Here is a 71,844-nt window from a genome sequence, read left to right as displayed (position 1 = left end):
AGTCCAAATTGGAAAAACACGATAATGTGTGGCAAGGCTGTCAACCCGCAGTGAAAAAAAAAGGCTGTGCTTGAAACCATTGCTTCCCAAAGGGTGGAGCTGCAACATGTCTTCACAGATTCACAAAGGAGATGACTCTCTCATTAGGAAAATGCAGTTTGGCTTCCCTCCTGGTGTCAGAGAAAGACTTGCTTTAGACTATCATTCTGAATGACAGCGCTGCTGAGAGGTTTACGAAGAGAAGACTTGGATTAAATCTGCTTCTTTAACAAATCAGTTTGACCCTGTATTTCCCTGATACCTATATGAAAATCTTTGCTGCACATGCATTATCCTGCTATCAGCTGCCTAAAACCATAATGAGTGTCACTGGGATGCCAAAGGCACTAGCTCTGTCTCGTATCTGAACCTCTTTGATGAAAACGTTAGTCGCGCAGGCTGGAATTGAGTTGGCTCATGAGGAAAGGCTGATACTTCCCACCTCTGTTACTCACCAGATGGATGTGGACAGCATCAGCTCATATTCCTAATAATTTTCATATATGGGCATCAACCAGACTATGAAATGGATGAAACTCAAACCTCCTGCAGTGAGGCCTCTCCGGCTTTGGTGCTCATGCCGAAAAAGAGAAAGAGCTGAGCGGGACTCAACTGTTTTAAGCTCTTGAGCAAACCAGAGACCTCCTGTCATGCTGGCTGGGCATGGGACGTGGCCTGCCGTCATGCCACTGTCCCCCTCCTGCACCTTTAAACCTTAAATTCAAGCAGTAACATATTGGACTTATTCATAATTTCTCTAACCCTCTTACTAGTTATTGCCAGACCCTGCAGAAACCGTTCCAGCATCCCTTCGTTCCCATTTCCCTGGCAGCTCTGCAGCTACATTCAGGATTTATTTCTTCTTGAAAGCACAGGCTAAGTCCTAGACACAATCACACTACATCACTTCCCTGTGCAGAGGTTGTCTTCACATTCTGCTACATTCCCTGCAAGTTTCTATATTATTTTAACACTGAATTTTTGTTTAATTACATTAACTCTGCTTTTATAGCTGTTAGCTTGTCTGATAACCAAAATATAGTAATTGGGGTTGTACATTTAAGTGTTTTAATATAGTACCGTGTCTCCTGTATACCTTCTGGAGGAATAGACATACCCCAGCTAATGCTGTCTGGATAACGGGATGCCAGGAGCCAGGGAGAATGTGGTACTCCAGCATGTTTTACACAATCTAGAGCACCGACAAATAACAATATAAAGCAAAATAATAAATACCTCATGCAATACACAGCAAACACTGCCTAATGAGAAAACACACATCTTCAGGATGTATATCTGACAGAGGTCTTTATTCAATAAAATCAGCAAACTCCCTTCCGATGAATCCTCTTGCAGCCTCAATAGCTTTAACCTGCTCATTCCAGCTGCAGTCTTATATCCGTTTGCTTCTCACGCTACAATCCACTCTTCTAAACAGTCAATGGCAATTCTTACGTATTGCAAACCGATCACAACCTCCTCATTTTAGCTTCAGTAGTTAACCCAGTCAGACAGCAAAACTGGGGGGGTTCCCCTTGCCTTTTGAACAACTGCTTTTCGTGGCTGTTGAGCGATTGCCTGGATTTAAAGAAAGGAGCGTTGCAAAGCAGAGCTGCATTTGTATCACAGCAACCCACGGCACAGCCATCTGCAAAGGAACAGCACACACGCACGCCGCAGCGACAGCAACAGACACGGATCTTTGCAGCAGGAGGTGAACGTTTCACGAACACACGTTGAGGAGAAGAACCTGAAAAAAGCAGTAGCCCTCGGTGATGAGCTCCCATAGGTCTCCTACTACGTGATACAGGAGCAGGAGCTCCTGCACAGAAATGAGGGCCCTTTAACAAAAAAACACGAGTTTCCTAGAAACCAAAGGTGATGGTCTTCTCTAATCCTCTCCCACGGCCAGTTTCCCATCTTACATTCCTCCCTCCTCACTCCCTCTGACTGGTAGAAGTCGGCAAAGATGTGATAATAATAAAACACCCACTGTCTGCTTTGTCTTCGGATTGAGGTGATGGCACGGATCTCTGCAGAAAACAAAAACTCACTGCTGACGAAGTAATTTTAAAACCATCTGTTGTAATTCACTGATTAATGAAGTGAAGGTTTGCTCTCCCCAGCCTCACTGCAATTTGCCATTTTTTTGGCACGTACATAAAATGCAACTGGCCGCTTCTAGAAGTCTCCAGGTGCAACGGCACACAGACAGGTTGTGGTGTTTCAGCCCTACGAGGCGACTGTCCAAACACTCCTCACCCCTGGCAAATGCAAAATCCCCAAACTTAGTTTGACCCTCACTGAAAAACATTGCAGTAGAGCCAGTTTTGCAATACTCTCATAGTAAATTCTCCCCCAGCGGCTGGTATGCTGGAAGTAAAGGACAAGATCCCACAGAATATACAGCAAGCTCGAGTAAAACCGGAGCTCGTGGCGGAATTGATTGACAGAGGTTCAGATGGGACTCAAAAGGTAAAATCATGTGTTACTTCATCATCCCTTCTTTTATCTTATATAGCTAATCACCGTCCTTGACTTTGAATTCCTTCCCTCTTCTCTTTCTTTAATGCCTGTTCATTCCTTTGATGTCTGAAATAAAAATCAGTGTGCTGGAAATATTGCAGTTAATGTGTGGGAATCCAAGCATTGCATTACTAGTGGGATCACATCTGATTTCAGGTGCATCCCATTGACCTCATACCCCATACACTGGCAGCTAGATTTCGTTTAGAAGCTGAAGAAAATGAGAAAAGTTAATTTAATTAAAAAAAGAAATAGCCTGATCTTGGCAGAATTTCCCACTTATAGTTTAGGGAGGTTTATAGCTTGCCAGTAGTTGCAGCCTTCATCCTTTGCACATTTCTCTGACTTTATGTCTGCAACTCCTTTCCATGCTGGCAGGTATAATAATGTTGGGACTGTAAGCACCGAAGTACACAAGTATGCTGACATCAGGCATGAAGGATTGCAGCGGGAGACCGGAAAGGTATTTTATAGCGTATCATTTCAAGAGTAGAACGCCATATATTTTCTTTGCCTTTTGTAGCTTTCTTTAAGAAGTCGTCGTGGAGCGAGCTGCTGATTCAGCATTGCCTCCTGGCGAGCTATGAGAGAGTGATGATGTGAAACTGAAACACTAGACCCGGCACTGGAACAGATCCTTAGATCAGCAAAGCCAATCTTCTGCTATGGCAGAAAGCACATCATCCAGGCTTTTAGATTACTGAGGCTTTCTAGGTGGCAAGCAAAATACTGTTAATTTTTGCAGCCAGCGAGACGGCAGGAATGAACTGGGGCTCGCTGTCGGAGACCACCCAGACAGGGATGGCCTGCCTCCTGAAACGCTTCCCGGCGTTATTTATGACAGCCTCCGTGGCCACAGCGCCTCTCCTTCTCCAGCACCACTTGCCAACTTTCCTTTTTTTTGGTGCTCAGTATGGAGAAAATTCACCTTTTTGCCAGGTCAAATATATTTGCTGAACTGAAGGTATTTGGTAGTAAATTTGGTAGTAAATTTGGTAGTAAATAGTAAATACAGTAGCAAGTAAATTCTTGCTAAGGCTTTGTTTAATGTGACTTGGGTCTAGTGCAGTTTGCCCACCGGCTCCCTAGCTGCTGCATCCCTTACGGGTGCTGAGATGCTCGGTTTATAGCTCCTGTTCTTTCCTTCTCTCTTCTAAGGCATTCTGCTGAGCGGGTGCCGGCCTCATTGGAGTATATGAGCCTGTTTTCAGATGCAAGGACCTGAAAGATATTTCAATTCCTCCAAACACCTGGGCATTTTCCAGCAGTTTTTCTGCAGCCTGCATCATCTGCTTTGAACACGCTTTTTGTGGCGCTTTGCATCTCTCCTCCGAGTCCTTTGTCACAGGTTTAGTGTCACCGGTTCAGGAACAGACCTGGTTTAGATTCAGCCTGTATATTTTTCTTCAGTGTTTTGCCTGTAATTCACATTGTCTCTGCAGCAATCAGGTTGTGTCATCATGTGCTTTTAATGGCTGCCAATTGCCTTTCTTCTCCTGCATAGCTCGGAGGAAGTCAGGGTAACCTGGCACGCCCTGATCTGCCCGTCTGCTTTGCTTTCCCTTTCCTCTTTGCGTGCTCCTGCCTGTTTTTTTGTGTCCAGTATGACTTTAGATTTTATATACTGCATCTCTGTGAAGTTCTGCAAGACATTCCTGTCAGGAAGGTGCAAAATTTCACCCTTCAAATCACCACAGCATGGTGTATGGTTTTCTTTTTTCTTTTTTTTTTTTTTTTTCCCCTGAAAACTGTGACATAAGGACTTCCCTGGATGCCAGTACTTCTTACATCTCTATTAGCCAAAGCAAATCCCATCCCATTATTTTCCTTCACGGTCTTACACACTTCTTACACTGAATTCTGGATAACAGCAGAAACTGCCTCCAGAACAGAATAGCTTATCGTAGCAGCATGTATAAATCAGGTCTTGTCTTTAACCTTAAGCCGGAACTCATAGTATAAGATAAAGGGGTGCCAGACCACACAGTTCATCTCTAAGATGGAGGTATAAGCCTTGGAGTCTGGCTTCATTCCCGGGCAGATGCCAGCCATAGCCATATCCTGCTCAGAAGGGCCGGCCAGCTCTAGTTTCTCTTGCTTTGGCTGTTGTTCAGCACTAGATTCATAATAAAGCTTAGTGACAGATGCAATAAACCCTTCTCTCATCTACCTCCCATTGCTACCAATGCAGCGTTATCATTTTTGTCAGATATTTCTTGACCCTCTCATCTCTTTCAGTGCTTAATGCAGCTTCTAGCGAAGCATTGCCATCAAATCCTACCCTAATCCTAACCTAATCCTATTTTTTGCCATCAAGGCAAAAAAGAAAAAAGCTTAAATTGGGAATTCAGTTCATGTGAGTGCTCCTTCTCCCTTCATGTCTGTTCAGGTAGGTATAAAATTGACAGCTGACTTTTTTTTTTTTTTTTTAATTAATTTACAGTGACAATTATTAGCACCACGCTCTAACCAACTGAGCTAACCCAGCTCACATTATTTAGCACTCCTCCACATTACTCCAAAGTCAATGCGAGCGAGTTAATAAACCGCACGTGACATCTTTGCGCTAGCGATGTGGCCTACGTATAAACGGTCTGACAGCCGACGGGAGCTTTAATGACCCAACGCTCTTCCAGACCTGTCAGTAAGAGGCATTTCCAGTAGCACAGTTCCAGCTAAGCCTTAATCAGAGTCTAAAGCTCTGCTTTTTAAATGCAATTTAAACTCCACCTGCTGGCTGAGCTCCTTAATGGCATCATGTCTTCACGTACAGATGGTGAAGGTGCTTAAAGATGCTCCCCTTTCAGTGGTAAGGGGCTTAAAAAAGATCTCATGATACATCCCACTAAGAAAAATACTAGGCCAGACTTTCTGAAGTGAATAATGATCCCTATAGCTCTGTTTAATAGATGCGCGCCTAAAAGATCTGCTTTGCAAAATCACTAATCACATTTGAAAATGTTGGGCACCACAGAAATATTCTGAAACGCAAATGGATCTAAGGAGAAGCAACAAATGTCCTCTCAGTTAAAAAAAAAAAAAAAAAAAAAGGAATATATTTCATGAAAAAGGCTTGAAATAGTGCTTGGAGTGACCAGATGTTGCTTTGTTTGCCAAATCCAGTTTCCACAGATATCTTTCATATAATTGTATAGCACTGGACTTCACTAATTGTACATACATATGCAGAACACAATGCATATGCATGATAACAAGGGTAATGGGATTGGTGCAGAAAGCTGACATTTACTTTGGTTGGGAAAAATATGCCTATGTTTTTACAAAACCATATCTTGAAAGAAAGGTAGGATTTTGTTTTCTCTATTTTAGTACCTAAAAAACAACTTCAGTGGAAAAACAATCTATCGAGCGGTTTAAGAATATGAGGTGCATTCAGGAGAAATGCTGTGCACTAGTAAATGCTTCCATGTGTGATAAGGGTAATTTAGCATAAAACTACACATCTCTTATTTTCTCAAAACTAGCCAGACCTTAGAAAAATGTTATGATATTAATGAGACAGAAACCTCTGAGAATTCAGTGCATAGCATATAGGGAAATCAAAAATTAATTTAAGAGGCATATTCCCAAGCTATAGGGGTTACTCACAATAATCAGTACACTCAGGAAGTCAACAAATACTATTTTCTTCTCAAAATAGTACATAGAAAGATTTAGATTTTCATTTTGTTTCATATTCATATTTCGTATACATTTATTATCCAATAAACAGTTTATGTGACCATATTTCTATTGTATGAATTGTTTGGAAAGTATTCACCACAACTATCACCCAGAGAACGCTTTACTTTCCACAGTTCAATTTGTGGGACAGGTCAACTTGAGACTAATTCTGCTTGCCTGGTCAATCCACAAGCTTCAGAATAACCCTCTAAACACTTCCAAACAAATATCCTGGCATATTTCGCATTGATATTCACCTCAATGCTTTCCATATGCCATTTTTTATGGACAAAAATGTCATCAGATGAATTAGCAAGAAGCAAGTAGAAGGGAATAGGAAAATGAATTGTAGGGCTTTTACGTAAATAAAGCAACAATGATATTTTTCCGCCAAAAAAAAGTGTTTTTATGTTACAGGCACCTGCTTATTCTCATTGTGTCTAGTGACATAATCTGATGATGACAGAAGAAAAGCCTTCTCACATCTCTAGACTTTCGCTTGGGTTCAGCATAGTGATGTCTTCCTCTCTCTGTAATGGGTAAAACACTGTGGTTCCTTCTTCTTCCAGATACTGTGCAGAAGGGTTGGACTGTCAAAGCACAGAAGGATGGACCTGTTCGCCTGGTGACATACAGTTAGTTGCATGCCGGTTACCCCATCAAGAGCAGCACATGTAAGCACAATCATATTGCAAAGCCCGTTGGGGGGAAAAAAAAAAAAAAGCAAAACCCAGCAACAATCATTGGGTTTCTCATTAACATGTGTAAACTCTTCAAAAGCACAGGTTGTGAGTAGTAGTCAAGAAACCAAAAGCACAAGTTCTGAGTAGTAGTCAAGAAACCAAGACTTTACTTAGAAATAATTAGTTCTGGTTCATACCCTCAGCATCTGCCACACAGCCTGTCTGGAATTAGCAGGAGCATCTGACGAGGCTTGGCCCACTGGACAGGACATCAGCCACTGCAGGAGATTTCAGCTGCCAAGAGCCTGGGGGTGCAATATAGGTGACTCCCATAGAGGGAGATGTTGCTTTGTTTCCTCCTTATTTTAAAGCTTTTATCTGTCCACGCCATGGGAAAAACTTCATTGTGCTCCAGTCATCGCGCAGAGGCTTCTCCATGTGTAGATTTTTAAGATGAGCAAAGCATGCACTAGAACGTGTCATTCATGTCTATTACTCAATTAATTTTTTTCTATTGTCCTCATATGCAGCTTTTCTTCAGATTTTTACTCCACAAAAAGCTAAAGATAGACTGTTACAGAGTGACAGTAGTGACTTGGCAAATCTTGTTGAGCCAGCATTACTAAATTTACAGTTCAGGACTGATTTCTTAACCTATCCTTGTAACATTTCCCAAAGAGGGATGGAGACAGAAACTGTCCTTACAAAGCAACACAGCTACTGCGTTCCCAGCGCTACCCAGCTCTTTGGGTCCTTCAGCAAAGCCCCGGGTGACCACATCACCTGGCACTACTTTTGGCACGAACACGCAGGCACAATTCGTATTTCTGTGTCCACCACAAACAAGCATCCAGCACCATCATTTGTTCATTCTGTACTCCTCTTCCTGCACAGAGAACATACTTCAAACTAAAGAGAAGAAACACTGGTCTCTCTGATACGCATGAATTTATGAAGTTCTGTTCAGACTGAGGACGTTAGCCTCTAGTAAGGTTTTGTTTGCTATGGCAGTTGGTGATCTTCATATCTGCAAGAGAAGTTTTCTTTAATTTAAAGAGTAGGGTTTGTCTCATGAGATGGATATGAAAGTCCCTGATTTCATTGCTGCCTGGTATTATGGTGGACTCTAATTCTATTGACTCCTTCATGAACTATATTCTATATAATGTCTGTTGTCCAGCACAGGAGCTTTTTTAATTAATATTCCCCAGAGAGGTGATCTGATTTTGCTTTTGCAGGCAAAGAAATAGGTCCGCTTTAAAAATAACCTCTTATTTGAAATGATGTATCATAGCGCTCTCCTGCAGAACAGCAGTTAGTAAAGTATTCCATAGCAACGGCCACATCTTAATAGAAGATCATCTCCTGGACATATCCCTCTGCATTTCTGCAATTACCAACTATGTCTCCTACCATCTGCAATTATATAAAATCCCTCTGGCAACTATAGCTATTGCTTACAAGGAAAATTAATGTCGGGGAAGCAATGGGATTTAATAACTAAAAATAAGAAATATGAGTTATTACTACATGCCTATCCACCAAGCTTTTCACCAGCTACCAGGAACCATTGAGCACATCATCATGGGATGTAATTTTGAATCCTCTGGCTTAATAATATAAATCATAGCTCTTAGATTTAATACTTTCTTTGCACAATAGCACAAAACTTTCCCCAGCCTCTTGACATTAAAAATGCAGTCATGCAAGAGGCCGTTGTGAATACCAGAAGAGAATGACCTGCTTTGCTTAATGCACAACCTGGAATCAGGTTATGCTCAGAGCAGAAGGCTGACTACACGAGAGGCAGACGAGGGTGCCTGTTCTCTGCGTGCTCCAGGGTGCTTCAGTTTTATTTTCGAGCACGCTTCTTCCATATTGCTGGGAAACAAGCATTTATGTTTCCTGATGTCACCGTGTCATACTGCTGTTGGGCTACTGCTTTTATAACTCAAAACAGCATTTAGCTTTTATTTGGAAGAAGCAGGTTTTGAAATGCATTATATCGGAGGTTAACATTATCCCTAATCTCCAGATTAATTATGATTTTACAGATTTAAGCATTTTTTTGAGTCACAGCATCCATTAGCCCTACGAATGACTTCACAACCTCACAATAAAAAGTGCAATTACCATAGTGGCTCTCATTTTCCAGATTTAAAATGGAAAAAGTTTGCCTTCCTTTAGAAAAAAAATGGCATTTTATGTAAAACATTTTCAACGTCATTAAGCATTTTTTTTTTGATAGGGGGCATTAGCATTGATAAAAATTTCCAGAGTTGACATTTTTCTAGAAGAAAGCATTTACCAAAATGGCATAGATATTTGAAAAAGTTGGTTGGCACAAATAAAAAAATAAAAGGTAGCCTGCCTACAAAAATTGGGAACAAAAGAAGTAAATTATCTGCACTAACTTATCTCTGTCTACCAGCCTGGGAAATGAATCCCAGACATCCACTTCTTCTGCCCTGAAAGTATTAATCTCACCGTAACATATTAGCACTGGTTGCACTTCTGCTATAAAACAACAGGCCTGGCAATAATATAGAGTCAACGGTGCCTTGAGAATGTCGAGGCAGGAACAAATAATTGTTTTCCATGTTCAGAAGAGGGGGAATATCCTCACAATTGTCAGGACTTGGATGTCAAAGCAAAGAGTGACTATCTGAAACTGGAATTAATTCTGTTCACCTGTGGCAGATAAAGGCTGACTGCAAAACAGCAGCGCACTTCTGTCAGTTTTTGAAGTGTGCTGGAAACCGAACTGCAGTTCTCTCTTTATTTAGATAACGAAGATAAAAAGGGATCATTAAGATCAATGGCTCCGACCCTGCACAAAACAGGTATCAAAACACACCGTGGTTCCAGCATCAGTTTGTGGTCGATGTCACTTGCCGAAGCTCCTGATCTTGATGGGCTAATTTTGAATAACGGGGAAGCTGCATATCTTTATAGCTGGAAACCAGAGCAAAGTGAAAGAAAGGTAAAGACCTGTCCCACACACATTCAGGTACTGTAGTGAGGAATTTCTCAATACGGCAACAACCACGGTGGATTACAGGAGCAATCGGCTGGAAGGCCAGTGTCAGCCCTCGGGAAATCACAGCTAATACTCCACTGGGACAGTTACTAGGTCTGTGGGCTGCATTAAGAGCGTGAAGAGCACTGACTGGATTTGATCCGAGGTCACTGTGCCCATCTGACGGAGAATGCAAGAATGCCAATAGCATTACGCACATTACAGGTACATATATGTGATTGTAACCTGACTGTAAGGAGTTAACTGAAGCACAGATTAGCAGTATAGCCTGCAAAAAAGAGAGGAGACTAAGCAGCTGAAGGAGGTTCAGATAGCCCCTTTCAAGAAGTAGGTCACGCCCGAGGAATCTGTACCTTCTTTTGACCATGTGAGGGTAGAAGAAAAAGGAAGCAGGCTGGTCACACCACATCCTGAAGAGGTATTTCAGCAAACTGAAGTAACCTAGGACATGCATCCTGAATATCGAATATAATAAACATGCAATGACAAATAAACACCAATGATAAATGAGGGGACGCATTCAGAATTAAGATAGCTATCCCAAAGTGAAAACGCTTATCTAAGTTTAAGAGGATTACCATCAGCCACAACCCTTCCCACACTGCTCTGCCCCCTCCCAAGTAATATTTTCTTCTCCACCACCTATGCTGCATAAACAAGTTAGGTATTTGTACTCTCAGTCACTCAGAACTATCTTCTGCAAATAGTCCCCTGCGGTTGCTAAAATTGATTACAGAGTCAGGGTGTCAAAATGAAGTAAGAATACAAGAATGTAAGGATATGAACTGTTTATATTAATCATAAAGACAGCGGAGCTCTGGAAAGGTGCTTTTTATCATTCTATATATAAATAAATACATCACTAAACTGGCAAAGGGAACAAAATCTAAGCCAAGGTTTGTCTGAGTGAGGTAGTTTATGTAGTGTAGTTTCACAGACTTTTGTAGCAATGCTCCCTTCTAGACATTTGCAACGCACCGTGTGCTTTCAAAATGGGCACTTTTGCAGACCCAGTAGATGTTCAGTACGATAAATCTGTGCTTTGGTGGGAGGTGAGCCAATGTTAACGTTAAAATGATCGACAGCAGTCTCCATGCTAGCATCCTAGTCCATGGACGAATTGCTCAGACCCCCTGCAAACTCAGGCAGCTGTCACTCCAGAAATTCTCACCAATTGTGTTTTGAAGGCTTTCTTCAAAAGCACAAAATCCAGACTCTCCCCTTAAAAAAAACCAGACAAAATGAATGATGATAGTAGGAGAGCATAGAAAGCGACCTACACTGGTTTCCCAGATAACTCCTTCTGTCTGCCCTTGTAGGTCAGCTCCCTTCACCTTGTAGCCTTGTATCAACCCCATTAGACCATGTTGTGGGTTCTTTAAATTACACGTGGGCCTTTGCAGCTCATCGTGTCAACAGAGATATTTGGGGGTTGTTTGGGGTTTTTTTAATAAAACTTGTGTGGGTGACAGCAAAACAGAGTGGGAAGAGCCAAGCATTGGAGGACCAGTTCTGCTCGGTGCCCTGCACAGCACATGGGAAGGGTTACTGTGTGGGTAGCACTACCCGCAAGCAAAAAGGGAGCGGAGCTCCGCTGTGGTGTGAACGCGGAGGAGGAGGAGGAGGTGGGAAGGAGATGGTGTGTGTGGATGGGAAGGCAGGGAAAGTAGAGTGTGGCCTCAGCTGTGTACTTACTAGCAAGTACTGTATCCATATCCTTGGGTTAAGGGCAATCAGGGACTATAGGGTACTTTACTTAGCAGGGAGTCTTTGTTAGGCAAAACTGCGCATCCCAATAGCATTCAGGTTACAATTAGCACCCGGGGAGCACAGTCAGGCCAAGGCTGCATTTGACCCTGTGCTGCACAGAGACGTAATGAGAGATGCCTCGGGAGATGCCGAGTTGAGCTGCGTTAAAAACCAGACCAAGCCTGGCCATTTATATGGATGAGAACACCGCAATTATAATGCCCGAGCTTGGCCAGTGGAATTGCAAACGACATCGCTTTTGCAGGCCACATGCGTTGCGTGCAGCCCTGTGTGTACTGCGTCTTCTCGCCCCTTATTTCAGAAACACTTTGGGAAGGGATGCTTCCCAGACCAGCCCCACATGTTTTAGACAGACTGTCCCCAGTTCCCTGGTTTTCATTCTTCCTTTAAACCATTTTCTTCCTTTCTGCTCTCTCTTTCATATGACAAAGGTACTGTGAATATGCACTGATACTGAGCAAAATAAGAGCACTGGAGCTCAGGGTGGTTGATGAGAAGAGCGGGAGAGAGAGAAACTCCTTGCCTCTACTAGCTGTCGGTAGTTGCAACGCTATTGTGCTGCTGGGTTCACCTGCCATAGCTCTAGGCATGAAAGGACAGCAAGGGACAGTGAGGAAGAGGCTATGGGCTGGCATCCTGCTTTGGGCACTGAAGACAAGGGATGCTCCCTTCAGGGAGCGTTGGCAAGTCAGGGGTCTTCCATGACACTCAAAACTCCAGCTTCCTCTGGTCCCACCGTTGTAAACGCAGAGGCAATCTGTTACGACTTGTCTGTCCTGCAGCCGAGACCCGCTGTGGCAGCCACCCTCTTCCGCTGGCAGGGCAGGCAACTGGGAGAAGGAGAAGGAGAAGGAGAAGGAGAAGGAGAAGGAGAAGGAGAAGGAGAAGGAGAAGGAGAAGGAGAAGGAGAAGGAGAAGGAGAAGGAGAAGGAGAAGGAGAAGGGAGAGGGTGGTGAGGGGATGCACCCTCCATTTGCCAGCTGGGCAGGCGAGCGGGGGGCAGCTGCAACCCACCTCCCCCGACCCAGCAAGGTGCGCTCAAGGGCACGGATCTTCCATGCAGAAATTCCTCCAAAAAGCTCCATCTGGGGCCTTTACAAAATGGCAGCAAGCCATTTTTGTGCAGCACGAGGAGCGCAGAAAGAGCGCGCGTACGCCTCAGGCCAGCGGTAACGATCCGGTCGCTCCTTCTCCCCCCTCCCCAAACGAGAAACTTCATTTCGGGAGGAATGCGGTGTTAACCCCCCCCGGCTGAAGATGCAGGAGCGGACACGTTCGTACACAATGGCCTGGCCGGCAGCAGGGAGAGGCGGGCCGGCAGCAGCTGTGGAGGACGCGGTGCCAAGGCCCAGCCCCACGCAGGGCCGGGGCTTTCCAACAGCCGGGCCGGGCGCCCGCCTGGCAGCCAGGGGCCGCGCCCTGGGCCCGGGCGAGCCGGGGCCCTGCGCTGGCGACCGGCGGGGCGGGAAGAGGTCGCCCACGGCTGCGAGCGGCCCCCGGGGCGCCGCTGTGGCGAGTCCCCCCCCGCCCCCATCCCCGGGCAAGCGGGGCCAAGGGCCGCCCTGAGGGGCGAGGGCGGGGCCACGCGGGGCGGGGGGCACGCGTGGGGGGGGGATGTGACGCGCGGCGGCGCGGAGCATTGTGGGAGCTCGCGCCCGCCCGTCCAGCCGTTCCCCTTGGCCCCGCGGGCGGAGCGGAGGCAGCGGCAGCGGGAGCGGCAGCGGGAGCGGGGCCGCCGCCGGCCCACGGGAGACATTTTGCCGCCGGAGGCCGCGCCGTAAGTCAGGGCCGTGGGGCGGCCCAGCCCGCCGTGTGGGGAAAGGGGTGGCGGCGGGGGGGGTCGGGTCTCTGAGGGGCTCAGCCGCGGCGTGGGGCAGGCGGGCCGGGGTGCCAGGCGCCCCGAAGCAGCCGGGTGGGCTGTGAGGGAGGTGGGGTCCTCCCCCCCGCCCCCCCCCCCCCCCCCGCCATTCCCTGAGGAAAAGCGGGGGCCCGGGCCGCGCCGGGCGGTCTGTGGGGTTTTGCCGCTGCTTGTTGTGCCTCGGGTGAAGCCGGGAGATCCACCCCGCTCCCGGCGAAATGGTGGCAGCGGGGTTTTATTTCTCTTCAGTCTGCGTCTGGGTTACGGCGCGGAGGCTGGAAGGGGTCCAGCGGGCACCCCGCAGACCCTCGCCCTGCGCGGGGGTGTCAAGGAAGGGCTGGGGGTGTCGGGCCGCGGTTCCTCACCTCTCTCTGCCTTTATACGCACACACGGACCCCTTTTTTCGTCTTTTTCCCACCTCGGGTCATCGGGCAGGAGAAGATAATCTAGAGGGACTGCAACAAGCGCAAGTGAAAAGCACAGCAGAACGTGTTTTCAATGTGTTTCATTTGGGGATGAAGAAACCGTGGCGTAAAAGTTAACCTGCCACATGTGAATGACTTAATTAAAAAAAAAAAAAGAACAAACCAAAACCAAGCGACATTCTTAAAACCGTAAGCAAAGGCTTCCAGGAGTGGTAAAAATAAATGTTCGGCTAGAAACGGGGCCCCTTGTTCTTTTAGAACTGTCACTTCTTGTATAGTCTGCAATATGTCTGCCTGCAGGATTTGAGCAACCGGTACGGACTGTCTCTGGGTGTGGGTGTTTCTCGTAGGGGACTGCAAGTACTGCAAGACGCAGGTGAATGCAGGTTCCTAAGACTCAGCACAAGGTCTATCACAGGAGCGCCTGGATTTAGACCGAAGACTGACATGTTTGTGCGTGTAGGAGACAGTAAAGGGAACAAGCTGTTTCTGTAACTTACATCTTCCTATAAACCTTTTGTTTCCTCTGTAATCCTTAAAAGTAAGTTGCAGAAGGCCCATGAATTTAAATCTGAAGCTGGCAGTTGGAACCAGCTGGTATGCAAGAAGGGTGGTGTAAAACTGAGCTTGCTTCATTTACGTTGATGGAAGGAGACTGGTTGTTGAAATATATTTGGATGAGGCTTGTTATTTATCTCTTGACCATACAAACGAACGACCATTTTTTCCCCAGGACTGTGTGTGGCTGTCACTTAGCAACAGGTCTGTAGGGAACTTTGCAGATCTGCTGCCTCCCCCATTCCTAAGAGTAGAAGAAATAAATGAGCTAAGGAGCAAGTGAGCAATTAATAAAAATGAAACCCGAGTTCTTAGGCACAACCCAGAGTTAAAAGATTTAGGCGGGAACAAGACAATTACAGTTGCTTTGACAAATATATTTTAATGCAGTTGAGTATGAGAGATTTTTGTATCAAGTGGTCCCTAGAAAACTCCCCATTGTGTGGCGTTTTTTGGTTGGTTTTTTTTTTTTTTAAGTGTTCTGAAAGAAAGGAATTACACTGTTGTTTACTTAGTAATGGTTGCAGTATATTTTGTTGTATTATGTATCATAACCTTTCACACTGAAATCTAGGCCTTCTGAGTTTCTAAAGAGTAACTTTGTTTTGTTGTGTGTGAGGCATACCCTTCTGATTGCCAGTAACACCAGATGTTGACAGTGTAGATTAAGCCGTAACTGATCTAAAAACTAAGACTAGAATTTGGCCTAATGACAGTAATACAGGAAGAGTGCTTAAGCACCGATTATTTTATAGATCAGCATGAGCAAAAAGAAAAATCCACCACTGCAAACTTAGTCTTAAAATAAATCAGCATGTTTAAATTTGTCCTTAGGAGTTTCCTGGTTCTGCAGGTAAAATTCTAATACACAGCAGTGAGCTTTGATAAAAGGTATTCTCTTGATAAGATAGGTGATACAGTCACATTCCCGAAGAACGGTCAAAATCTTGCTCTCTCAAAGAAATTCAGAAGTATTTTTGTACAACTGTCAACCAGGATCAAGGCCTGTTGTCTGTTCTGCATAAAAGATAGTCCTGCCCCAGCAAGGTTATAAAGTAGGGATAAAGGAGCAGGAATCTGGAACTGATGCCACAAGAGGCAAAAAAAAAGCTTCCAGAGAGGGCCTCCCTTGGGAGAGGAAATATTAACCCCAGTGGGCAGTGCAGTGAGCATCAGGTTTTGTCAGCTGAGTGCTTCCTAGAGGTAAAACTGGAAAAGAAACATGCAGTGCTTGCTCACTTGTCTGGGAAAGAGGCTACGGGCACGTAAAGAAGCTACAGTTCCAGACCCATCCTTAAAGAGGATGGGCAGGATTCAGCTCGTGGTCCTTGCTCCAAAAGGAGCGGTGCTAGTATCGTGCCATTCATGGCCATCTGGGTGGGTCGAGTTCTTGCACTCCCTTCCCTCAGCAGTATAGCATCTATCTTGCATTTCGTTCTACGTCTGGATTTTGCCTTGGAAGCATCCATGTGAATTCTTTATTGCATTTTTGCTTTCTTCCAAAAATGTCAAGGGGCAAAGAAGTTTTCAAAATGTTCTTTAAAACAGTTTTTGTGAACGTTGAATTTGTAAATGGTCTGGTGATTTAAGGTCCTGTATCAAATTTTATGCTTCCTACCTAGTATACAAAAAGCTGTAATGCACAAATGGGCTTCATTTCATGCTAGTACTCCCAGCAGTGGTCAGTGAAGACAATTGTATTTACTTTTTCCTGACTATTGGTGGCAGGATGCCCAGCTAAAACTGTTGTCGTGCTCCCAGTACTGTTCGTAGTGGAGGTCTGCGCATTAAGGGGATATTTGTTTCGGGGTTTCAGACCCATTGTGGGAGGGAGGGACTTTTGCCAGTTGAATACAATTGTGCAACAGTATTTTGTTTTGCACACAGATTTTGTGAAAATGTTGCTCTTTTTGCTGTCCTTTATGTTATCACTGTGGGAATTTTAGTCTTACTAATCTTCAGTAGGAAGTACATCTGTTGGGCATTCCTAGATGAGGGACATTCTCTCAGTTTTCCAAGGGAAAATAAATGTATGTATGGTGCTACCTTTTCAGATGGGAAATTAATGTAGTGCTGGAACAGCTGTTCCACAACTGATTCCACTCCTCTCTCTGTTCCAGACCACAAAGAGTTACTGCTTTGATGAAGCATTTAAGCTAAAATTTGAAATCGCATCAGATCAAACGATAACCGAGAGATTAGCTCGTCTTTTATTACTGTCGTACCTAGAAACCACAGTCACAGACTGAGACGCGGTTGTTCTAGGCAGGCGTTATTAGAGACCATTTTATACCGACTCTATAAGCAGTGCATCTTATAAATATGCCAGACTAGCTTCTGATTAGCCAAGAGCAGAGCGAGTTAGTTGTCAAAGCAAACTCAAATGCACCTTTTCAAAAAGAGTTCAGCGGAGCGGCTGTTATTATAGTACTTAAATAGATTTAAGAGAGAATGGCAGCACTTGCATTGTTAATCTTTTGAAACAATGGAAAGAAAATAGCGTTGCAGTTAATCTCTTGTGATACAAAAATGAACTTTCCGGCTTAGTCTTTGTACTGGAATGAAGAGAAAAATAATTACTAAATCTTTGTATTTATCCTATTGTAGTAATGGTCTCCTGGATTCTGCTAGACTTACTGATGTGATCACGTAGATCTAAATTTAATCATCGGTTTGCTGAGTGCAGTTAATACACCAATGTAAGCCCATGGTTAGAACAGTCCCTGCCTGACAGCAATAGCATTCATAGTAATTTGTTAAGTCATTAAGAACCAGTACCTGAAAACTATTAATAGCAGCGGGTTTTTATTACTGCTGTTTGATGAAAGTGTCAAATTGACTGAGCTAATGAAGTACTGGTATTTGGAAATTAAGTAGCACTTTACCAGGATGTCCAGGCTGTACTTTCAGAATTTTGTGGTGTTAAACCTTTCAGAAAAACAGACGCCTATGTGCATTTTAGGAAGATGGTATTTGAAAGTGTGGTTTAGTGGAATATCTACCTTCACACAGAAAAATATGGCCAGGAGTTACTACAGCCAATTTCAAACAGAAAAAAGTTAATCATGCTGATTTCATTGCTACACCTTAATATTACTTTGTTTCTTAGAAACTGTATTTCTGGCTCGCAAAGACATGACAGCAGAGGAGCCTTGTAGCTTGAATCTTTGCTGTGAGCCAAATTAATATACCGTCAAATTCTCACTCCTGTGAATTTTGAGGTGTTAGAAAGCAGTATGAATCTTGGTACAGTCTTTAAGGGGTTTTCAAAAGGCTATGAATTGCGTGCTAAATTCTGCAACTAGGGCAGTCTGTGTCCAAGCACAGCAGAGCCGCTGAAGAATATAGCATTAAATTTGATTCGAAGTCAGAGGTGGACTTACTGTACCTAAGTTGACTCCCTGGTGATATCCCCTGATTATCACAGTGATAATTTTTTGAACTGTTACAGTGAAACAAAATAATTTTATCATCAAGTCTTTGAAGACTTTGCAATGTATTTAGTAAAGTTTCTCAGTAATTCCATTACAAAAGCAAGGAAGGGGAAAGAATGGAAAGGACTGGTCCATTGACTGTCATTGACTGTGATTTTTTTTTTTTTTTTTTTTTTTAATTATCCTGCTCAAATCTTATCTGAACTATGGCACATGTGATAAGGTTCCCTTTGGTTGCCTCCCTCATCTGCTGGCTAGCAGTGACTCAGCAAACAGCTCTGGTTCATTAACATTGGCAGCATTCCAGACTTTCTGGTGTTACAAAGATAAAACATTTGGGAACATGTAAGGCACACAGTTTTCTTTGGTTTTTGATCTGTTGCCACGCTCTTTACATTTAACTTCAATATAATTTTTTTTTTTTTTTTTTTGTGGCTGTTGCAAGCAAAATCTCTTCTCTTTCCCTTCTCTTTTGCTGTGGAGAACTAGAAGTAGAGAAGAGACTTTGAGAGCTCGTTGGGCCATCCCTCAGCTCAAAGGCAGGACAAACAGGTTCAGCAAAGTAATGATCCTGCATCCATAATTAAGCCTGAAAAAGGTCTTCCATGGCAGCCTCTCTTTTTCCCCTTCCAAATTACATGGTTGGCAAAATTAAAAGTGGTACTTGAAACTTAATTGGAATTTCCCTCCCTCCACCCCCGACATCTAAAGATGCAGTGATTCCCTACATGTCATAGGAGTGGGATCCTTGAGACAGGAAGCTCTGAAACTCATCTTTATTGCATTTCACCTTTAATACTAGACGTTCCAGAAGTTCTTGCTTTTTTAAATATGCTAGCCCCAGACCTTTCTGGTTCAGGCAAAGTTTTTCCTCACAAATAAACTCAGAGCTAGAAAGCTCTTTAAGATACAGTATGAGAGGATCAGGTTAATTATCAAGATAGGTCCAGGGTTATCCTAAATATTAATGAGAGAAATGTGACCAGGAGTATAAAATAGAGAAGGAAATTAACATCTAGAATTTGCAGAAGTGATAAAGTAGGCTTATCGTGAAAGAAAAAAATATGCCATTTTATATACGGGTAGGTGTTAGATAGCCACAGATGACAGGAGACTCAAAGGTATTAAGTAGAAATACTATGTTAAATGGAAGAACATCTTTGAACACCAGGTGAAAGAGGTTGGAAACTAACAGCAAAGCATTTTGCTCTAGGGTGATATAAGGGAGGTTGATTTCTCATGACTGATGACAGTTGACACTATGGTAACAACAAACTTAGCATCGCTTTGGGTAGATGATATGTATCCAGAGACAGTGCTATACAGTACACATTTGCTTCGACATACGAAGGAACCACTTCCCTTCTCTATGAACAGTCATTTTCATGGAACTAAAACCAAGAGGGCAGTGCTCTTTCACCTTGTTCTGTTACCAGCTACAGCATGGCCATCCATGTGTGTCTTCCATTTGGACTTCTTCTTCCAGCTCCTTCAAAGCCTCTTTGGCAGTAATTCAGTATTGCTCCATGCTTAACTCAGACTTTGATCCAAATGTTAGAGCAGCTGATGGCGAGATGACGCTCTCCCAAAGAAAAAACCCCAACATGAGGAAGTAAGGATTTCCGTATTCTCGTCCAGCTCTCCTGACTGTCCCATAAACTCATAAGCCAAATGGTTAATAGAAGCTTACTGCTTAAGGCTTGCAGGTTTTCCCTAGAAAAATTATGTTTTTCATAATTCAGCTATCAGTTACCAACCAAAGGAATTATGGGGGAAGCTAGAAGCAAAGGTATTTCTCATGCCTGCTTTCTCATGCCTGCTTTCCCTGGTGTTTGATTCAATGAACTTCTTAACATTTGTGAAATTAAACAACTGTAGGACGGATGAAAATGGATTATGAACTATGAAAATAATTTCTGGCAGAAAGTCCATAGCCAACTGAAAGCTGCACCCAGCCTTCCTGCTAACAAAGGCAGAGCTAACTAGATGAGAAAATGCAATTAAATGGAAGGTTTTTGAAATCGGTTGTGAGCTCCAGTTAGGCAGTTTCTCAAGGCAAGAAAATTGGCTTTTGTCCTTTTCTTTGCAGAATAATAGTTGTTACAGAGCTGAGTTCACAGCAGAGGAAAGGAGAAGGAGCCCTTTTGATGGCTTCCCCCTTCCAAAGTTTCCTGTCCGGTTTTTTTGACATGTTTCATAAATGTAGTGTGACTTTCATCTGAGCTAGTAAGATGGGATCATTGTTTACCTTTAACAAGCAGTAAGCCCATTGCATTTATTTTACTTAATGTGCTATGCAAGTATAGACTCTTTGATGAATGGAGTGTGGAAGTGGAAAGGAAAAGAAATGTTTGATACTTGTGTTTCTTTAGTTATCCTGAGTGGTCTTCACTTGATAGTTATGTAGTCTGAATCTCGGTGACTCACTGAGATTTATAAGATTGCACGACATGTCAGCGCAGAACAGAAGTTGCAAAACTTAGTTGGTGAACCTGTTTTGCCTAATTCTGAGCTCGCTCAATTGTTGTGGATTCAGACGTATGGCAAATACAGTTAGGTTCCTAAGGACAAGGAGAGAATTTAGAATAAACGAGAGAAAAACAAGAAGGGAAGCAGAGAAATGGTGTGATGGGAAAGCAGGCTTAAAGAGGTTTCATTGTGGAGTATATAAACGCACCGGTGAATTTGCATTTCTGTTAGGTAGGATTTGTGCAGCAAGGAAAGAACAAGGATGCACAGAGGTACGTGTATCACTGACGCATGCCACTGGTTTCCCTAGAGTTCAGACGTGCAGGAGGAACGGAGAGGGAGATGGGACCATCTCCTTTCCTCTGAGTTAATTTCAAAACCCAGTGCATTGCCTAAACCTTCAAAGATACCTTGAGAGCCTGGAAACCCTCCACCTCTTTGGATTTGTCAGCTTCTATTTACAGCCTAAGCAGAAATCAAAGAGAGAAAAAAATATGTTTGACAGGTGTTTCAGCAGAAGGTTTCTTCACCAAGATAAACTGAGATACATTTGTCAGATATCTGCTGGGTGTTTAGACCACTGTTACGTTAAGGAAGGGTGGCAGATTGAAGTTCATCAGATTCCTAGAGGGCATGCTGAAGCAGTACAGTCTTCGATGTGGAGATAGCTGGTTTCCGTTAGGTTCAAATCTCAAGGGATTCATTTCAGATCTTTCTAAAACCAGAACATTTAGTGTGCAGGAGATGTGTTTTGCCATGCATTGGCCTTTATTCTGTAAATTCACACATGCTTGAAAACCTAGCTTTTTAGGGAAGATGGATATACTTTAGGAAAGGTTTGGTGGATATACTAGGAAAGGTTTAGTGGATACAATTTTTCCTAGTTAGGAACATAGTTATTCACGAGCATAACAGTCCTACCACAGCCGTTCAAATGCCCAATCGAGTTCTTCCCGGAGAGCAGAGGGTTGTGTCAGTCTCCTTGCAGAAAGCATCTTCTGCTTTAATGCAGAAGCTCTGTTTTACATTAGGTAGTTGTCACTCTTTGCTCCGTTACTGGTACTGGGTTTAATCTGTTAGGAATTTCAGAAAAGTAATTCCAAAGCAAATTTATAGGAAATAATTTCTCTGGCTTATATATTTACTGTATAAAATTATGCTAAGATTACAATGGCAAGTAAACATTCTGTGGAAAATTATTTTAGGTTCTTGTATACACTCTAAAAAGGCAACTTGTCTCTATGTTTTAGGCACCCTAATGCATTGCCTACCCCAAAATACTGATTTGTCTTGAAATTCAGTATAAGGTATTATAGCATCACTCCTTACTGATAACCTTTTAACTTTTTTTTTTTTCTTTTCCCTCCTCCTTCCTAACATATAGAGTGCTGTTCCAGACCCAATACAGACAAAATGTCCAGCAGGGGTGGAAAGAAGAAGTCAACCAAGACTTCCCGCTCCGCAAAGGCTGGGGTCATATTCCCTGTTGGAAGAATGCTACGTTACATTAAGAAAGGCCACCCGAAGTACAGAATTGGTGTTGGTGCTCCAGTGTACATGGCTGCTGTACTGGAATATCTGACTGGTAGGTTTTGCTGAACAATGTGAAATAGCAGCAGTGAAAGTAATGGTACAAACTGAATTTGCACAGGAGAAAAAGCAAAAAGATCCTCTGACGTATAGATGACTGTAAACGTTATAGCTGAAGTAAGTGCCGTGCTGATCGCACATCTAAGCCAAAATCGAGGTTCCCCCACCCCTGCCTCACAGCTTTGATGGCTTTTGTGCATTGCAGTGCTGGATTTGCTTTGACTTCTTGTAAACACTTCTTCCACATAGGCACTCAGAAGGATTCCTACTAACATCCGTGCATATGGACTTGGCCTTCAGTGTTGTAGTCCTGCCTGCTCCAATTTTGTGCCTGATGGCTTTGTTTGGGTTCTAATTGTCTGTTAAGCGTATACATTCCTTTTAAATAGAGAGCGTCTCAGTGTTTACACAGGGCTGAGATTGCTTACAGCATTGTCTAAACATTTTTGTTCAATTTACAGATTATTTTTGAGACTACAGATGCTGTTTGCAATTTGTTTGGTTGAGTCTGTGTATAAATGCACACTCTGTTCATCTGCCCCGGATCAACGTATTTTATTTGCTTACATTTGTAGTCCTTTCTCTGTTCATCTCATCATGTCAGAATGAGAACACCTTAAATAATTATCTCATCCTCACAGTCCTTCTTGGAGGATGAAAGTATTATTTTTCCTTCATTTAGAAAGAAGCTTCAAAGGAAGAAGATGCTTTGCCCAAAGACATACACAACTAGACACACAAGTAAAGATCTTTACATAGCAGTTCTCCTCTCAAACGAGACTTAAAATGTTGCAAGTTTACCCCACAAACAACATTACAAAATTAGTCTTCTAATGCAAAATTAACCCCAACTGTAATAGCATCAACACATGGGCTTTTTGCAATATTGGTTTGCTTAAAATAAAATACATTTGAAAAAAGGGATAAGAATAAATCCCCAGTTCAGTCACATTTGTGTGGCCAGGCTGACTTACAAGCATACACCTGTAGGCTAGGGATCTAGCAAAAAGCACAAGCGCTAGGTGGATTGGTGTTTGGAGACAGATTCTATTAGGATGACTAAGGAAAAGCTTGAATTGGATCTCATTTCTCATAGCAGTGTTTCTTTTTACAGTGCATCTGCTTACGTCAGTGTGCTGGTTGCAGCAGATACAAGTGTTTCAAGGGACAGTAGTCTTTAAGCTATAAGGGTGCACTGAGTCTCTGAGGAAGAGAGGCACTTTTTTCTTTGACTTACGCACAAAGTAGCAAAGCATGTGGTTTAGCTTTGCTGGAAGTATTTAAAAACTGAAGTGAGCTCACTCTTACAGCAATTTTAGATATGCCTTATAATGGATATTGACATTGAAGAACAGAAATAGGCTGGGTTGTTTTTTTTTTTCTGTAAAGTTTCTTCCTCCCTTAAAGATGAAGACTGGTAATGTTAAGAATAATTAGTAGAGTGTTTGTTTTCTGTAAGGTATTCATATCACATTATTGAATTTTCTCTGCCATCAAATATCCGCGCACCCCCTTCACTTGTTCAAGTTCACCATTTTCTTTATTTGGGCCTTTTCTTTAAAAGAATGCTTTTAAACTTCATAGATGGCCTTAAAAAGATTAACATTTCCTTCAGCTAGGTTCCTGCTTACAGCAGTAACAACTCAAATAAAATGCTTCTTAGGGTGAAGGGTGCTTTGAATGCTGCCCTTTTAAAGAAAGAGAACAATACAGGTGAGCTTAAGGCACTGCTAATGAGCAGCACATGTTATTGGTTAACTGTTTGATTTAGTGTTTACTGAGGCAGTGATGGTTTAGGCAGCTAGGAATAGGCTGGGGAAATAAAGGTGTTTCTTTAACTGCTGCACGTCCTGGGAAACTGTCTGAGGAGATTAACAACAATAAAAAAAAGCCAAAAGAAAGTTGCACACATCACTTCTTTAGGAAGAAGAAAAAAGGGAGGGGGGAAGGAGAGCTAAGGGGAAAAGTGCCTTCTTTTTTTCTACCTTTAAATATTTTTAAGCTGGGTTTTGGTTTTTTTTGTCTCCTCTGAAGGCTAGGTAGATAGTCCTAGTATCCTGTATCTCAGGGTTTTCTTTCATTCTTATACATAGATGCATCTCAAAGCACAGATACTCTTTTCTTTCCTTACTGAGTAAGTAATCGTTTTATGACTGTTTTAGTCTGGTGGGGTTTTTTTTCCCCTTCCCTTTCTGTAAGTTTTTCACACTCTATATAGTGTAATTTTTTAGCCTTTAATGCTCAGTATGTTTTCTGAACTTCAGGTCATTCATCTTTTTCAGTATAATTCAGAAACACTCCCTTGAAATGGGATGCTTGGAAATTTTTGGGTTGCGTTCTTTTTACCTCTTGGCAGTTATTACTTCACAAAACCAGAGAAATCCTGACTTGTCTCCAGGAGGGTTTTTAAAGATACTCATGTCAGCACATGATCTGAGACTAAATCAAAGCATTTCAACCGTTTCAAAATAAAAGCAGGAACATGACATAATAGGAAGGAGACCATGTGAAGTGGCCTGATAATAAATTGGCTAAATGAAAAAAGCAATCCTGTGCATCCAGGAAGGAGAGGAAAAACGTAAAATATCAAAAGCACTTGTAGGAAAGAAGGACATCAGAAAAGAGTAGGAGGGGAAATGACAGAGACGTGACCTAATCGAAAGGAACCTACTAAGGTTTGAAAACTAGTTCACGTGTGTGCAGAATATGGCACTGACTTTAATCCTTTAGAAGATGAGGTGCTTCATTTTGTTGGCCTTTGCTAAAGGTTAGCTGTGATGTAAATCTGAAATTAGCCCAGATCTGGGATTTTGGTTGGGTTCAGTTTGAGATTTGAACTTCCGTAATGCTTCCAGCTGTTCAGACTTGGCGTTCTCTTCTGGGTCCATCTGTAGCTATGACTTTATCCACTTGTACTTCGAAGGTAACTTACTGTTACCATGTATGTATGGCTACTCATTAGAAAGTAAAAATACACATTCTAGAATTTCTTGTAGTGTATGGGCCCATTTGTAATTTAAGCCCTTCTTCAGTCTGTGCCCGACGAAGTGCTTTTTCAAATTACGTTTATGTTGTTCTCTTACTTTTGTATTGGCGTGTTTATACACGGTACAGTTCCACCAGCAGGAACATGCACTGTTTTAGCACACAGGAACTAGTCTGGCTGCTTCAGCTGCTGTGAACTAAAAACTGCGTCTTTGCTGTGCTGCTTTTCAGTCTCTTGGCTTCTGACAACTTCTGCAGAAGCTGGCTGGAATACATATTCCCTGTGTTGTCTGTTACAGTATCTTTAAAAATAATAATAAAACTACTATATTATTAGATGTACAATTTGTCTTCTGGTCTTCAGCTAATAACGTGTTTTTCCTTATCTTACATTTCTATGTACTTGACATGTGAACAGGTTGCACAGTGAGTATTCTCCTTCTCTTAGTTATTCACTAAAGGTTCTTGTTACCTGCAAGTAATATTACAAAATAATTCTCTCATCAGCACACCTAGTGTGTGCAGTTTGGTTTCTTAAGCATACCACCTGCTTATCCTCTCCTGCTTTTCTTCTAAGGAAATAACGTGTAATGTCCACTGTAAATAGGATGCGAGCGTGTGTTCGTGGGTGAAAGTGGAGAAAGTACCTTTGAGTTTTACTGACACTGAAGCAAGTGGATATACTTACTTTCTTTACTCTGGAGGAATAGTGTGGATGCTGAAGAACTACAATGCATGGTTCTTATTTCTTTTCCTTCTTTGCAGTAGCAGTTCATGCTGTGCCGCCTATCTTGCAGGAAATAGTCAGAATAGTTGATTAATTTCCGCTTATGCTGCAGAATTAATTTTAAGTATCATCGGCTGCTTTAAGCTGGCAAAAAGTTCAGTGTTAGTAATTCCCTTTGTCTTCTTTCCTTATTGCGACAGTTGTTTTACAAAGGTTCATTGCCTATTTATCTTCCCTAACATGTGCTTTAGAAAACTGCAATCCAGTCCTTATTTTCTCTGCAAAGTAGTCCATCAGTATCAGTTTATGTCAAAAAAAAAAAACCAAACCCCAAAACCAAACTAGGTCAGTCAAGAGGGTGGCCACAGACTTCATTTGGGGCACTACAGCCACTCAGATGAAGTTGTATGGTTTGTATTTGTCAGAACTGGTCCAGCCATACATGTAATCAGATACGTTCCCTTCAGACGTGTAGCTTGCACAAGTTACAATATAGCCCAAACTTTCTTACTAACTGAAAAAGATACTCCTTTGCCCTTAAAAAATAGAAATCTCTTGAGCGTATTTAAAGGCAGCAAAAACAAGGCCTGCAAGTGATTTCTGCTCCCCCTGCCCCCCATCGTCTTCTCTACACTGTAAATAATTTTCAGTTGCCAAAATGTCATAGCAAATGAGGAGAAGGAGAAGTTTATAAAACAGCAGGAGAACAGGAATACAGAAGAAATGAGACTTTGATTTATATTTATTCTCTACATACTGAAGTAAGGTAGGAGAAAATGTTAAATGTCTGTTTTCTCCATTAGATTTTTTTTCTCAACTGGATTTTTATTGCCCATTGTGTACTGTTGATCATGTATTTTGTTCAAATGTAAAATAAGCACCTTTTGAATCCCACGGTTAGAATTGCATCTGAGGCATTCTGGTGCTTACCTGAGTTTTTGTTTTCAGGCTTTGTGATGTCACCAGAATCCCTTAATGGAGGTTCATGTGCTGGAGCTCAGTTCGTTGCATTTCCATCTTGATTAATTTTCGATGTGGAAAACTTTCTTAAGCCAGCTGCTGATTGGCTGCAAAATGAAAGTCCTTCCTGAATGCAGTAAGTTTAACTGCTCACTTCAGATGCTCACTTTCCGATGTGCAAGCTGATCAACTTGAACTGCTGGTCACCTCTTGCGTTCTGCTTGCTGCTGAAAATTTTTACAGGGTCACAGAGGAAAACAATGATTTGCCCTGTTTGTCAAAGCAGAGGTACTGCTGAACTTCTGCTTGGAAGCAGAGGGAAGCTCAGAGGTTCACACGAAATAGCATTAGGTTAAAGCAGATTCAAGTTCCGGGCATTCTGAGGCTACCATAAATAACAGTCCTTAGGGAGTAATGAAATTTAAGAGGACAGTTAATTGACAGTATCTTTCTGATACCATTCAAATGTGCATTCACTACCAAGAGACATTCCTTCTATTTAAACAGGCAGCTTTAGAAACACTAATCCCTATTACAATGTTCTGCCACAAACTGTGTCTCAAAAGAGGTTTAAAATAGGGGCTTTTAGGACCTGTGCCTTACTTGAGCAAGCATGAGACTATCTCTTCAGATCCAGTGTGGTTTTAATATGGATTAATACTGGACCTAAAATACAGCAGGGTTGTTTATGGCAATAGCCTCGCAAGCAGAGACCTTTCGAAAATACCAGTATAGCAAAGCTCCTCTGTAACATTCTTCTTTTACGTAAGACTTGTGTCACACTCTTGAGAGGCGAGATTGTCACAATTCAAAATTGCTATACTTGTATGAAGTGCCTCTTCAGATATAAAACTTTGCATAGTTACCAATTGAATGACCAACTTTCATTCTGAATTTACAAATGCATGAATTGGTCTGCTTCAGACGTATACAAATGAAGAGTTTTCTTTCACTGATAAGCCCTTCCTTGGCTCCAACCCTGTAAACACTTAGGTATGTGCCTGTCTTACCTTGGAGTCCCATAAACTTCAGTGGATCTCTGAGTTACAAAGCTAAGGTGATACAAAATTACATACCCAGTTAGACTCCTAATATATTCTCCAAGCTACGCAGATCAGGTTTGATGAAAAACAATAAAAGCCAAAGCATTTTCTCATAATAAAAGCCCTAACAGGGCATACTGATATGTCAATATAGACACTTACTTCAGAGGGGTAGATATACATCAGAATTTGCATTGTGACCTCTGTCATACTGCGATAATGTACAAAATGCTGGGCTGGGTTGGTTTGGTTTTTACATCATGGTCACCGAATTATTTTCTCCCTTGAAAATGTTAAATGTTAGTTATATATTAATATCATTAGATATAGAATGAAATACTTTTTATTCTAGTAACAGTCATTACATCTATTTATTTGACTGTAATGGTTTTACTATAAATTGCTGTTCAATTTAATCTTGGTAACAGCCTTTGTTTTGAAGAATGGAATTTAAGTGAAGCGTAAAACAAAAATATGGCTGATTTTGCTGCAGATTTTTTTCTTACCCTTTGTCTTAACTTGTATCTCTTCTAGAGAAAAACAAAAGAATCTATAAAGCTCAAGTCTTTTCTTCTTTGGCCCTTTATTCTTGGGACTGACAGTGGTAGCACAAATAGCTAGAAAGCAGGAAGACATCCTACCTTTCTAGAGTAGCGTGCGGGATTTAGCAAGCCATTTCTTTCCTCAGATTTTCTCAAACTTTAGAAGTTCTCACATCAAGTATTGTAAGCGTGAATTTTTTTCCCTTTTTTCCATCAGGATTATTTAAGAATGCATGAGTTCAGATCATGCTATGTGTTTGGTCTTTAGTCTTTTTTCCACAGTGCGTTTATCCCTGGGTTTCTTTTAGGGATGAAATTCCACGTGGATTCTTGGGTGCAATCAGATTAAATGTTCCATCCTCAATATAAACTTCATTGGGGAAAAATAAATTTAGGGGTTATACAGTGAAATACAGTATTTTTAAAACAAACAGGTGTTTTTCCTCCCAGTTGCAAAAATGTCTGTGATGTAGTGAGCCTTGTTATCACAAGATGTTATGAATACCGAAAGTGGATACCAAACCATTCTGAATGGTTTCAGAAAACAATCAGACACATCCATAGAAATAAAATCTATCAGGGGACTAAACACAAAGATGGCATTTCTAAGCTGGGAAACCACTCAGCTGCACATGGCTGAAATCAGAGGGAATGTTCTGGAAAAACAGCATTTTAAGTTTGCCTGTTCCTTTAATCCTCCTGAGCATCTGCTCTTGGGCACTGGCTGGGGACAGGATGTCAGGCTCAATGTATTTTTTGCTCTGATGAAGTTATAGCTAGTCCATATGTTCACCTACCACAGAACACCCAAAGTAATAGGGTTTTTTCTACATGCTTTGCTCTCAAGACATAGATTTTTTGGAAAAATTAAAAAAAAAAGTTGTTGAACATGCTAAATAGTCACTCCTATAATGCTTCTGTAAAGTAATGGGGAAAAAATATTTGTAAATATTTTTCTTCTAAATAATAACAGTTGTATTTGTCTATAGATACTTGTATTTATTATGGCTTCCATTGCTGTCTTGATACAAAAAGCCTTGATGTGGGGGAAAGACTTTGAGACAACAGCAATTTAATGAGTCATAATATTTTCAGTAATAAACATTGAATCCCACTTCCCTCACTGTCAGAGGCAGTATCTAATAAAACCATTATCACCATCTGCCAGATCACGCTGAAATGAGTAAACTATAAAAATGAGAGCACAGCATATATGGATTGCATCAGCTGTGGCCCTTGTTTAGGAAAGCCTTTGACACTGACTTGTCTGTCTTGTTCCTCTTGTAGGGGCATGGGTATGCGCACCCTTCATACACATATCTGTTCCCTCTTTCATGCCCAGGGTTTGGAGTCACTTGAGTAAAATCCAAAATTTCAATTTGAAGTCCTCTCCTCTTTTTGTTAATAACGTTATAAATTTTCACTGAGTTTCAGTAGATGATTGGCGTCTGCCACTTGACTTCTTTAATGTTTGCAAATGCAAGTTCCTAACATGTGCCTGCAAAGGTCAAAGACTAAACTAGGACCGAATCTTAAGACATGAGTGGTCTCCTGTACTCTGTAACAGCCAGACCAAAGCGTACATGCTGCACTTGATCAAGTAACGTCTGGCAGCAGTTATATTAATCATGTTTGAGAGCAGTTCTAAAACATATGTAAACTGTTAGGAGTAACAGCAAAGTGTAAAACTGCTAGGTAGAGGAAGCCCTACTGAAAAAGAAAAAGGGTTAATATGGGTTAGATCAGGATTCTTTAAGTCAGTGGAGAAGAAATAGGCTCTCACTTTTTAAATTAGTACTCGGGGTGTGACTGTTGTAATAAATAAGATTTGAGTTGAAATTCACTTTCAGGTTTCCCTGAAAAGTGAACTTACGTGCCTTTTACAGATCAATAGTTAAACAAAAAATTTAAAAAATTAGGAAGTTAAATAACTTGGGATCTCTTTTTTTTTTTTTTTGTAAAAGGATGGTATTAAAGTGTAGAAAAGAGCTGAAAAGAAGTGTGAGCCAGATCAGAAGGCTCAGAGTGGAAGTGGCTTTCATGGCCTGAACTTGAGTTTTATGTAAACAGCAGTCTGTCATCTGCCTCACAGAAATGCAAAACTTAAAATAACTTGGCAAAGTTAACACTTTCTCCTTTAAGGGGCCTAGTTTTGATACAGCTCAGACACTAAAGACTGAAGGGTTTGGGTTTTTTATCGCATCCTAAGAGAATGATTGCCCTGTTGAGAATTGAGGTTTCATCAAGGCTTGTTCAAAGCAGTAAAATTTTTTGAATTGATTTTCACTGCATCAAATTTCCATGACTTTGAACCAAGGCTGAGAACTGTTTTATTGGAATGCGTAAGAGGGAAAGTGTTGTTAAGTGATTCTACCTTCAGTCTCACAACTGCAGATTCCAGGGGGATTGGGTGGAATACACAGAGAGAAGAATGCAGGAAACTCTTAACAGGCTCGGTTGATTGGGGTTGATTGGGTTAAAACCTTCCGGAATCATGTAAAATGATTCTGAAGTCAATAAAATGCTGATGGAAGGATGATTAATTTAAAGTACAATAAACAGACTCCTTGTCATGTAGTTGGCTTTGTAGCAAATACATGTTTTCTCAGTGGAATTGTATCAACATTCATTTTTCTTTGATTTCTGGATATTGTTCTCAATTTTCTTTTGAGGAGAGGCTTCAGATTTTTTTTTAGAAACCCTGACTTGTTTCTGTTGCGACTTGCGTGTTCAGAAATTGGCCTTGTGTCAACACATCACCTGTTAGTTGTTAAGAGTTTAATTTTCAAAGCTATGATTTCATCTCCCTGAAGAGAAGGTGGACAAAGAGATTCAATGCAACAGCAGTGTTTTAGCTTGAGATGTAAACCAAAAAAAAGTAAAAAAAAAAAAAAAAAAAATTCTGGGGATGATCTCAAACCAGATTGAATTGAGTATTTACATTTAGAAAGTATTATAGCCTGGAATGCATGATAAGCCAAAGGCCTTGTCATTTAGGCTTTAAAGGAGTTTTATTCAGTAATGACCAGTAATATTTTGTTTGCAAATTACAGCAAATGAACTAGAGCATTCTCCAGGAGTGGGAGAAGAATGCATTTGCTTTTGTTTCCATCCAGGTTTGCAGTTGTTACTGTGCCTGCTTTGTTTTGGTCTAACAGTAATTTGTTTCATTTTAACTTGGTGTTGAGTTCTTGTTCCAAAATTTGCAAGTGTTGTGGAATACCAAAGCAACGGTATTCAAGGCAGAGCAGTACCACTGTGAAACGGGGAAATACAAATGATGAAATTGGGAACTTACTAGGATGTCCAAGAGATTACCAGAGATCAGAGTCTCCGCAAGTAAAGCATGAGGAACTCGCCCTGAAAACTTGCTTCAGGATGAGGTTTCTGTGGAGACTTCTAACACTTTTTGGTTGTGTTTGAGTAGGAAATGCCTTGAGAACAGCTTTTCCTGTGGTCTTATCTCAAGCTTAAGGACAAAGATATACAACCTGTTTTCCTTTCTTCTTTAAAAATATTTAACTGAACTTTTAAAAACCTCAGCAGAAGAAAAGCAGTTTTGGTTCAAGTGCTGAGAACAGGCTTAGACCAGTTTTCACTACCCATATCCATTTGCCTAATTCTAAACATTACAAAGGATTTTTTCAATTGATATAAATGGGAACTACCTTTAAGTTAAAATTTAACAGAAAATTTCTTAGTTTTTAGGACTTTCTCTTCGCACTTTAATGTTCTACTTTAATGATGACTGAAAAGAAGAAAAATATTAATCATAACTATGTCTTTTAAATCCAATTGATGTGTTCACGTTGTAGTCAGATTTCTAAGGCATCTCTCCCTTTTCTTGCTACATAACAGCTGTCCGTACATGAATGTATCACATGCTGACATGGCATTCCTACTTAATTTTTTTTTCTTTCATAATCATATACTTCTCACAGCCTTTTCACTGGATTGTTTTATATCTACAATTAAAGCAATACATGTTGTTTTGCTTTTTTGTTTGAAATTATTCAAAAGCACAGAAAAAGTCATTTGTGCAAATATAAAGAGTATCTCTTCATATGAACCTAAGATTTCAATATATAGTAATTGAAGAACTGTACCTTCAAAAACTTACAATATTGAATAACTTGTATATTTCCCTCATTTAAAAAAAAAATAGATTTGGGTGTTCAGTACTTCTGTAAAGTGTGCCTCATAGTTGCCTTTTGCCTGAGTGGTCGTGATGTAATTAATTCTCTAGGGGGGAAATGCCTTGAGTAAATACATGAAAGGAATGGGATAGATGTTATGCAACTTACATCCTTTTTATGAGGCCTCATTTTTGTAAAATGTTCTTGTTTTGGTCTTCTGGCTGGATGAGTACAAGCTGAATGAATCCTGATGTCATGGAAGCTCTTAACACTTTCTTTTGCCTCAACACTTACAAGCAAAGAAAGCTTTCTTTCTTGACCCTGTGCAGTTGCAGGAGTTGATTTTTGAATGTCTATTTTTTCCCACCATTGGAAGAATACCTTTAATGAAACAGAACTTCAGTGCCTCAAACCTTTGAACCTGGTAGAATGGCACTTCCAAAGATGGGTCTGACCTAAGAATTCAGATCCAATCTCAGCTGTAAATACCTTTTCCCACCTACTGCTCTTTCCAGCTCCTCCCCTAAATCCAAAGTGATTACTCTGGAAATTTGAGTCAGCTTCCTTACAGAGAGCGCTAGGTTTTCATCTAATTGAAAATTGGTTTAAAACATGGATGAAACACCATTTAAATCTTCAGAAATACAGTAGCATGAAACAGATGTGAAAGTGAAGCTGGCTGCAAGGAAAATCCGGATCCAGAAAATCTTCATTTCTAGCATTTCTAAGTGCTCTGGTCTGTTGGGTTTGGATTAGGTTTGTCTCTGTCAGTGCTAAATCAAAAAATTGTTGCCTATATTGGCTTCAGCTCGAATACCTCCTAATCTTCTGTTTTTAAATAGGGGAGAGTCCCCCTTTGACCAGACTTGTGTGCACAGCTGAGTTTTGCTGTTCTCTGTGCTGTGGGTCTCTCTGCGTGCACAAGCAATGCTTGATTATTATTGGGGAGCTGAGGAGAAGGCCAGAAGAAAAATTCCACTCCCCGTGCCCTCCTCCTCCTCTCTCCCTCTCCCCAAGCTCCTCTTTTGTGGTCCTCAACGCCAGTGCAAAGCGTTCTGTTCCTGAAAAGGAAGTGGGGTACCTCAACTTCCCTAAAGGACCATTAGAAAACTGTAATTTCAAAATGAGTTTCCTGTCCAAGGAAGGGGGCTTAGCACTTACAAGAACAGTTCTCCACTGTACAAGGCAGACATTTTAGTTTTATGAGGAACAAATAAAACATTCCTCTGTGCTTTACAGGCATAACACTTTCTTAGACTCTTTAGTTACAAAATGACCTGTCTGCATAGTTATGCTGATCAGTTGCAGAGAATAACACGGCCCAACTGTTTAGCGGTGCCTGATGCAGTAAAGAAGCGGAGGTGGGGGAAGCAGAGGCAAACCGAAAAGTTGTCTGCTGTTTGCGGCAAATCCTTCCCATGCTTTTCAGCCGGTAATAAAGTCTGAGATAGAAACAAAACAATTCCTGATCTAGAGAGGTGGAGATGCTGGCGTTATTACGTTGACACAGAATCTTCCTGAGGTCAGTGGGGATGCACGGGGTGTAGCTGAGAGCGCAGCTCGTCTGTTGGAAGGTGACACAGGTCTTCTGTCGCAACGGGCGGCTGTATGCAGCGCTGAATGCAAGCTAAACCTCACATGTCTGAGCTGTGGCTTTTGAGAAGTATGTGAAAAGGATTATGCCAGCTTAATTGAGTTCTTTGGAGGTGTGGAAAGCGTAGTCAGGTTGACCTTACCCTGCTAATCCTTCTTTAAAAATAAATTAAAGCAATTGTTGTCAGCATGAAATGTTGAGTTACTTCTGGGGGCTTAGATTTAATATTCTGTCTCGCCCTATAATAAAGTTAATTGTGCACTTTGAAGAACACAAAAATAGTGAAAGCCTACCAAAATCCTCGATGAAGCTCAACTATAGAACATCCAGAAGCAGCTGTAAGTTTTCCAGTAGGTGTCATAACTAGCTTATTTTGGGACTTACAATGAAAAATAATTGGAGAATCGTATTAAATTCAGCCTAATGAAAAGCCATGGTCTGTGCTAGATAGTATTATTTAAGATTTATTATGTGTTATGGTAAAGGCATGTGGTCATGTGAGCTTTGATTTTAGTCTTTCCCATTTCCAGGTTAACATCTTAATTCACTTCTGTTTGCCTCTCAAGCAAGATTATGGGAGAGCTTTCATGATATAGTCCGTTGTTAAATGCGAAATCAATCTCATATTCTATTCTAATGTTAAATTTTAATATATTAGTGTGTAACATGTAAAAAAGGCATATTAATTTTCTTATTTTCTCTTTTTTTCAAAACGTTACCAGGTTTGCAAAAGGAAATATACCAAAAGCAATAGTGAAACACAGTCTGTACAGAGGGAGATGGAAGGTTATGTATAATGGAGACAGCAATAGCATATAATTGCAAAGTCAGAGAAACATGTTATGCCATTTTTCTAATTGTTCCCCAGACTTTCTTGTAATTAATTGCATTCTTTGCCTAAGGCTTGTTGAGTTGAAACAGATAAGTTAGCAGGTAACGCTCTAGCCTTTCACTTCATAGATCCTTGCAAGGGAGCAAGTTAATCTTTCCTAATTCCAATAAAAGGCATCATATGTACAGCTGTTAAATGTATTTTGTCAGGACTGGAAATTTCTTCTAAGGAGATAATTTACTAGGAGCAAACAAACATGATTCATCAATTACTTTTTCTGGACAGAAACTTCTTCTCAAAGCATGTAAAAAATCACTAAGTCAGTGTAGCAGCAGAGTTTGTATTTTTAGTGTCCTAACTTGGATGTGTGCCTACGTGCTTCCGTAATGTTAAAAATGAGACACTGAGAGTAGCATCTTTTCCAGTAATAAAAAAGTAGAAGCGATACAAGCCAGAACTCACATTTATGACAGGTTTGCGAAAAGAACTATAGCGTTCGTACATCTAGTACTCCGTCACTTGATAGGAGAGGGATCCTAGGATGAACACAGAGTAGCCTTGAGAAGAACAATGAAAAGTCAAGAATCTAGGGAAACTGCTTTAAAAGGACAAAAAAATTAAATATAGTTTAGACCACAGGACTTCAAATGTGCATTCGTCCTTCAGTGATTAGACATCTAAAAAGAAAATTATAATTTTAGGGTTAGATGTCTGTTGAGGGTGTTCTACAGCAGTTAGAATAACATGGTATAATTCAGATATCTTTTTGCATGGATGTTAAATAACACATTGATTTTTCTTAATGATCACAATGTAATTAAAAGGGGCTTACTTTTTCCCCAGCGGAAATTCTTGAATTGGCTGGAAATGCAGCAAGGGACAACAAGAAGGGTCGAGTCACTCCTAGACACATCCTGTTGGCTGTAGCAAATGATGAAGAATTAAATCAGGTAAGAAAAAACTCCACTGTGTGAGGGCCAGGATTTCCTTTAGGGCTTTTTAAATTGTCTTTCCATATAGCTGAATTGTAACTCAAGACCTCCGCTTATTGAGTAGCCCACCAGGAAACAGCTCATTCGCTCACTAGCACACTGCCTGTGTAACTAACTACAGCACTCAGCTTAATTGTGTATTTCAGGACTCTTTAAAATGTGTAAAAATGCAATGGAGGTGTAATACGACATTTGCTCGCACTATTACAGCCACTTCTGTTAGAGTGGGACGTTGTCATAAACTCCACAGAGACATGGAGGAAATCTTGTAGATGCTTTTGTTAGTTTGTTTTCCCCCTTAAAGCAGCTTAGGACTCGGTGGGACCTATCCTGTTCCCATTGAAGCCTGGCATTGTGACCACAGAATTAAGAGCTATGGAACTCTTGCAAACCTGTGTCCTTTGCAGATTTCAAGATGCCTTTAACTTAACCAAATAATATTTGGGCATTATTATTACAGTGTTGTGGTGTCAGCCACAGGCACTGGCTGGGATTAATGTTCCTTTGTGTGAGGTGCTGTAAAAACACATCTGAAAAGATACTTTCTCCAAACCTGTGTATCATGATGGAGCAGGACAAAAAAAAAAAAAAAAAAAACCCCAAACCAACTTCCTTCTGGCTTTGTCTGAAATTTGATAATACTTCCCATTCATCGTCCCTTTGTAAGCTTGGAGCCTCACTGAGTTGTGGTTGGGGAGCAGTAAACCCAAATCAGAAGGTGGGAGTACTTGAGGGACTTTGATGTCACCGTTTGTATCCTCCCAAATAGTGAATTAGTCCCAGTTAGACGTATTAAAAACGGGTTAAAGTGGTTTTAAATACAGAACATGATATATTTTACCTCTGCTTTTAAAGGCTTGAATGAACTGCACACTTTTGACTATTGATCTGCTTTTCTTCAACTACATAAAGATTTTTTGAAGAAAGACTTCCAGGTATAGAGATTTGTGTAAATGTTACCCTCCATTAGAAGTTTCTAAGGAAAAAAAAAAAAAATCTGCTTTAAAAAAAAAGCCCTTTCAAGAAAATTCAGCAATTGGGACATATATTGTGCTCTCCGCAGTGTGGTACCCACTGCATTCCCGTACCATGGACTTCGGGGTCCCGTCCCTCATGCAGGCTGCCCTGCAAAGTCCTCATGGCTGGGGCTGTCCTGGTTTCTAGTAGCTGGGTAACAGTCTTCACTGCGTGGCTTCACAGAAACAGGTCTTGTTGTGAGCCCAAGAGATACTGACAGTAAAAGCATATATGCAAGAAGAATACCTATTCCCTTTATAGGTAAAATTTAGTACATGATCAGCTTCATTTCATACATTTCATGGCTCTCTTCTTCAAGAATAATGTGTTGAGAAACATACCAGAACCAGTTAAAACTCAAGGCAATGTGCAAAGTTTGCAAAAAATGCCATTTTCTGTTTATTGGTGAGTAAACGCTGAAATTTATCATTTACAACTTCTTTTTATTAGCTATTGAAAGGGGTCACCATAGCCAGTGGTGGAGTGTTACCCAATATTCACCCAGAGCTGTTGGCAAAGAAGCGGGGATCAAAAGGAAAACTGGAAGCCATCATCACTCCACCTCCAGCAAAGAAGGCAAAGTCTCCATCACAGAAAAAAACTGTATCAAAGAAAACAGGCGGCAAGAAAGGGGCAAGGAAATCCAAGGTAGAGTAATCTGTTTATTTGAAACCCAGACAAGCTTGCTCGTAGTAGCTGTAGGGAGCATCACATAGGGTAGGTTTTCTGTTCCGTGTGTTGTTAACAGTAGTGATTTCAGTAGCAGCGTAAGCAAATGCTGAAGGAGGAGAGCTGCCCTCTCCCTAGTGCAGCTGGAAGTCTGAAATCCTCAGAAGTGGCACAAAGGCCTTACTGGTGAGCAAAGGAGACCTTACGCAGGAGCTGTAGGGGTAGCTTTGCTGTGACTGCGCAGGTGCCTGCCTTGGGCTAGGCAGAGTAAACTTGCTTAGACTTCGTTGAAGTGTTGGTATGTGTCTGCAAGAAGCAGGGAATCTGGGTATTTTTTTCCAAAGTGAAGTCACCCTAACACAGCATTTTGAAATTGTAAATATTGAAGAAAAACAACAGCCTAAGTCACCTGCGTTGGAATAATGTCCTCAGCCGTTAGTATGTCAGAGCCCTGTTTTCAAGTGTTGTAATTTTTGTTGTTTTCTGTTTTTTTTAATGGGTTTTGTTTTGTTCCAGCTTAGTATAAGATTCCTTTTAGTTGATTTGATGAAATCCAAGGAGTATGAAATATTCCTTCTGAAGTAGGGTGCAATTCTGCTAGATCAGGTAGCTGAGTCTCTTGCAGCATCAGAGAAACTGTCTTGTGGCCACACAGAATTTCTTTGGCTGAGCTAAAGACGCACAAATGTCCCCCTCTGTTATTAGTATGTAATGGATGAGACTCTTCCATGTTCAGACTTGGGGGTTTTTTTATTCCTAGTAATTAATTAAACTCATTCAAAATGAAGTATGGAGGTGAGGGGAAGAACAAGAGGACCAAAATGTGATTTTTTTTTTTTTTTTTTTTTTTTTTTTTTGTTATGTTAGGAAACTAAGAATAAAATCTTTTTTTAAGCTAAGGAGAATATTCCGTCATTCCTTTTTTCAGTTTCAGTTAGTAGGAGCAGGGAATCTTTCTAGTGTGTGTGTAACCAAGGACTTTTTTTTTTTTTGCAAAAAAACTACAGTCAAGCAATAGGTTATGAAAGTAGGAAAAAAATACACAAATTTCACATGAAATGGACAACGTGAAAAAGTTGCCTTCTGGGTCAAACAAAGCTTCTGTATTCATCCTGTATGTCTCTGTTGTTATTTATTTTGATTGTTTCACTTTTTTGTTTTTCAAACTGTTGAATTTAGTTTTCTCTCTTAGAACACCTAGTAGCTGACATTTCAAGTGCAGTGCTTCTAATAACCATGCACTAATAATTTCCCTAAATCTGGAATTTTTTTTCCCCTACTTGATTACAAAAGCAGGAAGTCTGTTGTGGGGTTCTGTTTTTCTTCCACACAATAAACTGTATTGTCTGCTTACTATATTGGTATTTGGCTAACAGTAAACTCCTGGGGAATTGAAATAGGACCCATGAAAATCTAATTTTCAAAACATTTGTGTAAAGTAAAGCATGGTTACAGCTTCTAGAAGACCAATATACCCTTGCATCAAAGTCATTTTAGTTGCTTAGCCACAGCTTTAGTTTATATACTTTGGAAAGGGACAATAGGAGAACAGTGGCTTGCTTAATATTCCAGGTGTGCTTTTTAGCTTCAGCATAGGTATTGCTGAGGCACCAAATATTTATATGAAATAATAAGTATTAATTTTATTGAAAATATGAAATTATTTTTTGCACCAATTGAATTTCTAACCACAGCAGTCAATTCACTGTCTTCATGAAGCATCGTTTTCCAAATGTTCCTAATTCTCATTTTTATTCAGTAAATCAATTCATTCCTGAAACCTCGCATTTTACTTCAGTAATACAGTTGGAAAAAAAGGAATGGTGATTGAGGGGAACTCCTTCTCCCCCTGCAGTTTTACTGGAGATGAAGGAAGGTGATCATGTGAAACAAGACAGAGAAAATTGTTCAGCCCATTTCCTACTACTGGGCAGGTAGAAAGTAGATGTATTGTTCTGACAGTGGCTCTAGGGACGGCCAGATTTCAAAGTAGTGTTTCTAAAAATAAGTTTGCGAAATCTGGGAGCACCTCTCTTCAAAGAGACAAAATTTGAACTCTGACAAGTCAGTTTTTACCTTCAAATGAATGTCTGCCCACACGTGTAAATAGATACATTATCTTTTTGCACACAAGCCATTAGAAAGCTATTAAAAGTTTAGGGTTGTTTATATTTTTTCCTGCAACATTTAAGACAACTGTCATCTGAATTGTGCACTGAAGAAAAGGCAAGAAAAGGCTTATGTAGATATGCAGACGTTGAGGTAATTTTTCCCATTGATTCCTTCGGCTGTAATCAGTCACTTTAGTTAGACTAAAGGATAAAATCCAAACGCCAGTGTTTGTACTGGCATTTTATTGCCTAGTAAGCATTTATGGCATGTCATATATCTTCGGGTTATTAAACTGTGTTTTTCTCTCAGCCTTGAGTTAACTAATTAACTATATTTTTGGAAGAAGAAGCAGGGAGAAGTGAGCAAATCAGCCAGTGCTGACAGTACAACAGAGGGAACTCCTGCAGATGGTTTCACAGTCCTGTCCACCAAAAGTCTGTTTCTTGGCCAGAAGGTATGCTCCTGCATTTTTATAAATGAATACCTATTTTTCAGTGCTGCTTAGGGAATACCCCCTCCCACCACCCCCTTTTCCCCAAAACACCTAGGTACAATGGACATTTCCCCACTGAGCACTTGAGGAGTTGTATGATATTAGTTTTTGAACAAAGAAATGCTCTGAAACAACTTCTAGAACATTTTAAAAATACATAAATGAGGCTTCATATGGCTACCTAATTAAATACTCAAATAGAAGGAAAGCCTGCGTGCTTGTAAACTATCTCACCGTATTCATAAACAGCGTAATTGTTACAGCTGAGATTATTCTAAGAATAAAATGTCTTTTTCCAATGGGCAGCCCACTTCATTGCTGATGTAAATGATTTACAGGTTTTTATCAAAACCTATTTTAGACATTTGTTCATAATAGTGGTTTTATGTTTTGTTCTGCTTTGTTATTTACTAAAGTTAATGCTGTGTAATAATGAATGATGCTTTTATGAAAAGCTAGAAGTCAACAATCCTTTTTTCCCTGTGAATATGCTTTGGGACATGGGGTGGTTTAATACAAATACATATCTGCTTAAAGAGAGGATCCATTTAAAGAGACAATTCATTAAATCAATTTGGTCTTTTATCTTGAAACCTGCCTTTAGTTCGTGATACAAAATTTTGTTGAGTAAAAAACTGCATCTTTCTTCTATCATTCAGTAATCAGACCATTGTGTTGTAAGTCATAAAAGATGAGCCATTGTCCATTGTGGAATGTATCTCCTCTGACTCATTTTTATTTCATCCTGAGGTTGTTCTCCATTTATCCTTCCACAGTTTGTTTGCTAAGTTTAACATGCATGAGAGTAACGTTATTTTTTGCAAGACTTCTGATTTTCCACATTTAATTTTACAGCTAGAGCTAGATTGTTGGTTTGGTAGGGGTTTTTTTGTTACTTTACTACTAGGAGGGTGGGTTTGAACATATCTTTAAAAACAGTTTTATGACTAAATTAGAACCCAAACTTTATAAACTACATTACTGTTTCAAGAAAGCGAGTAATGTCAGACTTTTGGACCTGATTTTGAACTCCTTTTAGTTACCATAGGAAACCTGTAATAAGACCTAGTGTTGTGTTCGAACAAGACTGACCCAGCAAATCAGTGAGGCTTTGCTGTTGGGCTCAGTGGAAGAGAATCGTGAACTCCAGGACTGCTTTAAGCTGTGGTGAGCAAAGCCAGCGTCTGTTGTAGAGCTTTCCAGTGAGTACCTCGTACTGGGAAATGGACTTTCTGGCTTTCTCATTCACTTGGAGTGCAGCCTCCTGAAAAAATTACTGGTATGACCTGTCCATCCCCGTACTGCCTCATTGTCAGTTAGCCCTGCACATGAGAGGGGCCAGGTGTTAGCCTTTATTTCTAACACAGTACATACACATAATTACAGGAAAAATGAAAAGAAAAACGAAAACCCGTTTGTGTCCTGTGAGGGAACACTCCAAATGAAATGGATTCTTTTCTGAGGGGCAGAGAATGTATAGGTGCTGTTGAGCTGTGTCTAGCACAGATTATATTTTGCTTTTGATTCCCTGTGAGAAACTGTCTTTAGAGGCAGTAAATATGGTTAGTGTAAAAATCTAAGAAAAGTAGGCTGTGTCTAACAAATATAAGAATTTTCTGTGTCCTATTATGTGTGATTTTAAAATGAAATTCTTGCCTGGTTTGAGCTGATAAATAATATATTAATGTCTTTGTTCTGATTTCCCCCCCAAAATAGCACATTTAGACCAACCTAAATTATTTTAAGCATTCACATTAAGACTGAAAATGTGGAAAGCTTAAAATGCGAAAAACCTTTGCACTGTAGTGATCAAAGAGATTTTATTTAGCATAAAAACAACAACAAAAAAACCCTAGGCTTATTCCTAGAAATACTTTCAGACCATTCCCCAGAAATTATTTTCAAAACATGCATTTTCAAAAATATGAAAATAATTTTGATTTTCCTGTGATAAAAAAGGCAAAGATAAAACTTTCAATCACAGAATCGGTGGGAGTTGAATGTGTCCTCTCTCCTAAGTCTGAGGTGTGTTTTGCATGGGCCAGGAGGCTCCTGGCTGTGCCAGGCTGTCTGCTGCTCTGTGCAGGTTTAGCAGACGGCGATCTCATTGGTGGTGGTTGTTAATTATTTAAGTGACACATGGAAGTCTCAAATAATCGCTATTTGTTCTGGAAATTTACAAATTAAATATAATGATTATCTGTAAAAACTCCAGTGACTTTGAATCAGTTAAATGCTTCTGCTTAGCCATTTCTACATGCAATTGCTGTTTAAAAAGATAATACTGATTTTGAAAATATTTATCTATCTAAGTTCAAGTCTGATGCTTAACAGAAAAAAATCTGCTTGGTTATAGTTGTCTTAAATTAGTGCCACATGGCATTCGTAAACATAATGAACTAAGAATTTTCTTCAATAGCAATTCTGGAGAGTAATGTTGCCATTTGATTCCTTAGATTTGCGCATGTTGCTTTTTTTCAAAGCACGTGAGGGCAGAAGGTGTTTGCCTGTTTGGAGGAGGACCTTTCTTCTATTTGGCATAGCCTCACTCTCCTTAAAACAGCATTTTGAGGGAAGGAAAAGTCTGCTAGTCTCTTGGGTAGGGAGGACTGTGTGTGTTTAGGTGGGTCAGCTGGAGGCCTGGAAACCATGACTCCTGGCTTCTGGTTTTGGCGGATTCAGAGGGGCTGTAAATCCCCTCTTCTTTCTCTGTTGCCTTCCCCATTTGCAAAATGGAGATAGTTACACTCTTCACATGGGTGGGAGAAAAGCTTAATATGTTAAAACATTTTGAGCTTTTCCATTTGAAAAGCAAAAATATTCTTATTAATCACAGTTATTTGACTTTTCTTGAATTTGTACGTATGGATTTTCAGTGTACTTTGATGTTCTGTGTGTTAATAAACTACAGTGCAAACACAGAAACCTGAAACCGAAAAACTCAATAGTCGGTATCTTTCAAACTTCCTATGACATCCTTGAACACCTTTACAGCATGTCTCTGTGGTCTGCAAAACCACTATCTCCTAGATCAGGAAATAATTTACTAGGTGCAGAGAAGGAAGAAAATAATCCTGTTCTTAGTGTCATGTCATTCGTAAGTGTTTAATGGGAAAAATTTTCTTCTGGCTCCATGTTTGCAGAAGGGGAACGGAAGGGTTTTATTTGCGAGAACAGCTCGTCATCCTTCTAATATCCCCAGATTTAATTACCCAAAACACAAATGAGAATGTTGCAAACCTGGGTATTGTTCAGTTTTTAAAACGTACTGTTATTGCATTAAATCTTTAGGTAACTGCTGACATTCAGCTGGAAATTCTTAGAGGTCAGGAAATGGCAAAGAACCCTTCAGTTATACCTGTAGAAGTGTATTAGTGCTACACTAACTAAGTATTAAAATCTAGTTAATATGTAAATGGTTGCCCATCCTACAAGTGACACCCCAATGGAAATGTGGAATTCTGCACATTAACTAGTTTGTTTTTCCTGAGACAATTGTGGAGCAGATAGAGGCAGAGTTGTAAGACCTCAAGCCTAAGCATTAGGATTTGGACTTTCAGAGAGACCGCAGCTTGTTGTCTGCAACAAGCATCTTCGGTTTTCTGTATGAAACTCATACCAGAAAAAGTTCCAAGACTTTAAAGGTAATTTTGTCTGAAATAAGAAATGCAAGGCTTGGCTCAGAAAATACTCATGGATGTGCTCAATGCCATCTGCATTTTACCTAACTAACATCTAATTTAAATGTTACCTACAGTTATGTCCATTCTTCATTGCACATGTATATGCAAGTTGTGCCTATTTATTTTTTTTAAAGTGGCCCTGTAGGGGATCACTTCTTCTATATAATACGTGCTTCATACTATTGGGTAGTAAAATTGAGCAATTACTCATTGGAAGATTTAATTCTACAGGAAAACTTCTGATTTTTTTTTTTAATTGTTTTTGGCAATCAGATAACTAACAGTACATTGAACAGTAAATGCAAAATTCAGCAAAATACTACTTAGCTGCCAACACATGCTATCAATGATGGGCAGCTTTTTAAGCATTTTGTTGTTGCTGTTAAATTGAGTTTTTAATTACCAACTAGTTGCTATGTAAATCCCATATATGAGTAGGCACAGAGATAGATTAAAGGTCTGAAACCAAAATGGTCTGCAGCCAATAGGTCTGGGGCAAAAACTTGTAGAACACAGAATTAGGGATCAAAGAGAGCCACCTATAAAATGAACAAAGTATGCTTAGGAACATACTAAAATCTCCACAAAACAGTCTTTTGGTGTGTGCATGTGTTTTGTTGTTATTTTTTTATTTCAAGATTCATAAAGTTTCTTTAACATTTTGGTTTGATTTGATTTGACTTTTTTTTTTTTTTTTTAAACAGCAGTTGCTTGTAGTCAAACTCAAGACTCAAACTCAAGTATGAATAACTTGCCACATGTGAAGTATTAAAGGATTCTAAGCTATTTGGAAAGCAAGCTTTCTTAGATTTTTATTACAAATTCCCGAACAGACCCGTACTTAAAAACAGGGCTGAATTACGCTCATTTTTAGCCAAAATCACCGCATTTTGAGGGAACATAGTTTACTCAAGCAACATATGCAAATTATATGAAATTGCAGGCTTTTAAAAAGAGAAAGAAGGTCAATTCATGTAATCACATGAATGAAATGGAAGTAATTTTTTCATAAAACTTAAATATATGGATGTTGGCCTCCTTAAATGACCCATTCACTTGTATTGGTTTCATGAATTGGCTCGTATTCCCTATTAATAAACTGACGTACACAAGGAGAAGATTTGGAGAGTTAAGTTTACAGAACGTGGATTGCAAACCAAGAGACAAAATTCAGTTATTGATGAGATTAATTGCCATGCCTGAATGTATATGTTATGCTTCATAGGTGGAACCCAGCGGGCTTTGGACTAGAAGGAAAGCCGGGTTTAACTGCAGCTGGCTTCAGGACTTGCATAAATGAATGAGAACTTTCTCTTTCATGGTTGCTTTCCATATTGCCTAATCAGCTAGCGAAACAATCATTTTAAATGCACATTGTAGATAGAAACGTAAGTTATAATGTAGATAATGTATATCCCCATATGAAAGAGCCTGCAAAATTTTTTGCACTTTAAAGTGTTTTAAGTTTTGGCAGTAAAAAACGTGGCGCATGTGAAAGCAGACTTCCCAACGTTGGCTACGAAGCAGTGTTACAAACCCCTGGTTACAAGCTTCCTCACGTACCTGTCAGCGTACTGCAGTTTTGACTTTTGCCAAGTTTGGCATTCGCATCAAATTGCCTCAATTTACACAGTTGTTTCTATGGTGTGGGTCACATACTCTGATGAGACACCCGGGCTGTCAGTAGTAAGTAAATTGTGCTACCACTTTACACCTCTAAGCACTTCCAAAAAAACATCCTCACTAGTGGCAGGATCAGTTTGTTGCCATTGCTGGTCTTTTCACTGACTTCTTATTTTATATACTAGTTCGTAAGTCTTGTTCAAAATGTCTTGCTAGAAGTTGAAATCTGCACTTCCTCATGTTTCATTAATTCTTTTTATTCTTTTAAGAGCACGTAGTGCAGATGTGAAGTGAAGCTGTAGATATCTGTGCTAACTTCCTCACTGACTGTATGCCCATGGAAAACCTTCTGATTTTGTGATGATTCAGACAGCAATCAAAAAGCATGCTTTAGATACTGGGGTCTTAATGAGAGGAGTTAATGGGCATTAATGGCTGGGGTTAAAATCTCTATTTTCATAAATGACAAAAGGAAGTAAAGCAAATAAAAGAAAAACTAGAAGCAATAAGCACATAATAGTGCCTGCCTGTGGTCCTTCGCCAGCCATTCACAAAGGCAGCAGAACTGTGCAAATGCAACCTGAAGTGCCTGCAATACAGAACGTGGTGACCGCTAATAAGGACAGAAAAAGAAACATGACCCCTTGTTAGGATGGAGGAATCGCTGGAGACAAGTGTGGGCTTTCTCAAAGATAGGCTCATGTTTGCTGGCTTAAAGAAGGAGGAGCAGCGTCTTTTATGCAGTTTCAGTGCTGAAGGGTCATGGCGCATTCCTGTAATTGATGCTTAAGAAATGATTAGGGTGTCCTTCGTCTATACTTTGAAGAGAAACAAATACCCTCTTATAATGGCAAAATAAGAATCCCAAACAGTGGTCAGCATAAAGCCAAAATAGAGCTTGTTAGTTCATGTCCTCCCAGTGTGAACAACGTTTGAGTCTTGTGTTTGAATTTTTTGGGGGTAATAACCCCCCTTTATGACCTGCCTTTTATTTTGCATATTTGTTTGCAGTGATGCTATCTCCATCTGTGTTGCAAAGCTCACTTTTCTGCAGCTTCTCTGTGATTTCCCAGCTGTCCTGTTATTTCCCACCTCATGCTTTTCTTTTCAGCTGAACCTTATTCACAGTGAAATCAGTAATTTAGCCGGCTTCGAGGTGGAGGCCATTATCAATCCCACCAATGCTGACATTGACCTTAAAGATGACCTAGGTAAATGGGGCATGGGTTGACACAACTAACGGTCACATGGAAATTATGGAACCCAGAATTTACTCTCTAGGGCTTCATACATTTAATAAGAGCAGAAATTCAAATCTTGCAGGTTCTGTTTTGTGGAAGAACTATATTCAAAATACTTTTTCACCAAATCTGACTATTGCTAGTCTTCAAGTTGATTTCAGTTAAAACAAATCATTTAAATTCTTTTCCATAATGATCATATGTGACTGTTAGCTATTTTGGGGGGTTTCTTATTTGGATACTTTGAGGACTAAAATACTTTTTTGTCAGGTTGTTTTCAAAATAAGCAGTTTCTCCATTCTAACTGCAATCTTGGGGTTTTTTTCTGATGCTCAGAGTAGGCATAAAATTTTTCAAGAGGAACGATTACATAATTAACTATCCCCCGATCTTTCCTACCTTGATTTCATGTTTAATTCAGTCAAATAATTTGTTTCCATTATGCTTCAATTACTCCCTGTCACTTTTGCATTCAGTTGAAAACAAACAGTGATATTATACCAACAGTGAACTTGTAGATGCTCTATAGATGGTGTATCGCTTTTAAAGCTTCTATCTTGTTCCAGACTGAAAAAAAAAATTAAAAACCCTCCTTCAACAGAAGTCTGTTCTTTAGCAAAAGGAAAAGAAAAATTAACTGTCATGCATTATATACTACATTCCCTTCTTATCTGTTTACACCTGCTGCTGTCTTTTTGTTAAACTTCCTTAATGGAACCCGACCCATAATTCTTCTGCTACTGCATTTCCTATGGGAATGTACACAAGTAATTTAACAAGAAAAAGATTTAAGAAGGCTAATTTTAAAATTAGCCTTTCTCAGAAGTATGTATACTTTCACAAGTGTCTCAGCCATTCCAACACAATTAGAAAATATGCCTTACCTTTAAAATACAAGAACAATCATTTATATTTTTGAAGCAAATTCAGTACAACCCTGTCTGCAAATACGTGGTTTCCTCCACGTGAAGGAGACTGTCATTTTTAGCAACAAAATGATGAATTACTCTACATATGAAGACTAGCGCCTGTCAGCTTATTGATGCTGGCAAAATGGAGAAACTAGTTATTTTGTTTGGCTTGATGATCCTGAATTTCTTTTTTTTTTAAACAGATTCCATATTTTAGTGTCATGCTCTGTGGGGAACTGGTTGTTCTAGGTTTCTGCAAAGTGAAATGGGGTATTAGCTGATTTTAAAGCTTTGGAAATGATCTCATGTGATTGCTCTGACTTGTCATTTTAACATTTATTTGATCATGTCATACTCAATATTCCTCCTCCTGTTCCCTACACCCCTTTCTCTACACACACCTGCACACACAACTCAGCATACTCCTTTGGCGCAAGGTTTGGAGATGTAAAGGTAGGAAAATATGGACGTTGGTACATGTGTAAATGTAGAGCCTGTGCTGGGTCTCTGTCCAACGTGGTTGATATACATCTGTTTACCTGTTGTAGTTGCAAGTTGTACAGGCTGACATTGCCACGATCGACAGTGATGCTGTCGTTCACCCGACAAACTCTGACTTCTACACCGGTGGTGAAGTAGGTAATGGAAAGTTCAGTGCTGCGGAGTTTGTATGTGTGTGCATGGTCAATCAGCAGCCACAAGCTTGTTGTAGCTATGCAGATTTGCATTCATTTCTCACTTCCAGCAGTCCTGACTGATAATCAAATGAAATGACTAATTGCGAACTCAGTAGGCATTTTTGATTTTTATCACCAAATCAGACTTTCAGAAGTAACAATAGAATGCACTGCCAAAATTTGAAGTGCAGGAACAGTACGTTCAAATGCAGGCATGTGACTAAGGAAAATGAATTACCGCATGGTTTGCTTGGCATGTTCAATGCCTGTTTTGAATATGGTTTGGGTCTTGATCTTTAGATTTCTAACCAGTTCCAGTACACTCTCTCCATGCCAAGTTTCAGATGTTCGCATCTGACATGCTGGATCTAGCCCATCTGTACTTTCTGAGCTCTTTAGATTGGTTAGTTTTTTCATATGTTACCTTATGGACCGATTACCTTCGTAGCCCTGCTCAACGGTCCTCACGCCCACAAGCACACGGCTAGCGACGCTACATACGTTTTTCAGGCGGTCAGTGAGAGAAGGCATGATAGAAAACATGACGGATGTCTTAATTCAGTACCTTAAGTGTCCCCTGAGTAACTCTTTATCTTAATAATACCCCTCTCTGCGTACAGTATTTTGAAGGATTTTGTAAAAGGGTAGCAGTACTTTAACTGAACTGCCTTGGTAATTTGAGAAGGCAAATCAGAATTTGGGCTGAATACAGAAGTTGCTGGTACGGGTGATGACCCACCATGCTTAAAAATACCCTCACCTGATCCCAGCCTCTGTTCTGCAGCTCCCCATAACCTCCTCATCGCTACGCGAATGGCCTCCCTCCGCACCTGTGGCCCCGTTTCAGTAGTACCGGCTTGGAGGGACAGGCGTCCTGCCGCAGAGCTGGCGTGTTCTACAACACCTGCTTTTTCTGAAGCGGCTACTTTCCGAGTAACACGCAGGCGAAAGTAGCTCCGTATAGCCTGTTGGAGCAGGAACAGCTGTGACTTGGCTGGCTAAACATTATGCAGAGACATTAAACTAAAAGTGCCGTAATACCCTGTACCTGAAGAATATGCTTCTAAAGTCTGTCAGACTCATTTTGCTAATGTGCTTGTCTCCTACCCTTGGACAAAGAAATGCTTTACCCTGCAAAGAAAATTGTGTCTCGAAGCTGCACTGCTTGTTCCTTAGTGTAGGTTCCTGTTGCCTCTGACTGCTGTAAGAAAGAATAGAAGTGCACAAATGCTTAGCTTCCAATGATTAACTTTTACCCATCTAAAATTTTTTTTATTTTATTTTTGTTGGTTTTTTCCCTAACAATTTAAATGTACTGGGGGCTTACCCTGAGAATTTTAGAGCCTAAATTTCTGCTAACGCTGTTTTCAACACTGATACCAATGCCTGCTTGGAAAGCATGAGATAATGATCTTATTCTCATGGGAGTGACACATATTTATGCCTGTGAGCAAATAAGCTACTAACCTTGAAGCTGTGAAGCAAGACTTCCATCAAGAAACTTGGTAATGTAGAAATGTGGAAAACAGTTAAACACAGTCTGTCCTTTCCCAGATGAAGCCGATTTACAACATAGTTCTGAAATATAATTTCAATATAAACCCTCACTATTAATCAGAAGAACATGATTGAGGAGTAAAGGCAGAAAACCTCACTGATTCATACCAAATACTTCTGCTCTTCTTTGTACCAGATCTGCAAGAAGAGAGCTCAGTGAAGTAAACTGACAGGGTTGTTCATTGCTTTTAATTATAAATTAATTCCCAGTAGAAGGGAAAAAGCTGATCCTTCTGGATTGAATTAAACCAAACTAGGCTAAATTCCATTAAATGTACAGCAGCTTTGCAATGGCAAAGAAATGACCTACTTAATAGATCTTTTCTGTTCCTAGGTTGTGCACAAGGCTTGATTATGTTTCCCCTTGAAACGAGAGAAATTAAGGATTATGAATGTCATGGGTTTTAGGACTGATCTGAGTTCATGGACTCAAGGGGAATATAATTGGAATATATACAAATATAAATAGGAACGGTATGGAAGTACATACAACAAGAACGTAACTAGAATGGAAGACTCTTTCTTTCCCTCCCCGTCCCTTCTCCATCAGAGTGATTTTGTAAGGCGCTGGTGTCGGCCGCGTCTGCGAGACTGGTTCAGCAAAGGGCGCTGCGCATCCTCCTGCCCAGCGTAGTGCTGCCTTTGAAGGCACCTCAGCTCGGGGGCCGATCTCCTTTCCCAGCGCGCTCTCCTAAGACACCTTGCTGCTGCAAATAAAGCCGTTACCGTCTTTTCTAAGAGAGTGGTAAGATGGTGCCTTCCACTCAGTTGCACTGGGATAGGCAACTTTGAGTTTCAGAAAATTCTTAGTGAGGAGTTTGTCTGAATAAACTCAGATCGAAGTATTTATATAAAAAAAGCTCGACTGAGCACAAAGAGCAAATTACACTCTGACCTACACAGCCTGACCTTGCAATCCAGCTTTTGGCAAACACCCGCTGTGAATTGGTTATGAAAAAAGCAAAAGAAAAGGCATACTTCTTTTTTATTGTCCTCGGCTTTTGTACCCCAAAAGCAATAAACTGCCGATAGCAAAATAGAGGCAGGGTCACAGAGTCAGTTCTTGAATGAACAAACAAATGCATTGTTTTCAACTTCTAAGCTTCATTTTGGAAGAAATTTAGCAATGGTGTCAAAACAAAAGCATCTTGCAGTCCTCTTAATTCTTAGAGCTATAACCCTATTTAGTAAACCGAATCTTGGAGGAGGGGCTCTGCTTCCTTGAGCATACAGTATGTGCACTTCCATCAGAAAATGATGCGTTTTTTCTTTCTTCATCAGTGGAAGTAAGGGGTTCACCAAATAAATGTCTAGATCTTTAGAGATCCTAGTTCTGAATTTTTGGAAATCGGTTTTCAAAGTTATATCTCAAATCGGAGCCTTTATCATATCACTGCTTTTTACTTATCTACCTTTATAATTAATATGCATAGTGCAAAAATTATGTGGGATGCTTATGTAGTTAGGAAAATGCTTTCTTGGGCTGTTGTTTTTTGTTTTTTTTAATATTAATATTTAAAACCAGAGCTGCAAAATAAGATCTAAACCATTTCATGATGGACTGCCTTTGTAAACAGCATACCTTTTGGTTGCCCTGAAACGCTGCACAGCTCTTCTCCTCCCAGAATGACTTTGTCCAGCTCCTTAGCTGTAGTTAGAGAAGTTCATTGGAGGAATATGTTCCTTAGGGATTCTCCTTATTTCTGAGGCTCTTCCTCTTGGTTAAAGGTGGCTCAACAAGCTGGGCAGTTACCAAGTAAAGCAGCCCGCTGCACTCACGAGACTGTTTCATTCCTGGTGCCACCTGTTGGGGTCAGGGACCAAGATCAGGTGAGTTTCAAATTCTTATTGTGGCAAATGGCTCTTTAAAACAATTTGTAAGAGAGAGGGGAAATGAATCTCAGGGGAAGGAATGGTGAACCTTCAACCGCTCTTGAGCTAGCACATTCTTCTGGAACACTTCACACTAACAGATGCTCGTGATGAGGAAGGAGGTAGGGATGTCATGTCAGATGTTTTGACTTTAAAATCAGAGTCTGAGAATGTTAGCAAGGGATACCGATGTGAGGTTTTGGGGTTGTTAGGGTTGTCGTCGTCTTTGGTTTTTTCTTCTTTTTGTTGTTGTTGTTGTTGTTTTTAATGACTAGCTAATTCTGAAGTCCCAAAAGGTTTAGATCTTACTTTGCAGTCCCCAAAAAATGTTTGGGCAGAAAACTCTAGAATGATGTAATAAAAAATAATGATGAGTCGCATGTCTGCTGTGGAAACCTGGGATCGGAGGAGTAAAATAACAATTCTCTGTTCAGGGAGCACTTTGGAAAAGAAAGGCGGCAAGGAGTTTGTGGAAGCTGTCATTGAGCTTCGCAAAAAGAACGGGCCGTTGGACATAGCTGGAGGTGAGGTTCTGCGCTTCGGAAACCTGCAAACAAAACAGCGCGGGCGCTGGCTTCGCCACCGCCGGCGATCCTCGCTGCAGCCAGCCGGCCAGGCTCCTTTCGTACAGCGCTTGGGTTCACGCTGTCTGCAGACAACTTTTACGGGTTACACGATATCTGTATTCTCCAAAGTTAAAATACACACGTTGCATCTTAAGTAACCGTTACCAAAGCATCTAGGAAACGGTGTAGTGATGTAATATTACAAGTAAAATCACTCTGTACACAGGTACACGCATACCCAACAACTGTTGGTTATTAAGGGCACAGTTCAGAAGAGCAATTAATTAGACGCTTATTTTTCGGAACAGTTGAGGCCAACTCTGTTAAACATCTGCTTTGCTGAAGTGCCGCTGACTTTCACTGAACTTAAGCACATGCTTAGAGTTAAGCATCTGCTTGGGTACTTTGTTTAATCAGTGCCAAAATCATCACTGTAAAAGCTTATGACTTTTTGATGCCTAGTTATCAAAATTTATGTAATATCTGAGAAAAATCTACTATATGAGTAATAAAGTTTGGTAATAACGATATATAATTTTACACCATCTGTGAAATTGCTGATACATGTTGTTCATATAGAAGGCTGATTCTGCCATCTGTGTTTATGCTATAAAAATAAATACAGTGTGCACAGTTTTGTAAACGAATTCTGACTAAAGCTGAAGAGGAGATGTAAGACTTCAGCTCTGACAGGAAAAATTACAACTGTTTACTTCTGGTGCTTAATACGCCTTTCCCCCCCGCCTTGCTTTTTAAATTTTTTTAATAGGTTTTTCTTGGAATTCTTGTTCTGCAAAAATATGTAGATTCAATTGCTTTTTTTTTTTTTTTTGCTTGCTTCTGTACAGTATTCTTTATCAGCCCAGACCAAACAGCTTACAAATAGACTGCAATTTGGAGAGAGAAGATTTTTTTTTTTCTCAGCCGTCAGTGAATCCCTCAGATCTGAGGGCTGCTTGGCAGCCTTACCCCGTGGGGAGCTCTGCACCTCACTGGCAGAAGCTGGCTGTTGGGGACTTGTTGGAGGACTAGAGAGGAATTGGTACACATCAGTTTTGCAATCATATGGATATCCAGTTTTCAGATTTCTCAGTTATATGGGTATCCCTTTAATCTACCAACAGCCAGGATCCTTACCTGGAATGTAATTGTAACAAGCGCAGAACGTGTCCGTGGTTCTGTCTGTCTTTTTTTACAACAAAAGCATAACTTACTTCCCCTTTCAGAGCATTTGCGTTTGAAGTAAGGGACAACTGCTCTTGGTAATTAACAGTTGTCCTCAACAGAATCCTCATGAGTTAATTAATGACTACCCTAGAAAACACTCCCCGAGAAGTATTAAAGTTGGTGATGCGTATCAATACAGTATTTTATTCTTTCAGGATGAAGATATTAGCCATGTCTCACATCTGACTAGAGATATGTCAGCTGCTTTTAATAGATTTTTCTTGGATTTATGTTGTATTCTGAATCTGCCAACATTTTAGTTGCACACTATGACAAATTAGCGTTGCCTAATACTGAGGCTATTCAACATGTTGAGACTCTACAAACCCGTAAGAACATAAATGCTTGTGCTTCCCTTGTCCTTCAAAATGTACTCTTCTGTTTAACCTCTGGTCAGAATGCCATATGACAAAGTCTATTTTCTCTTTCCTGCAGCAGCTACAGGATAGTATCCATATGTGATGATTGTGCTCCAAGAGTTATTTCTACTATGCTTAAATAACAAAATACCTCATAAGCATTGCAGAATGGAGTAGAGGATTTCTGGCCTCTGAGCACCTTTACAAACCTGATTTTTGGGGCTTTCTTAATTATTGGTAATTTTTTTATTGTTTTTGAAGACATAAGCTGCCATTTTATACCTACACTTTCGTGGCTGTGTATGATTATATCCCAAAGCGTGTGTGTTTGGGGGCTGACTCTTTATGAAGGTTCAGCGTATGCTCTTGTGAGATTTCAACTAGCTGTTTTTATTCCCTCAGCTTGTGATTAGGGTGGGTTTTTTTCCCTCTTTTTTTCTTTTTTTCTTTTTTTTTTTTTTTTAAACAAACCAAAGTTACAAGTTTTTAATTGCAACCACAGACCTCTGTGTTCAGAAATGGCGGTGATCCTCTTATCCTGTTTCCTGGCAGGCAGAGCGCAGTCTGTTGCTCTCTGATGGGAAGTGGTGAACCCAGAATGTGTTCTCCTGCTGCAAGAAGGCCTCTTGTCTGGAGAATCCCTGGCTGGCAGTAGTTTGTAGGCAGGCTGCGCTGCAACCTCTTAGTCCCCACACATCCGCGATAGTATCATGGTGATAATACACATTTAGCATGGTAAAAATTCTTCTCCGTTTCTTTATACATACAAGGCCTTGCCTGTTGGTATATAAACAGTGTGAATCAAACATTGTGAATCTATAAATGCATCCTCTCCAACCATCTGTCAAGAATGGATGAAAGAGATAAACTAAAACCAGCGTTGTTTAAGTGGTCTTGGATGACCCATCCACAAAAAAGCTCAAATAAGACCAGGCCCAAAGTGTTGAGAGCACACAAAAAGTCGTCTTTACAGTTACTCTGAAACAAAGCTGGAAATAAAGCAGAAATCTTAATTCATCTCTTTCCTGGCCTTCCTTACCAGTTTGCAGAGCGCTGATAGTTCTGAACTGATCCAGTTTGGGCTGCAGTGTGATCAGAAGCTAGCTAAACAAACTGGGTATTTAGCAGGAGCAGCTGAAGGTCACACAAGCGATAACTCTGTGTGACTGTCTAGCATCCTGATACTTACTGTAGCTCTGCAATAAACTGAACCAAAGCAAGATCATCCCGTGAACGGGTTTGCATTCTAACAGATTACTTTGCCTTTCTCCTTACACGTTACGCAAGTTTGCACAACCCCCGATATAAATGTGTTTCCTTTGATGTCAGCCATGAATTCTTGCTCTCTCTAAAACAAGCTCAATTATAGCTATGATTTATAAATTACCACAGCAAAGTGCAGCTGGAAATGGGAAATACAAAGTCTCTGTAATCATGTTGTTATATTTTAAGGCTGTGTGATTTGTAATCTAAAACATTGACAGGGGCTAAAGGAACATCTGTCAATTGCTATTCTAATCACATATGCACTCTTTTAATCCTAAGGAGAGGAAAGCAATTAATGTTTCACTTTCGGTTCTTCCTAGCTGTTGTCAGTGCTGGCCATGGATTGCCCGCGAAATTTGTGATCCACTGTAACAGCCCAGGCTGGGGCTCAGACAAATGCGAGGAGCTGCTGGAAAAGACGGTGAAGAACTGCTTGGCCCTGGCTGATGAAAAGAAGCTGAAATCAATTGCATTTCCTTCAATTGGCAGTGGCAGGTAAGGCTGTTACGCAAACCCGATGCCGAATAGGTCACGTTTTCTAAGTGCCATCTCGTGTTCCAGTCCCTTCTGATGTACAAACCCCATTGCTACAATGCTGACCTTATTCTTGTTCGTTTAGATCAGTTCCCTGAATTAAATGTTTCTTCTAGGTCCATTCAAGCTGTGCATGGAGCCTGCAGTATTCTCCTGAATCCTAGTTCAGCTTTGGCAGGTCTAGTAGTGATCCCTGCAGGGTCTTAAAGCATGCAAATAGGTTAAAGAGCACAAAATGAACTCTTTAAGAGGATATTAAAGGACTTTCTCAATTTGTTCATATAAATTGGGGCTGTGGAAGAGAACGTGAAGAAAAGGGATCTATTATACCTAGGTTTAGTGCATAATTAAACTTACTGAATACATGTCTTAGGATGGCCAGAAAATGTGGCTTAGCATTTGTTTAAGCAGCAAACCTGAAGTGGAGTTCTCAGGATTTGCAGAGTCACTTCAAGCTTTCACCCAAAATTGTAAGCTGAGTTCCATGCAGTTTACATCATGGAACTCTTTCATAAAAAAAAAAAGGCCTTAAAAGCCTTTGCCAAGGTTTTTGAAAACCAGTCTAAAGTTAAGGTCCTTTGGCTTTGTGCAGGGTGCTCAGTGCCTTGGGAAGTTGGATCACGTTCGTAAGAGTCTAAATACGGACTACGCTTTTAACGTGAGGCTCTTGGGTTTGGGGTGGGGAGGGAGGTTTGGAACACTTGGCCCGTAATGATGGCTCAGTATGAAGACCAACGGCCAAATCTAGGCTGAATTACACAGTTGTGTATTTAACCCTGAACGACTGCCCCCTTTGAATTTGCCATGAAAGAAGTTGGCTGACGCACAGCAAGAATGTTCTTCCCATTGTGCCGTGTTGCAACATTAGATTAATTCCTGCATATTCTGTGGGCTAGGGCTGGAAGTGCTCTTTGAGCTTTTGGGTGAATGACACTGAAGAAATAGAAGTTTCACTAGGATAATAAATTTAAGCGACTTGCATCAGACAGAGTTCCAAATAAGGTTAATTTGCCTGGGTGTCACTTTAAGGAGGTTAAGGTGAGCAAACGTTGTGGAACGGTAGAGAAATGCAGTGGAGGGTTCATACTAACCCATTGAATTAGCTGCCAGGTTCACAGGCTAGTCAGTACAAATTGCAGCTCTGACTTGCTGTTTAGGAGAAACTGTATTTCTCCACGGACCATGGAGCGACTATGGAATCAGTTACGTAGGTGCCTAAAGCCCTGCTATGTAAAGTGTCTTCCACGGAGCCCTTTCTTTCCTGGATAGCTCCCAGCAAAGAACCGTTCCCAACCCTTGTTGCGAAGTAGTTGATTGGTGTTGGAAGGTGGTGAAACCCTGAATAATCATGAGATTCACATTCTGTTATGAAATCTGATTACTGACAGGCAAGATCTGTGGCTAAGTTCTCAGCTTGGCACATGCACGTCACTCTCACTCAAGCCAGCTGAAGTGCTGCTTTTAAAAGATGGGGAGGAATCAAGAGGCCGTGAGAAATATATAAGGTTGTATATTTTCCCTTTTTTCTCTCAATGAGAGGTATTCAAGCATAAATTCATTTTGGAGAGAGCAGAATATATCCTGACAATACTTTTTACTTGTTTTTATGAAGTCAGAAGCGTTAAAACAAAATAAAAGTAAAGCTTTCAAAGACAACAAATGCCAAAGACACCACATGTATGCAGCTATTCTAGTACAGACATCTGTCAAGCAGACGTCACCCAATAAACCCACATAAACAGCTTCATTCTCTTTTATAGTTGAGGAATGGGATTACATGAGGGCAGTTCAAATAAATCACGGGGGGAAATAAAATAGCATACTTGTAGCATTCAGTGGGCCAGATGCTCAGCTACGGCCAGCTTGCGGGAAGCACGAGCTGGGTGCTGCACAAAGGTAGCCTGGAGTTCGGTCTGGTAGGGCCAGCAGGAGAACAGGGAAAAGGGAGTTAGGGATTGAACATAAAATCGTCCTCGGAGCAGGGATTTCATTCTGAGGCTCTGACTTTGATCTGAATTGACACTAGCTTGGCTGAAGTCTCAGACTGCCTTTTCACAAGACTTTAACTCGGAGCAGCAGATCAACACAAGAGGCTTCTGTTTCTCACAGCCCACACATGGCCATCGGGGCAGCACCTGTCTTCTGATTTTTCTGTTCCATCTCTTTCCTTTCTTTTGGAAGATTGGTCTTAAACAATTTCCTTTAATCGGCTTCCCTTTGTGCGTGCCTCCCTTTGACCAGGCTGCTCTTCTTTCATTTGCCCTGTTGTGACCACCTTGCTGGAACCCTGCTGAAGTGGAAGTCGTACGACTTCTGAGTCCCCTGCAAGCCATTCAGGAACGGCGTGTACCTTATTTTGATGCTGGCCTGCGTGACAATTCCTGCTCAGGAGCAAAATTCCTCAAAGATCTGTTCAATATATGCCAGGATGCAGCATTCCTAAGTAACTAGCGAGTGATCAGATGTGGAGGCATGCTGAGTCTGTGTCTTCCTCTATGTAAGCCGACAGTAGGAAGTAGCTCCTATGTCAAAACTGTGCTCTCGGTTGAGCAACTTGTCACAGCTGATTCTCCCTGATCAGCTCATTTGGCTTTGGAAGCGCACAAGGTTTTTTCACGATGCTTTTTCCTTTTTTTTTTTTTTTTCTTCCTTAATAAAAGAAAAAATTGGGCATTTTCAGAAAAGAAAGAAACAGCATGAGCTATTTCATGTCATCATTTTTGAAATATCACAAGCATTATCTTCAGGCAGCATGTATAACATCACATTACAGGCAGCACTACCACTGAATTGCTCTCGGAGTATATTTTATGGTAAGGTAATGCGCAGTAAGCGGGCCGTGACACAGGCGGTTGCCTTTCTCATTTTCTGTCTTGCAGCATGTAATAAGAGGGCGAGTACAACAGCCTTTTATTATCAGTTTGGTGCTTCAGTGAGCAAACGCTAAGTGATGTTGCACCTGTGAGTGCCAGAGGTGAATTTAGCCCGGCTTCTTCGAATTGCTGAGCAAACTCCCGAGAAAGTGTGTAATCTGTAAATTATTAGCAGTATTAATAGTACACACTTTATAACAGGCAGTGTTGACCATTGTCTGTCTGTAAGCGCGTGTCAAGCAACCAGGTGATGTTCAATGGGCTCTTTCAAATCGCCTTCGGGTCCTACGCGTAACGGAGTGATCGTGTCCCATCGCCTGCAGGCTGAGTGCTGCCATGCGCTTCCCCGCGGCTCGGGGGTGCTCAGACATCGGCTAGGGCAAAACCACAGGCCGGGTGGGTGGCAGTACTTCGTGAGTAACGTGGCACAAAATCCACAAAATCTTAGGGCACGTTCAAAGTAGTTGCCAGGTGTAATTTCAGGAGTTTGCCGCGACCTGTAAAACTCACAGTTCAGGTCAGAGCTTTTGTTCAGACCATTCTACTTGTGCTTGACCTGTTTTAAGATTAGGTGAAACTTTCAGACAAGGGCTGCTAGATAAAAAGGTGACAAAGCTTGTAAGAAGGGTTCCCAGATTAGACACTGAACTTTGAAATTCAGTCATGCACAGTTTTGTCATCTGAGAAAGCAGCAAGGTTTGTGCCATTTGTCTGTGGCTTCTCCAGAAGAAGGAGGCGGGAGCCTCTTCTGCAGGCATTACTAGAGGAGCAGAAAGGCCTCTGGTTTTCAAATCTCTCCAGCTGATACCAAGCAGATGTCTTTCAAGATATTTTTCTTAGGACTGTGCTTACATTGAGTCAGCCTGTAATTAGAAAGGATATACGGCGTGTTGGAAGTGTTGCTGAGGTTGGCGTAGAAAAGCCATCGAGTCCCTTAAGTCTGCCCTCAGCCCTGACACAGCTCCCTTGGCTTCCCAAGCCCAGGAGAGTTAGGCGGGCCCCATCCGGACAAGGCTCACGGTGGCCCGGCAGAGCAGACTTGCTCACCTTCGCTCAGCCCGCTTCACTTTCTCTCCCCCATTTGAAATGGTAAGGGTGTTGCCAGTGTTGTTTCTCACTACCAAACTGCTAAACCCATTCTCTCTTCCTTTTCAGCCTGCAGCAAGGCTGTACAAGTAACTTTTAAAATTTTGTGCTATATTATTCACCATTAACAGTGGAAAAACCATTTTCTACTTTGTGTCTTTTCATGCTTCACTTTCTATATCAAGTTCTCAATCCCTTTTTATTTTTCTTTAACAATTCGTTTGCTTTCAGGATGGGTTTGACTCTGCAACTCTTAGCGTATGCACTGCTTTCCTGGACACTTCAGGCTGACCGGCCATTGGTTTACTTGTCTGTTAAATGAGAATAAATGCCCCATCAGATATTGTAAGGTTCAACCCATTAATGCGTGCCGACTCTGTATTCGTATTTTGGGAACGCTTTTCTTCTCTTTGAACATTTTAAGTCTAAACAAACAAGTTTGTAGCTTCTAATTTGGAGCATAAATACTGGCTTTGTAGCTTTGTTTCCCGTGCTGCGCTAGAGAAAAGAGTGAGCATCCCCTGCAACATTATACCAGCAAAAGCTTCTTCAGCAAGTCACGATTTTCTTTTTTTGTCTCTCCTAGAAATGGCTTCCCAAAGCAAACGGCTGCTCAGCTGATCCTGAAAGCCATCTCCAGCTATTTTGTGTCAACAATGTCCTCTTCAATCAAGACGGTGTACTTCGTGCTCTTCGACAGTGAGAGTATAGGGATATACGTGCAGGAAATGGCCAAACTAGACGCCAACTAAGCCTAGAAAGCGACACTACCAGCCCCCTCTTCTGCCCATCGTCCTCCCCAAACCCTTAACTCATTGTGAAGCAGAGCAGCCCTTATTTTAAATTTTGCTCATCTAGGGGAATAAAGGTGGGGTTTTTGTTGGGGTTTTTTTTTTGTTTTGTTTTGGGGCGGGCGTTTTGGTTTGTTTTTACTTTCTAAAATGTTTTATGTTGGCACTGATAGTTGGCATTACTGCTGTTAATGCACTGTATACCAGGCATCGTCTGAACTTAGTGTAATCTAGGAGATTTTATAGTTTTATTTTAATGAAGTATGGATTGAAGCAGAAAGCCGTTAGGAGTACGTAGTCTTTTACTTGTGAAAGAAACAGGCCGACCCTATTTTGTAACTGTGTTGTGGTGCTTTATCAATACATCGAGTGGCGTTCCTTTCATTTTTTAAAAGAACAGATGCTATAAACCTAATTTGTGTTTGTTTATTGTCTTAATGATAAATCTGGAAGAAAAAAACCACAGAAACCCTGTTGTCCTTAATTATATTTACAATTTTGAAATTGTGTGAATCGATTTAGTAAAATGTTTGAACTGTTGCTGTTGGTGTACTTGAATTAATTTTTCCCTTCAGCCTCCATTTTCTAAATTCTGAAAAGTTAGCTATGAGAGGGATGATGAAACACCAGATCTCAGCCAGTGGCCCGGAAAGGTGTTTGGAGATGCTGGGCCTCTTACGTGTGCTGGCTGGATGCGTGCGTGCCCCGTGACGCTCACAGCCGGATCTTTTTCCAGTGAGCGTTCAGACTTTCCAGTTGGTGCTTCAGATCTTCCTGTTCAGAGTCTGACTTAATTGGCTGTTTAGTTTGGGAGGTTGAAGCCTTTTAGATCAAGCAAGGCCTAGGATTTTTTGAACTGGTTCCAGTCATTTAATGTTAGCCTGTTTGAAGCCATTTTGTATTTTTTCCAAATATTTATGGGCCTGGTTTGTATTGGTTGCCATATCATTTGCACAGCTGAAATCCATACCGACATAAACCTTTACAGAAGCCACTTGGTTCTGTACTTTGAGAAAGAAGAGGTTACATGTTCAAAAGCTATCGCATATGAACGCTCGCTCTGAAGAGGAAGCTCTTCCTTTGAAGTCTTTAGCCTACTTTCTAGATAGTAAGCATACGTTTTCCGTCTCTGTTGAAACCTTCATTTGCTGATGAAAGAGTACTTCACGTCCACTCTGGATTGATCCAGCGCAATGAGTGGACTGAATCGGCCTGACTTTTCAGTAAGCTCAGGAATACCAAATACTAAAAATGCATAGCTTAAGCTCCTACAAGAGTTGGGTTTTTTTGTGTAGAAGTCGAGATACTTGCAGCTTTCAAGTGGACTGCTCTAGAGGAACAGCAGCAGCAGCAAAAACAGAAGACAAAATTTAAAACAACAGTGTTATTCTAAATAACCTACACAAAGTTAAAAGGAGAAGAGAATAAATTAATTTTGTGCCTCAAATACATAAGGTGCTTGACCATACTATGGGCTCAAACTTAACATTTTTAAATGGCCAAAATGCATCCGGTGTCATTCTTCAGAGACAGCCATTCAAGTGGCACTAAATGAAATAAGGTGCAGTACTTTAGCATTTAATTGTGAAGTGTGTGTCACTGCAGTTGCATTGATTCTTACAGTTAAAGAAAACTGAAACTGCACTTTCCACAAATTTCACTAGGTGTCACTAAAAGGATTGAAAAATAGAAAAAAAAAAAAAAAAGCATGGGTGAGCAGGTACCTGAGGAAACAGTGTGAGAAGGGCTCTAATTTTTTTCAGCAGAGAAGGGGATTTTTAACACAGAAGGAATGCGCACATCAAAACAAGCGTACAGAGGACATCTGCTTGGTCTTTTTGCACTGTAGAAGTTACTATACTGTATAAAGTCTCACTTTTTAAAGTCTCAAAATATTAATGTCAGCAACAGAAAAAAGAAAAAAAAGTGTTTGTCCACAAGTGTTTTCAAAGTGGTGAAAAGTACAGCCTCCAATGGCATTTAATAAATATTTTACACTGTTACACCATGCCAGGAGGGCCAACTTTGGTCTTTCAACTAAAGAATCACAAAGCAAACTGCATTGTAATTCAAATCACATGGACTTGCTTCTCCTGGTCTCACATCTCATCTGCTTATTCAGCTGCCGGCTCCATAAGTAGCTCTGTTGATTTCATCGGGATTGCTTGCGACATGCCACTTGCGATGTGCCATTTGCTTTGTTCGGATTCAAGTCCTTTTCCAAAAAAAAAAAAAAAAAAAAACCAAATAAAAAAAGTCATGAACACAGAATCATAGAATGCTTTGGGTTGGAAGGGACATCTCCCACCTGCTGAGAATTTGAGCTCTCGGCACCATGTCCCAGTGTGATCAAAAACAGTTATCAAGGATTTTTTTATATTGCCTTGAAAAAGGAAATTGCTCTGCTTCCTTCAGTTCTTGTTCTAACTCATAACCACGGCCCACGCCTTGCTCCTGTGTAAAATCATTTGTAGCATTGAAGCTGGTCTCACGGGCACATCACTGGATTCTCCTTCTGTACAAATGCCAGAGCATCCTCTTCTTTTCTTACTCATTCAAAAGCCCGTAAACCCTCAGCGTGTTCAAAGAATACTGCGATTCTGGTGCCTTGACCCAGCCTTTTCCACAAGCGACCTTGAACCTGCACAGCCGGTCCCCACCGCACTGGTAGCGTGGTGAATCTGCCTGGAGGAGGAGCGAGCAGCCTCCGACACGGCCCTGCCTCAGTCGGCGTTCACCCACATTTTCCCCAGCCCGAAGAATTCTGCTCCGATGTCCCAAGGTCCAGCAGGCTCTGTCAAGGAAGCCCAGAGATCCCAGCACAAGCTTGAACTCAGCCACGTGGGGCAGCCCGGGTAGATGAGGGCGTAGATTCAAGAACCTAAAAAGTAACTTATCAGGTTACACGCATAACAAGAAAAACAAAAGAAATTCCTGCTAACATGTGCGCAGCAGCCAGGACAACGTTACTTTGGGAATCTCCCTAGCATTTTGCTTGTTGTAGCTGAATGTGCAAGCTCCATTTGCGGAAAAAAAAAAAAAGTTAATCACACTTTGGGAAGGCCACCTATGGAAAGTCTCAGTAAAAGTGATTTCACAGCTTGTTCTCTTGTTGGTAAGTCCATTATGGATCTTACCTGAAAACAACGGTTAAAATAGACATTCTTGCTTTAACCGCTTCAATACTTTAAAAGGTTAAAAGCATTTTGCGGCCAATAGCATTTCCAGTTTGCCATTTCAAACGCTGCTCTACTGATATTCTGCTTTTAGTCCACTGACTTTTTCCACAGTAGGGGAGCAAATCCATTGTAATACTGTCCTTAGGGTGCACCAAATATGTGTAACTCTAGAAGTTCTCTCTGATTTTACAGCCTATCGTCCTCCCGGAGCTTTTCTCAGTCGAAGTTGTCATCCCGTCTGATTTGTTGAGCTGGTGTAATTACCCAGCCCCAGTCACGGTCAGGTTGCCAGGCTGGGCTGTAGCAGCAATTAGCTGCTGAGAGAAGCGTTACCGTGCCCCAGAGAGGAAGGAAGTAAAAATGTGAGTTTGGGGTCATTTTCCACCCCCCCCCCCCCCGAAGAGGAAGAGTTCATAACAACGCTGTAGCTCATCTGCCTCTTTGAATCCTTGTTTCCTGAAGTCCATTTTTTGTAAACCTGAAAAATGGGAGCAATGAATAGCAACATTTGTATAATCGTTATTTTTCTAAAACAATTTGGGAAGGGCAGATTGTGCTAACACTAATGCAGATGTGTCTCCCAGATGATTAGCGCACTGAGGGACAGGTCAGACTTCCAGCCTCATGTTACATTCCACTGAAATCAGCCCTCCATGGTTCATAATTAATTTAAGAGTCAGCAACAAATTCCGCTGCATTTCCTTCAGCTCCTTTCTGGATGGTGACTTTTTGGAAGTTTGGATTTAGTGTTTCAGCGAATTCAGAGGTACACCACCGTGCAACAGAGATGGGGGCGTCGGTAAAAGTAAAGGTGGCCGGGCAAGGACAAGTCCTGATGGGAGGCACAGAAATCTGGTTAAGACTTTGCCCATTCTGATCCCCATTTGCGGCTGGGGGACCCCATTGCCCCCCACTTTCCGCCACGCAGCAAGCCACAGGCTCAGAGGTCTTAGGTCTTCCACTGTTCCTTTTGTCATCAGTATTTAAACTTTCAGGATAACAAAGAACAAATAATTGCTCAAGACTAGTAAATGGTGGATTTATTTTTTTAAAAGAATCTAAATTTAGATGAATAAATCTTAAACCATCTGGAAAATGACCACTAATGCAGCTGCCTGTGTACTAAATATGGTCCCTCCCCATCAGCGTACTTCATTGCCTCACGGGCAGCGCTGATTGCCGGTGGGTACCGAGTTCAAACCATCGCTTCTTCCACCTAAAGAGGCTGGGGCCTCACTGCCCACATCCCCACCCCGAAGGCGGCGGCCACCTTCACACCTCACTGTTACGAGTGTGCTCCCAAACTCATCCCCTGGGTGAGGAGCAAGGCCTGCTGGCAAGGTCACCCTGGAAGAGGTCCCATTTTCTGGCCATTAGGACATGCCAGTGTTTTACAGCACTTTACAAAGAGAGGTCTGACATCTGGTGAGGATGGGGGGTTTCCGCATAATGCTTCGTTTAGTTGGTTATTTCCAGATTACATTGGATTTCCATTTGCTGCATGTACATTTTCACAGAAATGCCTGCAGCTAGCATCTTTGAGTGGTGTTACAACCCCAAACGTCAGCCACAAGATGCCCAGGCTGTTACTTTCCAAGCCCACGTTCAGTTGCTCCTTCACCCTTTTTGTCCCCCCAGGTATTGATCATTCTTCCCACAGACTAATTAGCGCTCCAATCATCTATCGAATGATGTCCCTCCTCTGCTACAAATTGAGAGGGCATTGCATAGGCTCCCTCTGAACTATCACACTGCAGAAATACAACAGGCGGCACGGTAACGAAGCATCAGAACATCTGTTCTCCAGAGATTTGTCATGAACAAATGCTTCCATGTACAAGATTTCATCATAATTATAAAATGTCATTCAAGGGCTCATTAGGAGCGGCATCAACAGAATTATAAGCACAATATGAAAATATAAAAGGATAAGTATTAATAGCTAGATGAGAGAGCTTGTAACCTTTCAGCCTCCAAATGTTCTAAGGAAGAGTCAGTAAACGGCTGCTTTATTGTACAAGTGCGAGAAAGACTGGAATCAGACTCATTAGGTGTGAGCAAAGCACTTTTAGAAATGTTTTTTTCAGTAAAAAGGGGAATTGGGAACCTTTCTGTTTGTCAACTGTCCAAAAAACAGAGTGCATACATCCAATAACCTGAGAGATTAAGAATTTGGAGAAAGGGCCCCAAAAGGGAAAATAACACCGCACAGACAAAACATGGGTACTGTACGCAGGCTGAAACAGCATTAGCCAAACAGGCAAAAGTTTGCCAAAAAATAAGGCTCTGACTTCCAAGCATTCATTCACACCAAGTTTTTGTGAGCTCCTTTCCCCTTGATGCTAGCTAAAATTGGGTTTTCTAGCCTGAAAAACAGCATTGACGGGAGCTGCGGGTGCCCAGGTACTCGACACTCAGGTCTGTAGCCTGTGGTAAGCAGGCACATACTCTGCTCTATGGTGGTTTTACAGAGGACAGTAATAGCTAGAGTTGTAACAGCAACTCCGAGGGAGCAGCATAATTGATAGGCCTGAGGAGCACAGGTAAGTAGAAGGATTGTATTTATATCCCTGGCGTGAAACCCAACGGGAACCGGGCTATTGCACACTGGCTAAAGGGCTTGAAAATTGCCACCGATTCCTTTTTGTGCCGAGTTCTTCAGAGATTTAGTTCATTCCTCCATAGAATCCTACTTAATGCCTCCACAACTCATGTTTAACCATTATCACTAGCAACCCGCCCATAAATGCTTCTTCCTTGTCAGATTCCACGCACAGGAATCAAGGGGAGATGATACCACCGTTTCCTAATACAAAGGAAGGAGCGACAAGGTTTCGCAGCGCAGCCTATGAAATCCCAACTCTTCCATGCTTTTTTTTTTTTTACCAGCCTGGTTAACGGAAGAAATTTGATATTTTTGTACCTTGAAATGACTAGCCTTCTTAGGCTTAGGAGAATAAATTAAAGTTGAGCCAAAGTATGCCTCAGCTGCAGCGATGGGCAGATTGATTTGCTTTCCATCTGGGAGATTAAATTCCACTGCCAAAAAAATGGCACCGGCATAATTAGCTGTCAGTCAAGTTGCAAAAAGACAGACTATGTGGGATAATTGAAAGCCCTGCAGCTTCTCATTACATACTACAGTAGCCCTATTTGCAAATTTCCACCTTGAGAAGGTTCTCCGAACACGGTCAGGATTGTACTTATTCCTCCTGGCACATTCTTCTGAAGTGAAACAGGAGTATTGCGCAGGGATGGATTCGTTTTAAGTAACTTTCGCTTAACCTAAATTGGTTACAATATATTTGTCAACAGCCCCTGACAGCTCCGCTAGGCTTTAATTGCAAGCAAATCCAAACAGCTAGAAGGAAATGGTAGGTCTTCAACTCCAGTTATGCCCAGGAGACATCTTTATAGGCAGAAAAATCCCCTCCCTGCTTTTTGCTTTCTTTTCTCTCCATGCACTATCCCTCCCTCATGAATTCTCCGATTCAGCAAATTGTAATTCATAATTAACCCATCAGTATGCCATATTACAAACACGTACGTTTCATAAAATAATCACCTTTATTCGCCTCCCCCATTTCATGAGGCTTGAGCATGCTTCAGCGATCGCTGCGTGTACAGGAAAGCTTAGGGGAGACCAAGTAGCTCTGACGGTCAGCCCAAGCCTTGCTGAAGGCTGTGGGGTCATCTTGGCAACGGGGCAAGAGGCAAAAAGGGCCATAAGAGTAAAATACGTTACAGCTTTCATCCTAAAACCATAGGGAATATGTAAAATAGATTTTTCTTCTGAGGAGAATGGGAGCCAGCACTGACTGCAGTCTTCTTTTGGGGTGAGGTGTGCTTTCTGTCACTCTTCCCCAATAACTTCCTTACTCACCGAGACTCACCGAGAAAACAAGAGAGACTTGGATCCACCGCCAATTCCCCAGTTTTTAAACAAGAAACCATTACTGCCGGCTCTGGCTGAATGCCTCGGCCATCCTTTGCTCTTCCAGGGGAGGAGGCAACTCTGTCGCTTGCCTTACAGCTGGGCGTTACCTGATCGCGTCTGCGCTAATTGTGCTTTTATGACTCCGAGGTGGGAGGGGATGGAAGAGATTTTGTGGGCTTCGCCTGCTTTTGGCAGCTTCAAAGTTCTCCAAAGCAGAAAAATTACTGCTTCCCACGGAAGAGGGAGCCAGTGTCACACCTCCCACATGGCTCCAAAACCTCCAAGCTAATAAAGCCCAGCCTAACACACTAATAACTCTTCTTAAACCAGAGCTTTCGTTATAAAGTGTAATTTATGTTCACCTTTAAGAGCACTAGAAACCTGAGCCCTCTTACAGGCAGGGATTTGCCTCTTGCCTCCCTGCAGCACTTCCTCGAAGCCGGGAGTGTTTCCAGACCTGACAGGACTCACTGGTGTGAACTGGGAGGCAAACTGGGACTAGAACAGGTGGTTCATAAAATGGCTGAAGCCGAGTAACTAGCTTGCTGCTGCGATGTGGCAGAAGACTGGCTTGGCACAAAAGAGCAAGAGAGAAACTGCAGAAAACAGTGTGAAACTATTTCTGATTATTCAGGCTCCATCAGAAATATAAACACAACACTCGCCTCCTGCGTCTAGAGGGAGCAAGTCAGGATTTAGTACACAGCCAGGTCTCATGCTGGCTTATTCTCGTGTATGTTCGGAAAGGGAAAATTGCCTCTCTTGTCTGTGCACAATGCCCCTTTATGATTTATTAGACAGTCCTCCTTTTTTGCCTCAATTACTCACTTCAAAAGGAGGTGGAAATGGGACATTCCTAGCCCTAATACTAAATGCATGTAGTCAATAAAAAAGAAAAAACGCTGAAGAATGTTTAAAGGGAGGGTGCTTAAGTTATTGCAGCCCTTGGGAGCATTAATGTATGTGCCAACAAGTTACTGTATGTGGCTTTAACATGCTTATTTATTCTGCTGCGCAATAAAACTCTGTCTTAAATAGTGCCAAAACCTGTTTGCCATGGCAACCCCTCATCACACATGTGTTCCAGTAGTACTTACAAGCACCTTCTTAAAGAGAAATACACAGCAGGATGAATGGCTTGTGACCTTCGGGGCATTTTACGAAGTTTTAAGCACCCAAGTAAATATTACTTTAGACCAAAATATTTCTTCCAGGTTTTTTTTTTTTCTTTTTGAGTAACTTTAAGCAGTGAAGTAAAGCTTGTTCCTTGCTCCCTTTTCTCCAAGTGGAGCTCTAATGACTTGGACAAAGCACAGAGCCTGGCTTTTCCCTGGCAGGTCTCAGGTGTTGGCTGGGGAAGCATGGTAGGAATCAGCTGGTCTTCTATAGTTTCAAGTGCGCTGCAGCTATTCCTAGTATAATTAGTCATCCTTTGTACTGGCACGGGAAAATAGATGTTCTCCCTCCTCCCATCCGCACTAAATGTTTGCTCAGTCTAGCCACCGGCCTTTAAATCCAAGTGTGCACGTGTCCATAATAAAGCCACATAATACTAATGTTACACTTCACAGTTCTGCAAGTGCCCAGCCCAGGAAAGGGTTTGATTCTGCGTTCTTTTTCTACTGCTTCATTTACTGCTCTGCCTTAAGACTGGAAAGACAAGCTCATTTCCCACAGCATGGGGAGATGAACCCACGGAGCCTAGCAGCAAATTGCGTTAAGTGGAGTAGGTACGGGTTAGCCTGCTAAACCATCCTCCAGCTACAGGACTGTGCAGTGCAGGAATTCCTGTTGGAAACCAGGTTCATAGAAACATAGAATCGTTTAAGTTCGAAAAGACCTTTAAGATCATCCAGTCCGACCATTAACCTCACACTACCAAGTCCACCACTAAACCAATTCAGGGGAGAGTAGCAACCCCCACACCTCCTGGCTTGGTGGCTGGATCATTTATAATGAAAGTAAAAACCAGGAACCATTAAGGTTGGAAAGGACCTCCAAGATAATCAGTCCAACCATCAACCCAACACCACCATGCCCACTAAACCATGTCCCGAAGTGCCACATCTGCCCGTTTTTTGAACACTTCCAGAGATGGGGACTCCACCACCTCTCTGGGCAGCCTGTTCCAATGCTTGACCTCCCTTTCCGTGAAGAAATTTTTCCTAATATCCAACCTAAACCTCCCTGGATGCAGCTTGAGCCCATTTTCTGTCATCCTATCACTTGTTACTTGGGAGAAGAGACCAACACCCACCTCACTACACCCTCCTTTCAGGTAGTTGCAGAGAGCAATAAGGTCTCCCCTCAGCCTCCTCTTCTCCAGTCTAAACAACCCCAGCTCCCTCAGCCGCTCCTCATAAAGCCTGTGCTCCAGACCCTTCCCCAGCTCCGTTGCCCTTCTCTGAACATGCAACTCGAACACGTTCCTTGGATTGCTCCCCTCTTAGCTGTCTGAGCACAACAGCTCAGCTAGGCACAGCACTAAATGGAGGAGCAGTTCCACAGCCTTTCCAGATACAAATTCCCAGGGGCTCAACAAGCAAAGCCTGATTGATAGTGGCCATCTTTTTTTATTATCGGCAGCTGCTTGTGCTGCCAGTGCATCTGTTGTGCACAAGCAGCGGCAGTGGAAGGAGCAGCCAGGCAGGTTCTGCCCAGGGAGCAGGGTTGCCTCCAGGAAGGCTTAGTTGCCAGGAGTTACCCCATCTGCCCTTTCCTTCTCACCTACTTCCTTTTGCTGGGTTCACACTCCTTTCCTTCCCTTTTCATTTCAAAGAGCATTTATTTAATATTTCCCAAACTCACAGGCCTGTACAAGTTGATGCTGCACCTTTACTCCCCAGGTTTGGGGAGGGCAGGGCTGGGTCTGCAGCCCAGCACTCCACAAGCTCGGGTGGCTGAGGCCAGCAGATATTCCCAAGGGAACCTCCCGAGCAGCCACTCCCCAGCAGCTGCAAGGACCCCACATCTCAGCACAGCCTGAAAAACCCTCTCAGTGCCCGAGGAGGATTCCCAGGAGATCCCCACCATCACTGGAGACACTGCCTAGGTGTGAGTCCATCCCCGAGGGACGTGCCCACCTCACTGGACTCTACTAATAAGATTGCTGGGGGGAAATTAGAGGTATTTTAGTCCTCTGGCATCGTATCACGAATTTCTCCACAAGTAAGTTCAGTTTAATCCTTACGAGAAAGATATCTCTGAACATTATCAGCCTCTCCTGGGCCATGCACTTTCCCTAGAGCTGACAAACTCCCCTCACTCCATCGCCCACCACAATCCCCAGACCCGCTGCAGACTGCGGTGGAGGGAGGGGGCTGGCCCCAGCCAGGCATAGGGAACGTTACCAGAAATGGTTGGAGAGACATTCCTTCTTGCAGCCAGGTCCAGAGAAAGAGATCTCTCCAGCACCCGGGAGAGAAATCCTAGAAAGCACCAAAAAACAGTTGTTTTAAAAATAAATAGATGTATATAAAGCAAGAAAAGAAAACAGTGTATTCCTAATGCTCCATTATTAACGGTGCTCAGTAAGGGATTTTCTGCTTTGCTGGAGCATGTAACAGGCTTAAATAAGAATCCCTATCAGAACGCAACTTTGTAATTATGCAGATAACATTTTGTTCTTGTAATCACAACATAAGTGCTCACAAACTGCATTGGTTACACATTTCTGTAAGAGATGGCTCTCAGCTTGCACTTCAAGAAAGCTCACAAGCACGTCACCTTGACAGCCTACTAACCATTTAAGACTCCTAGCATTTAGTAGTGTTGTCCTGTTGTTTTTAGCGAGGCTTTCAGCTACTCGTTCCTGGCACGATTCCTGAAGCAGTTGTGCCAGGGATGAATGCTGATTTCCTAGCCCCATGCTATTTAGTTAACCATTCTATGATTTCAGCACGAGCTCAGGAGCATCCTTTTGATGCTCAGTGAAGCCTGTAGAAAGAGACCTGTTTTCAAACACTTCAGTTTTGCTCTTTATCTCCCAAAACAACAATACCACTCCTAATAAAAACATGCAGGTGAAATATCCTGCCTTTTTTCTTTCTTTCCTCTGAGACAGATCATGTTTGTGATCTCAGTGGCCAACATGGAATAGAAACACAGCACTTGCATGGCTGCAAATATAAGTGACAGGATGCAACTTAAAATTTCCAAATGTGCAGAAACAAAGTGTAACACCTCTGTAGAGTAAATGATTCTTTCTGGTAAACTGTGACCTGCTTCTGTGCTATTGCAGCAAATGTGTGGTTTACTACTCTGGCAGTGGGATCGATCCCTTCC

At 41.3% G+C, this 71,844-nt stretch overlaps 1 protein-coding gene across 4 annotated transcripts; it reads left to right on the top strand.

Moving 5' to 3' along the window:
* Window positions 1-13,485: 13,485 nt before the first annotated feature.
* On the top strand, window positions 13,486-60,984 carry MACROH2A1 (macroH2A.1 histone). Of its 4 annotated transcripts, XM_075714883.1 has the most exons (10): window positions 13,486-13,519; window positions 21,871-22,071; window positions 35,739-35,845; window positions 37,355-37,552; window positions 40,029-40,139; window positions 44,566-44,601; window positions 46,596-46,695; window positions 52,177-52,266; window positions 55,481-55,655; window positions 60,240-60,984. In XM_075714883.1, exons 2-10 carry the CDS (start codon window positions 21,900-21,902, stop codon window positions 60,403-60,405), a joined length of 1,155 nt encoding a protein of 384 aa, XP_075570998.1. In that variant the 5' UTR covers window positions 13,486-13,519; window positions 21,871-21,899; the 3' UTR covers window positions 60,406-60,984. The 4 variants fall into 4 exon arrangements, with proteins under 4 accessions (XP_075570998.1, XP_075571000.1, XP_075570999.1 ...); XM_075714885.1 differs by lacking the exon at window positions 44,566-44,601 and having other exon boundaries at window positions 40,032-40,139; XM_075714884.1 differs by lacking the exon at window positions 44,566-44,601.
* Window positions 60,985-71,844: the final 10,860 nt, after the last annotated feature.

The sequence above is a fragment of the Pelecanus crispus genome, chromosome 8 (genome assembly GCF_030463565.1).
Source record: "Pelecanus crispus isolate bPelCri1 chromosome 8, bPelCri1.pri, whole genome shotgun sequence".
Lineage (NCBI taxonomy): Eukaryota > Metazoa > Chordata > Aves > Pelecaniformes > Pelecanidae > Pelecanus > Pelecanus crispus.
Note: the sequence above shows the minus strand (reverse complement) of the source record. Positions and strands in the feature narration are given on the sequence as shown.

What these genes read in the sequence shown, in the direction of transcription:
- MACROH2A1 (XM_075714883.1), top strand. Translation starts at nt 21,900, where the DNA reads ATGTCCAGCAGGGGTGGAAAGAAGAAGTCAACCAAGACTTCCCGCTCC. An exon ending in ATGATGAAGAATTAAATCAG is followed by an intron (nt 35,846 to 37,354) that starts GTAAGAAAAAAC and finishes TCTTTTTATTAG; the next exon opens with CTATTGAAAGGGGTCACCAT. An exon ending in AACTCAAGACTCAAACTCAA is followed by an intron (nt 44,602 to 46,595) that starts GTATGAATAACT and finishes TTTTCTTTTCAG; the next exon opens with CTGAACCTTATTCACAGTGA.